At 42.2% G+C, this 68,825-nt stretch overlaps 1 protein-coding gene across 1 annotated transcript; it reads right to left on the bottom strand.

Moving 5' to 3' along the window:
- Positions 1–14,403: 14,403 nt before the first annotated feature.
- RUBCNL (rubicon like autophagy enhancer) lies at positions 14,404–37,690 on the bottom strand. The gene is made up of 16 exons (XM_066313292.1): positions 37,635–37,690; positions 36,684–36,792; positions 34,376–34,484; positions 31,641–32,306; positions 27,156–27,241; positions 23,862–24,072; positions 22,888–22,992; positions 20,782–20,824; positions 20,300–20,432; positions 19,753–19,898; positions 18,949–19,013; positions 17,604–17,842; positions 16,779–16,840; positions 15,361–15,514; positions 15,151–15,241; positions 14,404–14,675 (listed from the first exon to the last, which is right to left on the bottom strand). The coding sequence occupies exons 2-16, from the start codon at positions 36,753–36,755 to the stop codon at positions 14,563–14,565; spliced, it is 2,295 nt and encodes a 764-aa protein (XP_066169389.1). The 5' UTR covers positions 36,756–36,792; positions 37,635–37,690; the 3' UTR covers positions 14,404–14,562.
- Between the last annotated feature and the right edge of the window lie 31,135 nt (positions 37,691–68,825).

Below are 68,825 nucleotides of genomic sequence, written 5' to 3'. Positions count from 1 at the left end.
CCGAAAACAAACAAACAAACAAATGAATGAGTAATACAGAAATATGTCCCATTTCCTTGCCTTCCCGGAGGAGCAGTGTGAGCAAGAAATATGCAGAGATGACCCCCAATCAGTAATTCTACAAGTATTAGGAGAGTGGAAGTTCATAAGTCCATTTTTTCACAGGAAATTTATGTTGATCAGAGGTTGCCATTTTGTAATATGGAGTAAGTCATGGTCTGCTCACATCCAGATATGAAGTGTAACTGAATGAATGGGAAACCACTTTTAAGGGAGATTTATCAGGCATGCAAATATTTCCTTGTATCTGAGGTTCCTAGGATTTTTATACTGCCACCTGTCCTCCAGACAAATGTGTGTTGCAGTTTCATGTTGTGGCCATATGTCAAGCCAGTCTGTTCAGAAGGGGGATGGACTTGAAGCTCACAGCTGAGACAAAATTATGTCAGCTTCATTTCTGGGAATTGCAGAATCATTTTCTCCCCTCTTTCTCCACCTCACTAGACTGAACGACACATCCTTCTATTTTTGGAATGTCTGCCTCCTTCCCCACGGGAGCCATGCAGACTGTGCATTAAGGCCAGAGTAATTACTTCTCTGCAGTGGTGTGAGCCTACGCTGAAGTGGAGCTAGAAAGTGTAACCACCTTCTCTAGTGATGAAAAACAGCCATTCTGAGGCCAGATAATTTCTTTAATCTGCATCTGTGAGTGAGGAGGTTGAGCTGCTGTGGGTGTGTGCGAATAATTTTAGAAGGATGATGCAAAGTTTTTGACCCAGTTTCTTCTCCAGCATAGTTTTACTGTCTGTGATTGCTGCAGTGGACCTTGGTATGGCAAAGGACTTTGACTCATCATTACGGGAACACACTTATATTTGGAACACTTCCCTTTTGTTTCCATGCTTGCTTATCATTCTGCTGCAGAAACCTCATGTCTCAGACTGAGTCTTGTCTCAGACTGAGGCTTGTCTCCTGTACCTTGTGAAAAGTGATTTGGATTGCGGCAGAGGAACTGTGAACGCGATAAAAAAGTTAAGAAAAAACAAGATCTCATGTTATGTTATTCTGTTGTACAACCTGGGACTCAGCTGGAGCAGTGATGGTATCAGTCTTTTCAGCTCTGAAAGGTCTATTTTGTATCAATGTATATATAGTTAAATCAAAATGAAAGGCAGACTCATCCATATGTAAAATCAATGAAGTTATATGCTGACCCTGTGTTTCCTCCTATGATACTCGGAGAGGGATCAGATTTTTTCTCTCTTCTAGCACTATGTCATTTTACATCATAAGGCTCATCATTACTTTAAAAAAAAAAAATTACTTTATTCCTGGACCAAAAATTACATACAGGACCTATTTGTCAAAACTGAAACATTTTTGCAGGCTATAGAAGGTCTTGCAAATAAATCCTGGTATTTCTTCTAAATACATTTTGTTTACTATAGGAAGAAAACCTGTATTTTTAATGATATGCAGTCCCCAAATCTGACATGTCTGATGTTTTTCTAAACACTAAGACCTCAAACAAACAAAAGCACATTGCCTAAATGCCTTGATGATGAAGATACCCTGCAACAGAACATGGATCAGAGCTCCAGCTTCTAATTTGCTACCCCTTAACCATTGTACTGCTCAGTAAGGGCTTAGTTGGTTCTTCTTGTTGTTTCCCACATAGTATCTGTACCAGTGATACAATATACAAACACAGTGAAACTCAAATACTTCTTTAATTTTAAAAAAATCAAACCCCTCTGATTTTATTACAATTCGCTTAACAAGACAAATGATTATTAATTGTGACAGATTTTAATATCTTTGGTTAAATTACAAAATTCAGCTTTTTTTCACAACTACACTTGATGGGGTTTGTTCTGATCTCTCTAACAAACACTGTACTTTTGCCTATTCCAAGGCAAACATTTTCTGTATTGAAGGATTTATACCATGAGTCTGTAACAGACTTTGGGCCCTGAAGCACTGAATCCAATACCTGGGTCTTCCCTGACCATGAAACACCTGCAGCTACAACCTGGACTGAACAGGAGAAAGGGATTTCCCAGTATGGCCCTATGGGACTTGCCCACACCTGGTGTTTTCATAACCTTCAGCTGGAAGTGCCTTGGTTTTTTTGTGTGTCTTGAGTGTCAATAATGTAAATTGTCTTAAAAGTCAATATTGTTTGACTTGAGGCTGGAAAGTCTGGAAATGTTTTTTCACAGAAGCTTTCACTATAAAGGCAGGCAGGACACTGAGAGAAGAGGGAAATGCTAAGGGAGAGGTGAAAAACTGATGACACAGATCTTCTTTGTATCCAAGCACTCCTATGCACTGATGTAGATCTCTGTTGCAGTGATGGGAACAGAGTATTTGTCCCAAAACAGTTGCTGGATAAATTGCATCAGTAACTTCGAGGACAGAGCTCTACACATGGGCCTCCTGCTTCTATAAGAATTGGGCCACAAAGGCAGGTGTCTTCTGCTGACCTCTCTCTCTGGCCCCACGAATCTTGCATGCCTGATGATGGCTATGTAGCCCCCATTTCCCTCTCCTCCACCCCTTCTGCTTTCCACCACGTATCACTTTATTCCTACTGACCTGTGGGTGGTGAGCTCTGCTCCATTATGGTTACAAGGAGTGAAACCACCTTGGACTCAGCTGAAGAAGGAAGGTTTTAAATTCCTGGTGAGTGCTCCAACCTCCACTCAGTTGTGCAGATACAGTTTCCCTTCTCCTCTCCTCCTCCTCAATCTCGAGTGAACTCCGTGTTGTCCTTGTGTGGTTTCCACAGAACAGTAACCCACATTGTGCAGTGCTGAGTCTTCAGGTGCCTTGAGGAGCTGCAAGGACAATTTAGGAGCCTGTGGACAAAGGCCAAGCCAAGGATGCTGTGAGGTTTCCCCCTGTTAACATACCTGAAATCTTGTTTCTGTGGAGCTGAAGGATGGAAGCAACTTTGTGACTCTCCACTTGCGGTACTCATCATAGTAAAAACTCAACTGCCTGTTTCTGCTGGGATTTTCACTGGAGTCATTAATCTCAGTACAAGTACCCAGCTACAGGTTGCAGGAAATAGGGATAGACAGCAGTGGAGACTGGGAGTGAAATTAGAGATATTAAATGCAGAAGCAGAGAATGATGTAGCAGAAAGAGAGCTGCAAGAAGGAATTCTGAGTTTTAATAGAAATCATGGACACCTCAGTGAAAAGAAAAAATCTGAAGGAGTTTTTGCCAATTATAATAAAGATTATTCAAACGCAGAAAACAGGGAAACGTGTCACGTCTTGCAAGAAGATTGCCATTGGCTAAGTGTTAAAGCTTCACATACAGAGGGGAATGCCTAGCATTGAAACTCCACAGTAGTTTCGATGTCCACCATGGAACACGTAATCTGAACAACCACTCCATGATTTTGAAAGGAACAGGAAAGGAAAAGCTCCATGGTACAGAAAGAAGAGAGAATTTTCTTTTCTTTTAAAGTTGTTTGGGATTGCGGTCATTCCAGAAGATCTGTGCACACTGAGGAACCCTTGGCTGAAATTCAAAATAATCCAGGAACTAGCAAGATGCCCAGTAAAAATAACAGCGACCTTTGGCTTTATTTCACCTATTGCTGACTGCTCATGGTGGGGAAAATGAACCCAGCACTGCAGAGTACAATACAGAGCACAGAGTAGAGCAGGTGTTTCTGCAAAGGGGCATGCAGGCATAGATAAACACAGGCATGTGTGACTTTCTATCCTCAGGGCTTGGAGTTGGCTGGCAGAGAAGGGGCTGTGAGCTGCAGTGATGTCTTCCATGCTACTGTAGTAGTAGTAATAGTAGTAGTAGTAGTAGTAGTAGTAGTAGTAGTAGTAGTAGTAGTAGTAAGGGTATCTCAAATGCAGCACTGCTTCACTCTCTGGCTTCTAAGTGAGAGCTTGGGCTGTGCCAGGCTCAGGGAGGAACCACCATGTGTCAGATCCTGCCTGAGCAGACATGCCTTTAAGGAACCGTCATTCTGTGTCTTCCAAAGAAAAAAAGTTCTCTAACACTGAGGTGCTCTAGGGATAACTTTAAAAAAATTTTCTTCTTTTATTTTAGGAATGGCTGTAAAGCTTTCCAGGATTAATTAATAGCAAGTGTCTCCAGACTGAAAGAGCTCCAAATGCATTCAGGATTTCTGGCCCAGACTCCAGGCCTCTGTGCCAGGCTCCAGGGGCAGAGGGATGTACTCTGCATTGCTAACGTGGCAGCAGCAGAGAGCTGGCATTCAGTATGTCTTGCACAAAACGTGAATAATGCAAGGAGTCAAGGGAATATAGGAATAGAAGCGGGCAAGCCTGGAGAAAGGAGAAGGTGCCAAGCTGGATGTGAAGACATGGGGGAGCTGTGTCCTGCTTGGAGGCTTGTGGGCATCTCTTCCTCGCGATGAGCCCTCGCTCGTCTCCAGCTTGGTGTGGCTCTGCAGACCCACCTTAGGAACAGAGAGCAGCATGAACGCAGCAGTGCAGCACCGCTGAGGGCAGCATTCTGGGTTCTGCCCCTGGTTCTGGGCAGGATTCGCAGTTTGTGTGGCTCCAGCTGCACCGAGGCGTGTTTTGGGAGCCCGTTTGTTTGTCTGTCCCTGCGCCACATCCCGCGGCGCGGGAACTCACCGCAGCTGTGTACGACCATCCCCCTCTAGCGGCACTTGTCCCGTCAGCTGCGGATGCTCTTTGAGACTGGACTCGGTTCTCTATCTGCTTTTTCATTTTATACTACATTAAGTTGCATGGTGTGACGAGATAGTGATACAGAATCACAGATTCAGAGAGATTTAAACTGTTTGACTTACCTACAGACTCTCTCACCTTGGATACAGAGCAAGTCACTCCTTGTGGTGGAGTGAAATGAAAATCATGATCACAGCTGCTGCTTGGGAACACATAGCTCTTCACCACTAATGCTTCCCTCGCCTCCTCTGTGAAAGCCTTCAAACCTCATTTGCCTCCCTCTTCATCCAGGCCACTCCCCAAACTCCCCCATTTACACCTTTAAATGTAAAGCTAGTGTTAAACGAGATCCATCCCCTCAAACTATGCTTGAGCATTCTACCAGCAGTATTTATTGCAGCATAAGTTAAGGCATCTGACCCACATGCTGGACCATAGGCATCATATTTTGCATGTGGTGGCCTACACGCAGAGCTCATGCTTACAGAGTTCCTCAAACAGAAGATTGGAAAAGATTAAAATTACAGCCAGTTTGTGATGGGGACCTGAGTCTGATCTTCCCACTAACTCAGGATTTTGAAATTGTGTACTCTGGAGGCAGAGGATCAAGTTTTGGTGAGGGTAAAAGGTTTTTTTTTCTTTTCTTGTTTTATCAGACCACTAAAAATACAGTTTTGACTTTCACATTATGTTTAGATAGTGCAGAAGTTACTTACTACTGGGGATAAATACACAGCAATCTTGCTTCTCAGATGTGGCCCAATTTAAGACAAGATGTAATATAGTCAAAGTTAAAATTGGCATTTCTTTATTGTATTGCACTGGGCTCTGCTCCTTTAAACATATGTCTCTGTGTGTGCATCTGTGTGTGCACGCATGTAAAAGCAGTGTGCAGGCATACGTGCATAGGCAGGCAGGGCAAGAGGGGAAGAAAGCTTTTTATTGCAAATCCTTTCTCAATTCACAGCTCTGGTCAGCTGAAAGGAGCTGTTTGTGTGCAAGTAATAAAGATGGTGATGCAAGACACCCACGAGAGCTCTTGCCTTTGCATGTTGAGGGTAAGGTAGCTGTGAGTGACACACACTCATGTACTGATTTTGCACAGCCAGTGGGGAGAATTTGGGCCACAGTTAATAACTGCAGCATGCCCTCTCCCACTGCTTTCAGAGGAAAAGCCAATGATTGAGGATTGTGTAGTGCATTCCTTGGTTGTGTGGCTACACCGACAGCATTTTGTACCTGTGAAATGCAGACAGGTTTCTAGGCCACTACACAGGACTGGTCACTGGACCAGCTGGAGCATGCAGTGTGGTTTCCTTGTCATTGCTGGAGAGTGTTTTCCTCCCAGGAAACAACCCTTTGCTGCAGCCCAGTTGTGTGTTAGGCAAGCACAGGAAAGATGTCTGTGTTGGGGGAGTGAAGTAGAGCTTGAAACAGGAAAAAAAATGCAACCATCTGTACTTAACAGCACCAGGCTGTTGCCCCATCACATTTACAAAACTCCCAACAGACTTGCTCCTGCGGTTCTGCACGTTTGCTCTTCACTCTCACCTGCTCCCTGTTCTGTCTTCTCACTGAGCTCAGCACAGTGTTTCTGGTTGTTTCTGTCACCTGCAACAGCCCCATCTCCTGTACCATATATAGCGTCCTTTGGAGTCCATCTGAGGAAGAATCTTCCAGCTCTCATGATGAGAGGAAAAATGAGGTTTCTGCTTCATCGATTGACACTGGTGGGAAGGAAGGCAAACAGATACAAGTCACTGCTTTCCTCATTCTTCTTGCCTGTGAAACTGTGCCAAATAATTTGGAGGTCAAGGCACATCTTTCTGATCCTCATATGAAACACACACCTCTTCATTCCTTTCTTGGCCCTCTTCTTGGCTTAGGGCACAGTCCTAGGGCACTGCACAGGGTATAAAATTTATGTGATATCTTATTTTTCAGCGTAGAGTTGCCTGTGACTGAGAAGTCCAGAACCAGGGACGAGAACATACCTTCAGGCACATAACTGACCATTAAATACCAGACTGGCCACCTGGGGTTTCTACAAGCAACTTACAACCCTCACACATAACTAGAAGCTCAAGCTGATGTATAAATTCCCCTTTCCTGCAGGCCCAGTGCATGAACTGCCACACAGAGGGTGATATGTCGTGCCAGAGCCTCTTGCTTGAGTGGGATCCCCAGCCCTGACTTTCTGCTAGACGCTAGGACTCCTTTCTCACTCTGTGACTCACAGGTGTCAAATGTCACAGCACTTCGTGTCACAGTACAAATACGGGGAATTGATCAACTTCCCCTCCTTGCTTCGTTCGGATGCCTGCTTAGCAGAGAAGAGGGAGGGGGAATTTTTTTTTTTTTTTTCAAAAATAAGGAAATTCTATGTAATCTCTTATTTCACTGGGGTAGAAACAGAAATGATTCAGTGTCAGCAACTTCATCTTCTTCCTTCCCCTGACTCAGGCAGAACTCTGAAGAGAAGTCCTGTGTAGCCACAAGCCATCCTTCCTTTGGACAGGGTCTTGCATTTGGTCAGACTGGACAAGTTTGCAGCAAACAGTAAATACCAGCTGCCTTCTGCCCCTGCATAAGCTGCGCATGAAATGATCTATAGCACAGCAAAGTGAGAGGACCAGCAGGTAGGTTTTATGCCATCTGCTGTCAAATGTGGATGGTAGGTCTTGTTTGAGAAATCTGCCCTTAGGCACTGGCATGGTTTCAGTACTTGTTTTCCTGGTAAGATCCCATGCATACAAAAGACTGACAACGCCTATGGATGTATTGATTTGGCAAACAGCACCCTTAGGATAGTCGGATACTGTGGTGGTACATGTGACCATAGCTCAGCTTTGAAGACAAAAGAAGTGTTGTTTTTTTCATGATGCATGGTAAATGGCATTTGTAAATCAAGAGTGCTTGTGACCTGGATCATGAAGTCAGAGGATTTACAATCAGGTTTCTTTTTTCACTTGGACAAAGGCAGGTGCTTGTTCTATATCATCAACATAAAGTGAAAAACAAAAAGTGTAAGCTCCATCTTACAGCATCAGAAAGTTTTTTTCCTCTGAGCTTGAATTCTGAATTCCTTGGACAGGGAAGCTATGTAGGTGAGCAAGGGTCATTGGGAAACAGAGTCATGGTTTGGTTGTTGACATGTTCCAGGTTTCACTGGCAGGTCAAGTTGGAAGAAAGGATGAGTGGTGAAAGTGTACCCAGGACAGAGCAGTGTGGATTTCAGTCCTGAACAAAGTGAAGGCTCTTAATAATAGTCAAAGGTTAATTCATGTGATATGTGCTGGAAAATCTGAGTTCTTCAGGTTGCTTCTCTGGAGGTGGAACAAGGAGAGAGAGCAGGAGAGTACTTGGCCTGAGATGAGCACACAGAGGAGACAGCAGCTGCAGGCAATAAGCTGCAGGGACCAAGGTGCACCTCCTTGGTAGGCAAGGTGGGAATGAAGGATTCTGACACCTCCAGACAAGCACTGATGGCAGATGCCAGAATAAGAGGAAGAAAATGCTAGGGAGAAAAGGTGTGGCTGTGGGAGCTAGGAAGCCCTGGAAGGTAGGAATGAATGAGGTGTCAACAGAAAACTGGAGATGAAAGGATAAGGTAGGATGGCCTGGAGAGTTTCCCTGTGGAAAGGAGGTCCAGAAAGATGAAAATGTAAGGAAAATTGCTGGGAAAATACGGCAATAATGTCATCCTGTTCCTTCGGTGAGCACTCAGCACAGTGCTGAGACAAGACTGCCATGGAGACAGGCCCTGGACCCAGCATCAAAGGCCTGATCAGGATCCAGTAGATGGGCTGTTTGTGGATTTCCCCGTCTCCTAGCTGGAGTAACTGGAAGATTGACACAGGGAAACATCTTGGCCATCAGCAGCCAGCACCTGCTGGAGCAGCAGTTGTGCACATTTGCTGTGTGAAAGGGGAAGCACAAGTGTTAAGTAGCCAGAATGAAATTTTGAAATAGGAAGTGTGTGGGATATGCTGGTAGCCATTTCTGCTTTCCCATGAGTCTGACAGATGCAGAAATCCTGGGGATTTGGGTCAGAGGAATCCAGCCTGTCCAGCTCTGGCACTGGCCTTGTGCCTGACTGCTGGGACCTACAGAAGGAGCCCTAGGGTGGACACAGTGCTGTTCAACAAGGAGAGCGAGCCAGGTGTCCTTGAAGGCACTTGGATGGGAGACTGGGGGAACCAGAGCTCTTTGTTGTGCACTCTTGAGAGGGACAGCTGGTAAGTGGGGCTGCTAACATGATAATCCAAATTTTCTTCACTATAGGGAAGAGACAGGGTCTCTTCAGCCTTCTCTATGCCTTTCATCCTTTCTGAGAATGTTTGTCTCCATCATCTTTGTCTCCATCAGTTGTGTCTCTCAGGGTTAGAGCTGCTCCTCTGCTCAGTCTGCTGGTCCACATCTGGGATGTGCTTCCATTTGAACCATCACCTTCCTCAGGGCTGTTAAAGCCTCAACTGGATTGCATTTTGCTACCCACAGTTTTCTCTAATTACACGTGATTTCATCCCATCATTTTTTTTTTATTTCAGTGACTTCTCAATCTTTTGTTACACTTCTAAGCAGCCCTGTGGCTCTGTTTCAGTCATAGACCACAAGTATTTTTCTAGTGTGACACAGCACAACATGCTGGCCATGTTAATGCTGTGCTAAACCAAGAAAATGCTGTGCCAGAGTATTTTCCTGTGAAAACATTGCAATTGCAGCTAGACATTACTACAGTCCAAACTAGCTTTTAGGAAATCCTCTGTTATAGAAGCATGGCTATATCCTCTGTGTTAAGACATAAATGAATACTCACATTCTTTTGCCTCATCCATGAAATGCATAAGAGGCCTAAAAACATATCCTATTCCAGTAAAACCATTCCAGCTTTTAGCTTCACTTCTGAGAACTCAAGCAGGGGGAGCTTGAGTCACAGTAACTCTTGGACAGAGATGAGAGCACAGTAAAATGGCTCCCAGGTGAGGCACATAAATTCTCCTTTCTCACATTATACTCCTTGATGGACAACAGCAGCCTTTTGGCAGTCACTGACTTGCTTTGAAGTGACCACAACACCACATTGTTGCTGATTTATGTAAGGCACTTTGATCCCTTTCTTGTAGGAAATGCTTGTAGGAAGGTCTTCCTAAGGACCTGCTAGCACTTTTTCATCTCTTTAAGCTGACAACACCTCAATAGATATGCTTCTATCTTTTTTTCTTTTTTTACCTTCCCAAAAATCTTCTTTAGTATCATCCTTAGCTTATGGAATAGCAAAAGTATTTTATTACATTATTTGTTTTATCATAGAGACACTCATCTGGGCTGCAAGGAGGCAAAAATGGATTAAAAAGTGAATAAAACAAGCAGGTCTGAAGAGAAGAGGGGCTGGCAACACTGGGGATTTATCTCTGTTTCATTTTGCCTCTGTGGATAACTGGAAATGCCTTGACTAAAATAGCAGAGAAAGAACCCAAGAGGAACTGCTGCTGCTTGGGGAAATAAAGCAAGTCAGATAATTTCAGATAAGTGACACAGGAACAGTGGGAGCAGCTGTCAAAAAGCAGTCCAGCTCAACTCCTGCAACTGTCCAAACAGCTCCATGAGCATCCAGACACTGCACTGTCCACAGCATCACCAACACAGTGCTGCGACAAGACAGGCATGTGAATAAAATTACATAGTCAGCTAAAAGCTGACACTGAAACAGGCTCCACAAGCATTCTACCCTGTTCTCTGGGCTCTCTCAAGCAAGCATCTGTCCATCATTCAAGCTGACTTCACTGTTTCATAATCACAGCCAGATGCTGGCAGGAAACTGGAATCAAGATGCTCTGACTAGGGCAATTCTCAGCCTGAGGAAAAGGTCTCCAGGCAATGAAAAAATTCTCACTGGCAAGGACCATTGAAATAAGGCCTTCAGAAGACTGCATTTTTTTCTTACTCAGTTCCTCCTTAATACTGAATTCAGCACTTTTTATTGGATCCTGGCCATCGATGGGTGTGACAGACATCCCTGGAATTATACAGACCCAAAACTACTTAAGTACTTGACATACTTGCTTACAGTCGTAACAAGACCTGTGTTTGTCATACTACACCTGATAATTAGCATTATTCTGTTGTTTACAGTAATAGCTGTGTGATGCATCATGAAAAATCCTGTCTTCAATGCACTGCACAAAGCCTTAGCAAAGCAATTCCACCTCCAGAAAACTCACAACTGAAACTGAGAAGGAAAATACAACAAATTGGTATAAATAAATAACTATTGGAGAAGAGGGCAAAATTGCTAACTGCAAGAGTGGGATGCCGGTATTGTATTCCTTTGAAACCTTGTGCCTATGAAAATTACTAATAATACTGTCTTTAAGTGAATTCTGCCTCTGAAGGGAGATGGGCAGTTAGCTAGGAGTAAGTTTCTTTGCCACCAAAGCCCCTGGGAGTCCTCCTCCAGTAGTGTCCTCAGCAGTGCTCCTGTTGTATCCACACGGCAACATAAAAACTCACAGTAAAGAATGAGCTTTGGTCATCGTTGCTCACGCAAACAGACAAGTCTGACAATTCCTTTTCTTCAATAGCTGAAGAATCAGGTCTCTTGTAACTGTCGTCTGTGAAACATGTTCAGCTTTTTAGCTAGTAGGCAGCTTACTTTGAATGGGCCCTACTCCTTAGTAAGTTTTCCTAACCCTTTTATGTCCACTCCTATCAAAGAATTCAAAGCTTATAAGTATGAGGACTGCAGGATTTTACTTCTTGCAACGAAGTTCACTGTAGCCATATAGCTTTTGTTTCTTAAATTCTTGTCTTGAATATGCCTTATCATCTGGTCTAGCCTCGGAAATGACCAAGCTCAGTACTTATCCATAGAGATATGCTCAGTAAGAGCATGAGATTGATCTGAGAAGTTTAATGAGTCTCAAAACTGGATTCAAAGAACTTGGTTATGCCCTAAAGACATTTAGAAGGTTTGTACACAGAAGCCATCCCTTTCTGTTCAAGCCGCTTTATCACCCAACACAGAAAGATAATGCATGCTTTCCGTTTCACGATGGTTGCTTTATGTTATCCTAGGATAGCAGCTGATAAAAAACACTCTCACCTCAGCAACACTGAGAATACCTTGTGTCCACAGGTCTAGTCACCTGTGCCTAGATAGGTGACTTCTCACCAGCGAAGACGCTCAGGGTAAACAGCCTCAGGGTGTTCCTGTGCTATCCTGTGCTGACACCAGCATACAAGACTGTGGATTTGGTATGACCCTCCTCCAGACCCACCAGACAAATGCAGTATCCCCTCAAATGCAGAAAAGAATTATTCCTTCCAACTTGGGACCAACCCGTTGTCATCTCACAACTTAGTCCTTCTTACTTTAGCTTCAGCAGCAGAACATTTTAACCAGTTTTTTTTTGCCTATAAGCATGTTGATACTCTCAGGCCTTTTCACTTTCCAGCTTTACCAGCTCATCGAGGATCTGCTCTTGCTGCAGCCTGTGTTGTGGTACGTAGCAATAATCAGTGAGGATAAGCTGTACTGGCTCTGTGGAGACCTGGACTGAACTGAGTGGACGTGAAGGATCAACACTTGATGCACGAAACTTGTTGTCCCACACTCTCTCTCCTGTGCGCTGCCACTGCTTAGCAAGACTTGAACATTCGTGAGAAGCACAGCCAGAAACCAGATCAGCTCTTCTAAATTAATGAATAGTGAAAAAGACATACTCAGCTGCCCTGCAGGTTATCCCACAGAAGGATCATTCACATCTACTCTTTCGTAAGCAAAAAAATCCCTGCAAGCAAGGCCTTTCATGTGATTCAGTTAGTTGTGCACCCAACTTAAATGAGAATTTACTCTTGCATAATATTAAATACAGTCAGCTGCAAAAGCAGGCTCTTTCTCACCACATCTTACCCTGCATTGGTGATCTTGTGTAACAGAGGCTAATCTTGCTTCAGAGCAGTAAGTAGGTAAGCTGTTTTTGATCACACGAGAAGAGATTGGTGGAAGTGTTAGTTAGCTTAGTAGTACTATAAATATTAATGTGGAGGTGAACTCATGCAGTCTCAGGTAGCAGATCCTTTCCTTGCTAAAAGGTGGAGCAAGCAGATGAGAAGAGCAAGAAAAAAATGCACAAAACGAGAACAAAAATTTCCAAATACTAACAGCACCTCACTGGAGAGATCACAATGCTGTTTTGTACTTTCAGGTCCTGGGAATTTTCTGTTCATTGGTACTTCATAGCATTAACAGAAAAATGGTTTTACAGGTTTGAGCAGCTGCTGTACCTTTCTGAAGGCAAGGGGTTCATTACAAGTAACCAACCAGGCAGGAAAAGAAAGCTGCTTTCAATTTCCAGCACTTCACCTTCAGGCAAGGACTCCGTCTGCAAGTGTGAGGGTGGATTTAAACAGGAGCATCTCCTGATCACTCACAAGGCTCTGACATTTCTGAGTGCTCTGAAAAGAAACTTCTAGAGTGTAATAGCTGGTGGAGGTGGCAAGATGTTGGCACTAGGCGACTGCATGGTGGCCTGTGTGTGAAGAGGCCAGAACTGCCCCATGCCAGATACAGCTGCTTGCAGCCAGCTCCAATGGACACATCACACAGCAGGGCTGAGCACCTCAGCCAAGATGGTGATACTGCTAAGAAAATGTATTTAGGAAAGAGCATGAGAAACAGCAGCAAAACCACCAACATCAGTTAAAAAAAAGAGGAGGAAGAGGTGCTTTAGGCATCAGAGCACAGATTCCCCTGCAGTGCATGGAAAGAACCTCACTGGAGCACATGAATATTTCCTGAAGGAACTATGTCTTCCTGGAGTGCCTGTATATAGGAGTAGGTTTATCCTGAAAGACTGCAGCCCATGGAAAGGATCCACAGTGGAGAAAGGGGAAAGTGTGAGGAGGCAGGAGTAAAAGAAAGGAGCAGTTATGGACTGACAGCAACCCCAATTCCCCATCAGTCTTGCATCACTTGGGGCAGACCATATGGTAGAAAAATTGGGAATGAAGATGCAAAGCTCAGCCTGGAAGATGAGTGGGTGAGATAAGGGAAAATTACTGGTTTAGTCTTTGCTTTTCACCACCCTACTCAATTTCTAATTTGCAATATATTTAATTTTCTCCAATTCTGGGTTTTATTTACCCATGACAGTAGCTAGCAAGTCATCTCCCTGTCTGTATCTCAACCTGTGAGCTCTTCCATCTTATTTTCTCCCTCTGGCCTCTTGAGGAATGGGGTGAAAGAGCAGCTGGGTGAAGTGTGAAGAGCACCTAGCAACAGGCCAGGTTAACTCAGCACAGGCTGTTGCATAGATGTGTTTAAAAGAAATTTAAAATTCACTGGTTCAGAATAAGCATTTGCCATAAAAACCTTCAGATTTGCATCTGCCTAAAACTTGCAGACAAGTCTCTTCTATTTATTGTAGACCTTTTCAGAGAATAATTTTGTACTTCATTATGTTTTCCCCCATTTCCAAAATCAAACATATGCAAAGATTTCCAACGCCCATTTACTATCTATACATTATCTGTAGAATTACAGAGATGAATCATTTTTACATTAAAAAATACAGTATTAAAAATCTTACATACAAGGACAAAACGTGGCAACAAAAGGCAGCCCAAAAAATTAACATCCAGTCTGTCACCAGTTAAGATGAAATTCCTTTAGGGCAGATTTTGAAGGACAATGATAAAGTTGACATTTGTTTTTGTTTTTCTATTTTTTTTATTTTACCCCCCCATAAAGGAGACATGCATTAAAAACAGTAATGTCTAAAACAACATTATTTAATGCTTAGTCATGCACCTGAAGAGTTGGCTCTGAGCACCCTCTAAAGTCAGCAGTCAGAGGAACCCAGTTTCACTGAGGCACCAGTGATGGAGTTTCTGAAAGAGTCCTCCGAGCTGAGATCCGCTGACATTTGGGGCAGCCTCCAGACTTGAAGCACGCTTTGTGAAAGCATGTTTTACACTCTGTTTATACATACAGAGTAGCATTCAGAGGAGGAAAGGAAAAAAAAAAAAAAAAAAAGAGTCAATAGCTGTGTTCCTTGAATGATGTTCTATCATGTACATTTCAGGACAATAGTAAACAGAAGCAGTGCAAGGCCAGGACAACAACCACCACTGTAACAATTTAGACTGAATGCTGTCAAGATGTGATAAAATAGCTCTCTCATGCCTAGACCCAAAAATAGCCTCCCCCTGCAAGCACAACCATGGTCAGGCAAATCCCTGGTTTTGCTCTCTGAGTTCACTGATATGAAACAGCTGCCACAGACTGGTTTTCAAAGATAGATGCTGTCCATGGGTTCCAAACGCACATGCAGATTTTCAAATAAGCATGCTTTCAGTGAAGCTAGTTCTCAATGTTTAAAACAAGTCTAAATGGTTTTATATAGCAAAATTCCCCCAAGGAAGAAAGGAAAACATCCAGTCTGGAACATACCTGGGCACCTTTTACATTTGGCAGTCTGATACGGAAAGAGCAGGTCTGCACTCTGACAGAATTCACAGATAAACCCCTTTGCTTGACAGAGCTACAAACAACAAAAAAAGGATTGAATTTAAATCGAAGGAAAAATTATTTAGGAATGGCAGGAGGGATATCTCCTTACAGTAGCAACTGCAAGGACAAAAAGCCCTGTTTTTTTCGTACCTCACAACCATCTACATGAGAGGTGGAGCTCTTGAGAATATCTTTAAGAAGGGGCAGTAACTGCCCTCGTTTGATCTTCACCAGGTCATCCAGTGAGAAGAGATGCAACTCCTCTGTCAGATGGCTGGGAACCTGTTCAAATTCTTTCAGTACACTGCAAAGAGAAATAAAACCCAGTCAAAGTTACAAAAAGTTGTTTTTCAAGTGTATTTCCAGAATAAGCCTCTTTCACATCCCTCGTCACATGGGGATTATACAAGACAATCTGTTATCTACCTCCCCTCCCAATTTGAGATCACTTTAATAAAAACTAGAAGGTTTGGGATTTACAATAATTTGCTTTAAACATGCATTCCTCAGGCTTTGAAGTTGCCATATACAGGTACCCCAGCAATCTTTAAATAGTGTGTAAAGAGCTCTCTCTTACCTCAGGAACAGTAGGTAAAATCCCATATAGTATCTAATATAATAAGCCAGGCTTATATATTTACTTTGCAAAGAGGCCTTTGAGGGGTTTATCCTGCACAGGTCACTACTGGGTGAAACTATTCTAGTGCTGAGCAGGTGAACACTGGAAATAGAGCTATTGCTTTTAAAATATCACTGATGCAGATAGAAGGTACAGTGATGACTCTTATACTTATTTCAGTAATGCAATCACAGGGAATTGAACAAAAGACAGACAAAACCACATTTCTGTTTGATTTCGGTGAACAACATGTAGTTGCTGGATAAAGAAGAGGTCTGTATCAAAGAGAAAATGAAACCTACTTTTGATTTTTTAAATATTTTTAAATTTATTTTGCTTAAACCTGATCTTTAAAAATCAGCAATTCTGCAATGATGGTCTTATTATTTGCATATCTATGTATTAGTCATGCCCAGTTTGCAAAAGCAAACACCAGGAATCTTTCACTTCAAGCAACAAGGAAGCAAGGTCGTGTTTTGATCTTTATCACTTTTGCATGCTACTACTTTCATTTGAATATTTTTATAAAATAAACTGAATTGAGCATTATAACAGATTTCTGGAAGAAATCTTTAAACATTCAAGGAACACACTTGTTAATTAAAAAAAGCCAACATATTTTAAAAGACATATTCTCAGAGAGATAAGTATCTTTGACCTTTTAAGAATGAGTGAGAACCTAAGAGAAACAGAACAGGAAAAATACACACCTAACTAAAATCATTCAATATTTAAAACCAAACTATATTACAAGAAACAACTACCACATAAAACTTGTACTTCACGCAACATTTGCAATTCAATAGAAGGCATTTTTGTTGTTAGAGTTCTCTAATGATGGTATCAACTTATTTAAAACTGCACCCAAATGTCTCTAGAGAAGAAGGCTCTAAAAAGCACATCATGCACTTTTACTAAACTACTTTTCATGCATAATCACAGTCCATACCTTTCAGCAAACCTGCACGTTTTCAAAAGCTTTTTTAAATGAAAAAGCTGTTCTTGCGCCTCCTAAAAGATGGAGGAGGAAAACAAAGCCATTTTTAAATCAAAAGCATTGCTTTTATATATTTCTACGTGAGAAACACCACTATTTGAGTCAGCAACCCTTGCACATACACCAAACCACACCTAAAAAAAAGGAACTTTACACTTAGCCCAGTATTAAACAAATGGATTTTTTTAATTCACGAAAGCCTAAGGCACGCAAAGAGTAGTTTTATTCCCTGACAAGTGAAGCAAGTCCTAATGCCAAAAATGACTGCAGGTCTTGATGCATGCCAGACCCACACTTGTGTAAGACCAGGCGTCTTCTCAGCCAAGAAGGGAACACATGCCTACTTTTAGTCTTCAGCAGAACACTCCTCCTGAAGCTGTAGGAGATACAGCTCTTACATAAGCCAAGGGTGTTTCCCTCTAATGGCCCACAAAATTAAGGAGTCATTCAAATATTACAGAACTTTCCAACAGCCAAAAGCCAGGAAGATGTAAATATTTACTGCAGCTCCCTTATATGCACTAAAACTGGAAACCACTAAGGAAACACCTCCCAAAGACAACAGGGATAAGGAGACCTCTGGCACAGGTTAGAAATGTCTCTCTTTTCTCCCTTCAGCCTAAGTGAAAAGAGGGCAAGTCCCAGAAGTGGTGATGGAATAAGTCAAAAAAAACCAACCCTCCTCCCTACCACATACACAACAGGACATCCTGCCCTAAGGACTTCTTCCTGAAAGTCTCAGACCCAGAAATTCCTAATACAAACAGCCACACTTACCCTGACCCTGTCCATTTCTTTACTTTTCGTGTAGAGGGTTTTGTTAATACACGACACATTGAAAATGGGGTGCTGCCATATGCTGTCCAGTAGGTGTTTGGAGAAGTTGCACACATAGTATTTTTTGAAATCCCACTTTGAAAGTATTCGGGCAGGAATAGCAGACTGGGCGTAGCTGTGGCAGCAGTCACAGAAGTACTTCCCCAGGTAGTCACAATAGCGGAGTCTCCTGATATATTCTGCAGGCAGACAGCAATGAAATTCTGAGTATTTTAAAAACTTATGGGACATAAGTCTTGTCTGTATGCCTAGTCTGTCTACATAACTCATATCTAGTGGAATGAAGGGAAACGGATTTTTTTGTTTTATTCTTTTAAGTAGGGGGTTTTATTATTGTGGTGAACACATGTACAAGGTTTGTACTTGGCATTAGAACAGAAAGCTTTCCTCATTTCCATATTTGTTCAACTGATTGTAATTATCAACGTAAGATCTTAGAAAAACCCCTGCTGCTTTAACCACAAAAGAAACACTAGGTAAAATACAACAAAAATACTTCCACAAATTTTGGAGTCATGTTTGTACAATACTTTTTCACATTAAGAGGTCTGTGAGGTTTTTCTCTGCTATTACAGCATCTCCAATTTGCTCAACTTAACATGCCATCATAGATTGTTGATACTTTACAGGACACCAGAAATGCTGCTCTTGTGAGCTGACCCAGAATGAGACTTAAGTGCCACTTCAAAGATTTCTTAGGTAAGGTCTATTTTTCAGTTCTGTAAATCATTGTGCTTTCAAGCAGTTCTCACATAGTATCAGGAATTAAAGAAAAAAACAAAGAAAGATTTTGTGATCAAGATCTAAGGAAACAAAATATTTTAAAAAGACACCCCAAAAGAACAAAACCACAGATTCCATAAGATTGCATACAGTCTCTAAAAAGGAATTTTGGGAATGTCTAAATTGGCACAGAGAAAGAATTATTAACAGAAACAACTGCACTATGCAAATCCAGTACTTTCCAGCCTGGAAGCTTGATTTTTTTGTATCCTTTTTTTTCTGTTTTGTGGTTGACTGTTATGAATTTTTATTGTGTATGAGAAGGACATCTATCAAGTATTGTATTCTGTAATCTATGAAAAATTCCAGACTCTGGAAAGATCCTGCTGTCTGTTTTATTATTGCAGGCACATCCAACAATGAGATTTTCCTTCTAGCTCAGATAATTTAAAAACTGTGTGTTACATCTGTGTTGGTGAGGATTACGGTCTGATCACAGTACTGACTGCAGTACAAGTACTGCACTTATTAGGAGTTTTTGGCCAGTTTTGGTAATACTTACTGCTTTCTATTGGGGTTCCACAACCAACACATGTAAAGTTTTGAGCAGCCACCACTGCATCTCTCCTGTACACAGAGGCAAATAGTTAGACCATTCAGCACCCAAAAGACAGCTTAAATTAACATTCTTCCAAAGTGCAAAAGAGCTACACTGGCACCAGGGAGAATGTCCACCTCAGGAGCTGACTCCTCCGCATGAAGAAGGGAGATTCTGTAATGCTTGTTGAAAGAACTAAATTATTTTCTATTTCTTAAGGTGGCATCAGTATCACAGGGTTTGGAGAGGGGAAATCCACATTTGCAACTGAAAAAGCAACTGTACCTGCAGCAACACAGGGGACAGCCAGTTTTCTTACTGTCTGAACTTAACAGCATTTGATACAGGGTGAAACAGACATTTCCTCACACATGACCTGGTGCCTCCCCCGACTTTCTGAAAGCCACCTATCCATAAAATATTAACAGGACAGTGGGGAAAGACAAGAGTACTCTCCAGGTAGTATCACAAAATGAAATTTTCAGGAGCTAAGTACACTGCCACCATAACACCAAAGAGTATGCATATTATCACATGGAAAATGGCATATGCTGTGTTAATCACGACGTGCCAGGAGAGGGAAAAAGATGCCATCTGTTTTCTAGTGGGGCTGGTGACAGACACTGCAGAAGGCTGTGCCATGCACCAGCTCTAGACCTGTTCACAGATCACCTGCACATGCACTAGATCTGTTAATCACCCAAGCTCCTTCCATCAGCTTTCCCCATGCTTGACTAAATGACGATGTCCAGATCCCTCAAAACTTACTTGACTGAAGGATGAATATTAAATATAATCTGTGATCTTGGTGGGGACCAGCCAGAAGATCCTCTCAACTTGGATATGATCTTTATTTCTTCAGCCAGATTCAAACTGGACTCAAGCTCTCTTGGAACCTCTTCTTTCAGCACAGACTATTGAGAAAGACAAGCTCATGAAGATAACCAGCCCATCACCTGGACATATGTTAAATGCTATGGGAGATGTTTATCTCCCTTTACACGCTGGTATTTTAAAGTTCAGTTTTCACCTGTATGTAGTCCCCCATCAAACTCCCTTATACCAATCCCAGAAGATAGCACAACCTGAATGTTAACAACTACATGTTTTAAATGTGCTGGAAAATGCTGGAGAGAGAAGACATTTTCTAAACATTTAGATAAAGTGAACTAATAAAATGTAAGCACTCATCTGTATTTGTTTTATTTTTTTTTTAATGTACTTCCTCCTTTTCCTAGCAGTGAAGCAGCTGCAGTGAGACCATGATTATTTGGGGAACTGAATAAAGAGCTTGTTGTTTTCAGATCAGACTCACTCTCTGCTTAGATGAGCTCAGGCAACCAGACAGCTGAACTGCAGAGTCTGTCTGTAACCAGTATTTTCTGAAAGCTCTGCACAACTCCTGGGCTGTTGCTTCAGCAGAATTGCTGCCTGGTTCAAAAGATGATCTGAAAGGTAAGGAATACTGTCAGTGAGAAACAGAAGCATGTCATCAGCATCTTCACTGCCTTTTCTGCACCCCTGAAAAGTCTTCTCCCATTCCTGCCCTATTTCTTTGATACACCCAGGCCCTTGAAGAGCCACAGACACCACCCTCCAGCAAGACTAGAGGACCAGAGAAACACTGCTAAGCCAAGCACCAGAGACACTTGCTGTCAAGCAGCATTCCTTGCCCTTCCTTGAGAGGGCCCAATTTACCACTCCCACAACTTTCCCTACCCCAGCCAGGAGAACCACCAGAAAGCTGCTCCAGCAGAAAAGGTGGAGCCACAGGGCTGTAATAGTAAAGATACACACCTTTTATCAGGGGCAACAGACAGATTTTCAAGGTCTTCAAGTTCTGCAATAAAGGAGAAAATTTTTTCAAGCCATTTAAGAAACAAAGCATCTGTTACTCGGCACTATTTTAAAAATACTTTCTGTGTTACCACAGTGTCAGTTTCAAATATATTCATCTTTCCAACATCCTTCCTGGATGTGGGAAATCACCTCAGCCCTAGCTGTAAAACACACATAAGGAGCCTTATCTCCTCTGCATATCTCTGATGTGGTAAAGAATATTCTCTAATACCTTTGCATCCTATCATCACCATCAGCCTGCCTTCAAGAGCTGAAATGGTAAGGAGAGACAAAGTGCCTGTTGGTCAAGGTCCAGACAGAAGTCACTCAACATAAACAATAACTTACAGAGCCAAGAGAGGCCACATTAGCTTTTTTGGACACTGACAGATGTTCCGAGACACCAATCACAAACATACCAGCTAATGCTATAAACATATTAGTAACAGGTGAGATGAATGCAATTAAAGGACACACTTCATTATGTTTACATAGACACAATATGCTTATGCCAACAACATGTTCACATTGGTAGCATTAGTTTTGACCATGCTTATTGCTCTCAAGACAAATGTTTCTCCATTTATACATCTCAAAGTAACTCTGGCTATTAGGAACACAGTCTTTTGTGAGCTTGTTCTTCATTTGTAGATCAGGGAAAGATGAGAGGAGAAAATAAGCTCTAAAACCAATGAGAACAATAAAAATCCATTTGTTATCAGGAAAAGATAAAACAAAGGTTAAAAGTTGCACAGGCCACTTTTAAGTGTTTCTATTTCTGTATGTGTAAAAACCAGAAGCAAACGAAACGAAACTCATGATGTCCTAAAGAGGAGCAAAGCACATATGACTACAAGAGAACAGAGACATTCTGCTTTAGTCCCGAAGCAGAGGAAGAGGCTGCCTAAAATTGAGACAACCCGTTTCATCAGGAAATAATCATGTCCTAAATTCTCTCAACCAACACTGCTATAGCTGACTGAGGTTGTGCCAGTTTCACACTTTCTTCATGCACATTCCTTTGGTTTAATCCTTAGACATAATTTTAACCCCTCTGCTGGGTTTTCATGGCAATATTTTGGCAGCAGAAGGGGCTATGGCAGTGGCTGCTGTGAGAATCTGCCAGGAGCTTCCCCCATGTCTGAGAGAGCCAATGCCAGACAGGATGGACACATCATGGGCCAGGGCTGAGCCCATAGCCATGGTGGTAACCCCTGTGGGATAACAGAGTCAAAACGGGTGGGAAAAAAACCCTGCGCAGTTGCAGCTGGAGAGAGTGTGAGAATATGTATGAGGAACAACTCTGCAGACACCAAGGTCAGTGGAGAAGGAGGAGCAGGAGATGCTCCAGAGCTGAGATTCCCCTGCAGCTCCTCGATGGTGAGGAGCTGTGTCCGTGCAGCCCATGGGGATTAATGGGGGAGCATTCCACAGGCTTCTTCCCTGCAGCCTGTGGAAGAGCCCAGGCTGGGGCAGGAGGATGCCTGCAGGAGGCTGTGACCTAGAGGGAAGAAGCCCATGCTGCAGCAAGCTCCTGAGTGAATGTGTGGGAAGCCTCAGTAGGCAGAGAAATAGGAAGTGAAGTTTAGGTGAGGAAGAAGGGAGAGTTGGCGGGGGAGGTGCCTTAAAATTTGATTTAATTTCTCATTACCCTATTCTGATATGATTTGAGTAAAATAATTTCCCCACATTGGCTCTTTTTTCTGACAGTTTTTGGTGAGTGATGTCTCCCTGTCCTTATCCAACCCACAAGCCGCCTATGTTTTCTCTCCAGTGGAGAAAGGAAACAGACAGAGTGGTTTGGTGGTCACATAGTATCCAGCCAGGGTCAGCTCACCACACTCTCAAACCAGCAAAGATATTCTTTCCTAGGAAGGAAATCCTGCAGCAGTCTGATGTTTCTGCATGTGTTCTAATAAGGAGCTACACATATATAATTTTTCCACTTTCTCATGTTATTTCTTGTGCAATAACATCTACTAAAATCAAGAGAATTGCCAAACAATGGAACAGATTCAACTGAACAATATATCTGTTTCTGCAGTTACAATTTTAAAGTCTTACCAATAATTACATATTCATCCTCTGAGTCACTGTGGCAACGAAATTTGGTAACCTCATGATGTGATGGTAGATGCACTGTTGAGCTGACAGGAAGCACAGCACAGCCTGTCCAAGACAAGGACAAGATCAGTTAAACTTTTCCAGCATTTATAAAGAGCTGCAATTATGTTTACATTTTCATCACTTGGCAAAACTTTAGCACACAAACTGCATTTATAGAGCAATTTTTATTGTTTTTATACATACAGAGAGCAGGCCAGTTCTTGGGAGTCTGTCATACAGTATGTCCCTTGGACTCTTAGCCTGAATCTTGTAGTGATAAACCCAAATCTTTTTTATTGCCAGTGGTCTCTCCCCTTCTCATGTCCAAGAACACCATTCATTTTTCCACAGAAGTCATGTCATTTAGACTTCAGACTTAGGATTCATCACTAAGATCTGTACTACTCTAGAGACTAAATCTACTTAAAAATGCATGTGCTGACTCAACCATAATAACACCAAGAGTATTTATAATATTGCCCTAAACTATGTGTGAATGAATACTCTAGGCAGTCTCACTCAAACTGATTGCACCTGCATATTGCAGAAGCAAACACAGAAGGAAAGAGCCAAGCTGCAAATACTACCAAAAAATATATATTCAGCAGAGAGAGAAAAACAGCCAGCTACAGGCATGCTCTGTGGACAGCCATGTTTGGCTTGTGGCATTTCAACCTTACATTTTCATTTTAATGTAAAAAATAATTATAATTAATAAAACATAGGTGTGAGCATCCAAAAGGAAGTACATGACCCACAGGAAAAGCGCCTGTGGCATAATGATCCCCAACAGACCCATCACTCCAGAAGCTCAAAGAAGATAACAGAGGATCTAGTTCCAAGCAATGCCCCATTTCATTTAGTATTTTCTTGCACAGAAACAAACAGCAAAGGCTTTCAGACAAAGTTACATTCTAGATTAAGTAACTTGCCTTCATAACCACTGTCTGAAGAGGTAACAGAAGAATCAGACTTCTTCACTCCAGGGTAAGAAGATAACTCTGAGTCGGTGTGATAGCTGCCATCTGATCCACTTGTTTCCTCCACACTCCAGGACTCTGCTTGTTGTTGGCTTAGGATATTACACTTCATTTTTTCTAGTGATGCTATAATCATATCTGCGACAAAAAAGTGTGCATTTTCCTGGACACAAGATTGGAACAGTCATTAGTACACAGCACATCTGATCTTCAGTTAAGATGAAGTGAAATGTATCATTTTCCCCCTATACTTTTTCAAGCCTATAAATAAAAATGTAAAACCTGTCTGACCTTTTATTTAAACTCAAAAAAACCACCCCAAGGGCAATTCAGGAACAATATGCAAAAGACAACTGCCCAGATAATTGTCTCACCCTTGATTATAACATACAATCTACTTTTATCTTACCCAAGTATTAGATAAAAATGACTAACTGATGCATATGTATGCATTTCAGAGATGCAGACTTGTAGTTACACTGCATTATTTAGTATGCAAGCATGCATCCAAGTAACCTATTTAACATGATTTAATTTCAAGTCAATGTGTACAAGCAGTTTTGCACACATGCTGGATGGAGGGGGCCAGAACTGGCAAGTTTTGAATGGAGTGTAGATCTTCAGGTGGTGGGAAGTACAGGAGCTAGCAAAGTGTTTTCATGTGTTAAGAGTAAGGGCAGTGAAGTAGGGAGTACGCAGTGAGATAGCTTACATGGCCAACTCAATGCTATGTAGAAAGCCTGTGACAAGAGTAAGTGGGAACCTGGCTTCCCTGGGCTTCCCACTGCCTTAAATAAAAGGTAGCTGTTCCAAAGCTTCACTGTAGCATTTCCAAATCAGACACCACTTCCTTGTAATGTCCATTGCCATCTCGCCTGCCCTGGTCACCCATTCTCTAGGAAAAGGGACCAATGAGACATACACAGACACACCCTGTGGCTCCTTTCCTATTATCACTGCTGTATCCCTTGTTTTCTGAGGTCTAACAGAGCATCCCACCAGCCCCACCTGAGCTACTGCTGATGGCCTGAGCACAGGTCCCACACCAGCCTCAGCTCAAAAGTAGACACATTGTGGAGAGAGAGCTGTATTCAGGGGCCTGGGTGGAAACCCAGAGATACCCAGGATACTCCCTCCCCTCAACTGCCATGTGCAAATCTGAACTCACATCTAAAAAGTTATGGCAGTATCCAAGGCTAGAGATTCTTGAGTACAGGATAATTAAAGCTTTATAAAAGTGGCATATGCTGAGAAAATTGTACCACTAGACATTATCAGTATTCATGACATCCCCTCAACTTGTACAGGAACCATGAAGAAAGCCATCAGTGTTCAGGAATAGCTAAATCTTAAGGAGCACAGACATCACAGATTTCTTATTGCTCACAGACAAATACATGTAGACAAGATTAATCTCAGCATCAGAGAGCACCCAAGTCCCTGTGGGTATTTGGAGAGACATATCTTTTTCCCAACACTAATTAATATGACTTGCTTGGTGCACAGTTTCCCCAGAGACAGCTTTCAGTGAACTTTAGGAGTCCAGGAGTTTACTATCTTTCCATTAGCAAAGAAATAATTTTAAAGCCTTTTTTCCTTTTGGGAGATATCTCCTACTTTAAAGATATAAAAAGTTTCAAGTGAGTGGCAGAGCACAGCCTATCAGCACACCCCACTGATAAAAGCAATTATGAGTGTATCTGAGAGAGCTGCATTGCAAAAACATGAAACAGAACACACAGACTCCTGTACTCAGCATGACTATCAGCTTTCAGCTCTGCCAACTGAAAGCTTTCAGCTCCCTCATGCTATGAAGCAGTACCAACTTGGCTGTGACACACCAACCTTCTCATTTCCGTCCTCTCCCACTAACACGAGTGGAAAGCCCCTTTAAGATTATCTGACCCATTTCCTTCCTGGCTCACAACTACAACCTTAACTTTCAGTCCTCAAGTTCAAAGAGATTCTTTCACAAGCTATAAGTATTAGAAGTTTTGTGGATTTTTGTTTGGTTGGGTTTTCTGTTCTTTGGGGTTTTTTTAAAGGCTGCCTTGTTCACAATGGACTGAACCCCTGGTATTTTCTAACTTGTAATCACGTCAGCCCCCAGTATCTGCACAGCAGTAGTAGCTGATAAGATCTTGCCTCACTCAACACTCCGATTGTGGTTTCTAATCCAGATAAGTGCTCACTGGTCTCCTGGTGTCTGAAAACAAATTACTTTTGTTTCAGGTCCCACATTACAGATGGAGAAACATCATCTCCTTTCTGAAACAACTTTCATAAAAAGCAACATGAAAAGCTAGTTCAAGTTTGTTGAGTTTTGCTGTGTGATTTACTGAGTGGGTTTTGTTGTTTGAAATGCACCTTATGGATGTTGAGAGCTTCAAACCAAAGGCAGAACTTGCTACTCCAGTAAAGCCAGTGTTATGCACAATGATGATCACCTCTTGGGCCCAGGACATGGGACCACATGCACACAGTCCAGAAGAAAAATCTCCTTTTCTAGGCACATTTTTAAAGCTCTTTTATATTAAATCCTACTCATTGCAATTCATTAACTCCCCTTTTTCTACTGCTGGAAAAGATTAACGTTTAGTACCCAGAGTTATGTGTGACAGCTTTAGCTCCTCATCTTTAGCTCTGTTTACAGGCTTGAGTGGACTGCCTACCTGGCAACACACCTAAGACTGTTTGGGGCCCTTCTTAGCGACCGTGAGAAACTGCTTGAATTACTGCAGAGTTATTGTGCTTGTTATTCATACTGTAATTCTTTGACAGTAAATCTCGCATACTTATGATAAGCACACAAAAAAATACCCCATTCTCTCCCCATCTTTTGACAGTAAAAGCATAAGGTAAGTCTCATATATATGCATGCAGCTAGAGCAACTTCTGTGTAACATATTCTAATATAACTTTACAGTTAGTAAGGTTAAAGATTGCTTTAACAATGTATAGGGAAATGATGGAATGAAAAGCAGAAACATACATTGTTCCTGTATATACTTCCATTATTTAAAAATAATTCAAATATTTAATTAATGAGCCACGAGTAGAAGATAAATCATGAAATAGGCATTTTATGTTCATAGGTTCACCCGTAAAGGGCAAGAAGAGGGAAAATACAGTAGCTGTAAATATTAGTACATCAGGAAGTTTTTATTGAGAAACACCTCTTGTCATTTGCTTTTGCCACAATGAAACGTAAAAACCATTATGATGACATTATCACATTGTCCTCACCTTTTCCACATCCTCTGGAAGCATGCAGACGTCCTGCAGTGAACGATTCAAGGGTATAGCACTTATATTCAAAGGAGAAGTGGAACCTGTGGGTATAACAAGAATTTTTATTAGTTACTTCTTTCTCTGCAGCTCCCATGATGCGTGCAGGGATTTCCAGAAAGCAAAGCAAATTTTTTTTTCCCAAAACTGAACACCACTGGGGCTGGAGGCTGTGATAGAAGCCAAGGAGGAGAAAAATGTGAAAAATGTTGGCATTTCAACTGTTCTGGCAACCTGAAGCATGAACATCAACTACCAGAGAAACACAGTTTAAATGTTGTGTTGTGACAGCAGCACTGCACTCACACCAGCTCTCTCCAAGCTACAGCCTGAGCTGCTGGGGACAACCACAAACAGAACCTGAGGCTGGATTTGCAGCGATGCCCTGCTGCAGCTGACACTGCACTCTGCTCATTCACAGTTGCCAGAAGAAATACAAATCTCATTGCTCTCTGGGCATGCAGAGAGATGCACCAGCCTTAGAAGACTCCCCACATCACTGCTGGCATTGTGTTCGGAAATATTAGGTTTGGAAAACATTTTGCTCTTATGTTTCCATACTCCAAGGAAATCTCCCTCCTGCTTCCAAATGCAACCCATACTGAATAGTAGTATGCCCAACTGCGGCATTAGCCACAGCATTCTTTGCTTCCCAGAATTGCAGTTTCATTCTCCTGGTAGTCACTGATGAGTATGATGAGTCTGTGAAATAAATTTTATTTCTTTTTCCCCAGTAAGAACTTTTAACTGTACAGCAGAGCATACATCAGCTTTTTACTGATGTGTTTACAGCCTCTTCTTGGACCTTGAACTCCTACAGTTTCTGTTTCATTCTCATGTTTACAGGATAAAGAGACCATATGTGGTGGAGAAGGGCCACCACACAGACACCATTTAAAGCCTTTGCAAACAGCACAGTTTAATCAATGGCTTTTTATTTTTTCAAAAATGCCTTTCCTAAATTTGCTTAAAAGTCACAGGCTAAAGAGCTCCCACAAAATATGATCATAATTTATGTAAAACTTTTCTCCAACTGAGAGACACTGACTCTCAGGCCTAGTTTGAATTATTTATATTGCCATGCTTAGAGAAACCATGTTATGCTGCCCTGAGCATTGATGACATCAGGCTGTAAAGTCAATACTGTGCTCGAGCACAGTGACACAGATGGAGAGGTTTTGTACAGAATTATTAATACCTCCATTGTGTATACCATGAAGGAAAAACGGGAAGGCTGACAAGATGACTTTTCAAAACACATTTAATGGCCTAATTAAGTTATTTTCATACCTACCTGATGATTCACCTTACTAGGTAAGCTCTATAGCTTGATAATAGACTACATTCTTGCCAGTTAAGATAACAAATATTACTCTCTAAACTAAAAATAATAAGCAGAAAAAAGGAAATGGGAAAATTATTACTTTCTCTTTAAAGCATAAGATGCAATTCACCTTAAATATAATTTTGAAATCTTATGGAAGCTCTCTCCTTTGCTTACCTCTTGCATCCCACTCGCATCTTTAAGTAAAGAGAATGTAAAAAAAGTACAGGGAAGAAGCCCAGCACATGCAGCAATGGGATGCAATTCTGGTTCTGATGCAGAAAAGTTATCTGGTTGCCTTTCAGCTCCTGAACACTGTTGCCTGGAGGTTTCTGGGGCTGGGGAAGAAGCCTTAAAAGCCAGAGAAGGAAGTGACCTTGATGTACATAGAGGTTAAAAGCAAGAATAAGCCTGTGAACTCAGTGACACACCGGCCACAACAAAGCGCCCAGAAAACACTAAACTTGATCACAAACTTCATTAATAGTGACAGAGTCTTTTCAAAATGTTGAATAAGGGCCATTACCTGGTGGCCTCAAATATATGGACAAGGCATAGTAGGAATTTCAGGGGACCAGGAGAAAATCCCACTAAACAAAAATTAAATTCCGCTGGAAAAAAATTTATTCTGATTTAAGTGATATTACATGGTTTTCTTGTGGATAGCATCTTGTGCAACCCTCAGTAATTCTCCTGTGGGAAACCACCATGTCTGAGATAGCAACAGAAAGAATAGCAAGTCAGGAAATCCTATTGTGTAATTCCTGCCCTCAAATTAGGCATTATATTTCTTCTTTTTCGTTTTGCTAATCACTTTTCACACCCTCATAGTACTGGACTATGGAGAAGAGAATGAGACCTCATTACCCAAGCTACCCATTAGTGTGTTAATGGTTAAAAGCAACAAGAAATGAAGAAACGCACAAGTTTTTATTTTATACAGAAAAGGCCTAAGGCAGACAGAACACACCACACTGTGAAGTGTCTACAAGGATCCCGCCTCCTGTGAGGAGTATTTCTTAGTAAAATCAAGGATGCTCTCCTTCAGTCACCTGGCTGCCACATTCCTTGCTCCCTTTCTTTTCTGGAGAGCCAGCAGCACTACTACCCCAACAGAAGCGTGTGACACATCCGAGCTGTGCCAGAAGGTCGAGTCACGCGCAATGTATTTGCTCTTCTGCACGTGCCTCAAGGTCCCCGCTGACCCCAGGAGCCTGGGCTGTGCTTTCCAGACCCAGCTCCCAAACACGTGTGACTGGCCTCAGCCAGCCCCAACTGCTGGGTGCGGTTTCCTTCTCCCTGACGGGCACTTCTCAAAGGCATGGAGCCAATGCAACACCCAGCAGAAGGAAACAGCCATAATCGTCACATACTGATGACAACAGCCTGCCTCAGAGGACAGAGGTGTTACTAATAGCACACAGTCCTGCAGTGGCACGTGCCTGTTTGAGACCCTGCTGCCAACTTAGACCTTGGAGGAGTTCTGGGTGAATATCTAGAAAGGATCAGAAACTGGAAGTGGAGGTCAGTGGAGTATCACCGCTAGGACTACTATTGACCAAAGGGAGAAGAAAAATACCAAATCGAAACAAACCAACAAAACTTAGACTTTGTATCATTCTTTTATAATACAACGGCAGGATGAAAAATCCCTGCTCTTTGTCTTTATTCCAGTAAAAAAAAAAAAAAATCAGACCTTAGCTGCAACATTTTTCTGAAGCTCATAATCTATCATCATAGAATCACAGACGGGTTTGTATTGGAACGGACCTTAAATATCATCCTGTTCCAAAACCCTTGCCATGGGCAGGGACACCTTCCACTACACCAGGTTGCTCAAAGATCACTTACTGGACCAGGTTGGTCAGGACCCCATCCAAACTGGCCTTGAACACTTAAAGGGATGGGGCATCCACAGTTTCCCTGAGCAAACTGTGCCAGTGCCTCAGCACCCTCATAGTAAATGATTTCTTCCTAATATTTGATTGTCCTTCCTATTTTTTTATAAGACCCCCTCCAAGTACTGGAGGTCTGCTACGAGGTCTCCCAGGAGCCTTCTCCAAGCTGAATAACCCCAGCTCTGTCTATCTTCATAGATGTGCCCCATTCATCTAAACATCTTTGTGGCCCTAAATTAAGTCCTTTGATGCCATTAACATCCTTTATAAACAAAATCAAAATGCTTCATGTCACTGTACCAAAGGCTGCTCCTATCAATATTAGGTGTTAAACAGGAGGTGACTGCTCTGCTGCCTCAGCCAAAGGGCAGCAACCCCAGCCTACAGCCCAGGAAGGACAGCATATCTCACGGAGGCACACACAGCCCCAAGGCCAGGCCAGCTGCTCCCCTCAGCCATCTCAGGGACTTGTGCTGAACTCTCCCACTGAACAGCTCCTCGCCTACAGGCCTACACTGCCCAGAGCCCCCTGACACTGCAGGGACAGAAGGCACCCTGTTCTGCTAGCAGCCCTCAGTCCTCTTCATAGACAACACATAGGATTATCCATACGGCTGGAAACTGGTGAAAGGTATAAAGAACTTGTTCTACATCAGATGGAGGTTTGTGTCTCCAAGACCTTAGGTGCACTTAGAAAGGGGAAAAGGAAAAACAGTCCTGCTCCAGAACAAGCCAATTTAGTCATAATAAACTGGATGATAATGCCCTGTCTCCAAAACTCCAGTCCAAGGACTCCCTCTCCTCCAGCTCCTGCCAAACACAACATGACCCCACACACACCAGTAACGCACTACCCAATGCCCAGATCCATGCTAGCTGCTATTGGGAAAAGGGTAACAGTGAAGACAAGATAAAGCTGGTAGAAAGCTCATCCAGGGAACACTGTACATTTCTCACAGCTCAGCAACTTTTATATTTTATCAGCAGTTGTACATTACAGAAGTACTTCTGCATCCTGAGAGATGCCTACTGCAAAAGTTTGAACATCTCCCATTTTACCAAGTCCAGCCCTCTGGTTCTCCTTTGTTTTTAAGCTCTTTCTCCCCTCTCTCCTATTTTGAATGGCAGGATATGTCTTATTTGCAATCACCATAAATAAGGCCCACTTTAATTACAGTTCTTTCCAGAGATCTTACAACAAAAATGCAGCTGTAAAGTTACCTGTTGGATTGACTGGCTCTGACTGGGAAAGGCCACCGGGAGAATCACTGTCCCTGTTGCTGAGAGGGGCAGGTTCCACAGCATAAGGGTATTTCACCACATCTGCTTTACCAACAGCTGAATCTGAAAGCAACCCTGGGAAAGCCAAGTCTCTTTCAGGGGAGGTACAAGATTCTTTTCCAGAATGCACAACAGCGGATGTGACGGTGCCCCCTGTTAATGTCACCTGGGTAAAGCAGTCACGCTTCAGAGGGGACACGCTTGAAAGAGTGAAACCATTCAAAGAGGAAGCAGCAGGATCTCCACCAGTATAACGGGAACAAGGGAAAGTATCCAGTGAAGGTTTAGGGGAATCACAGTCTGTGTTGTTCCAGCAAGCCCGGGGCCTTGTAAACCGAACGTCTGTCTGCGTACAGGCAGCACTGTGACGTGCAGAATCGCTGTCGCTGTCATCATGGCTGTCCCCAGTGCTGCTTTCTTCCCACTGTTCCACATCACTGTCTGGATGCTCAGCTCCCTGCATTGTGCTCTGCTCCAGCACCAAGGAGGGCTTCAAACCAGATGCATTTAAAACAGACATGAGAATGTCTTTGATAGCTTCAGCACTGCCTGGGTATGATCCAAAACTTCCCGCATGTCCAATCACTGCTGGCCTGGAAGACTCGTCTACTCAGAAAACAGAAGAAAACAAGAAGTTAGGAAACAATACTAAGTAAAGGTTAATACACAACATGAATAAAAATGCATAGTATTTTTTACACAGATGAGAAGACAGGAAACAGCTGAATTCACTCATCATTTGATGCTGCCTCTTCCTGCAAGAAAGCTCTTGCTTTCTGCACTCAGGAAGCAATTTTGTCATTGATAAAGGCTAGGTAATAAACCAACAGTAAAGTATTCTGCTGCTATCTAAACACAATCAGCTAAGACTTTATTGGTGACTGATTGTCAGTGTGCTCAAAAACATCATTGTTCTACAAAACAGGGTAACAAAACTATTGCTGATAGAGGTACTGATCCTATTGCCAATAGAAGAGAAAATTACATTATAGTAAGTCACAAGGAAGATCAACAGAGCAGAAAGAGTAACAAAAAATACACTCAGTAATACAAGGTCAACGTTCTTGTGTGTTTCAGTTCAGCCAGAGTGGAAATGGCTAAAGTAAACTTCAGTCCATTATTCAGGGGGTGGTAACACTTAGCCAAAACCATAACAAATTTAGCTCTGTCACAGCAAGATCATTATAATGCCTTTGAAAGAATGAAGAACACTGCCAAGGTCCTATGTGCTCTACTGCAAAACTGTAGTTCGACAGAAAATGGAAAAACTGCTTTTACTGGCAGATATAGCAACATTAGGAGAACACAGAAGTGTGCTACAACCAGCAGCTTTTGAAGAATAAACTGAAGTCCTACACCTTGAACAAAACAAAAAGCCCGAAAACAAACAAACAAACAAGCCTCAGAGGAACTGCCATAATCCAAGTAATGGAGAGATTAGACACAAAGTCTATATGTAAGAAGAAACCATTGACCACAACAACATAATGAAGTTAACAATTATCTCCTTTGGGGAAGATAAGTAGGTTGTAAAATTCTAAGAATATATACAATCAAGAAGAATTATTTACAGGACAATGCCCTCCTAGTTAGGACCACCAGGATTGTTAAACACTGCTGGAGAAAAAAGTAGCAAGCCTTGCAGACTCCAGACTTTGACCAGAGGTTGCTCTCCTTGGACATATCTCATCGGAAAACAGTAAACTTCTCCATGAATCTCTCACCTGGAAGCCTGCATACATGCAAACAACATGATAAGAAAGTTTACTAATGAAGGAATCAAAACCAAAACAAAAAAAAAAATCCCACGTATTTTGGAACAGCAAGTCCATATAAAGACCAGTGCTCAAGAAAAAGCTGAAGAAAAGCAAGAACACTGCATATAACTGAAACTGCAAGAGCTGCTAGCAAAGCTGTCCTAGTAAAGGCAGGTCAAAATCAGCCAGAATGTCAGTCATAGGGATCAGTCACCCGCCTCTAACCAGGACAAAGCTCTTGCAGATATAGCAGCAAAACTGCACATTTTACTGGCTGCACATGCAAACAAACATCTTGCCAATGTAGCCAGCCATGACAATATAAGGACAGGAATGGGAAAATTAAAACTAGCTTACTTTCAAATAAATACACTTCAAACTTCTCAGGGGGAAAAAAGATATTTTGGTAACTACTGACATTTCAATTGCACGGGAATACTTCAATCTGGGCTGCAAACATCACCCTCTCTGTGCAAAACATTTAGTGTTATAATCAAAAAACCATAAAATTTTACGGGCTGAAAGGGGCCTGAAAGATCCTCTAGTTCCGACCCCCCTCGCTGTAGGTGGGGACACCTTCCAGTAGACTAGGTTCCTCAGAGACCCATCCAACCTTGCTTTGAACACTCAGAGGGATGAGGCATCCACAATTTTTCTGTGCAACCTGCTCCACCCTCACATACAAATATCAGCATTAACTAAAACGGCCAAACTACCATTAAAAGGCAAAAATCACCCATACTTGCAAATTGTATAATGTATTTTGATGTTGCACCACCATCAAAGCCAACAAGCAAAGAACCCTCTTCAGACAAACTAGACTTGTTCAGTACACACAAACACCAATAGCTTTTGCTATCACTACAAGCACCAGCAAAACTCCCCAGAGGAAGGCAATTTGGAACAAACTGGCATTACCTGAGAGAACAGAGATTTGAGGTGTTGGAGCAAGGCAGCTAATCCTCACTGAGGGATTTGAAGAACACGCTGAGTCAGTGAACGCCACTTTTACGCTTTCGTGATTTAACTACAACGAGAACAGAGAGGCAGACAATTTGGTTATAAGATAACAGCACTCTGCTAATGATACCCTCAGTCTCACAGTCAACCCAGCAGGCAGAACACTTTTCTGATGCCTGCTGACAGCCACCTAACCACTGCCTAAATTTCTGGCTGCCTGAAAAACTCCCCAAAAGCATGCACTGTCTGGACAGCATTGGCATCTCAGCTCTGCATCTCTCATTTCACTCCAGAAGGCAGGTGACCAAAAAAAATTCTCCACAGCAGGACGATTAAACATGTGCATAAGGCATGCACGAGACAAAATGCTGAATAGGACGCCTGTGTATCTACCAAAACAACAGCAATGGAGTGGAAAAGAATTCAAGGAGCCACCAATTGTATCTGAAAGCATGGGTCTATTTAGATGTACACAAGTTATAAAGTAAATCTGTGAGGATCCAACTCCACAAATATCTGATCCATGTGCTGCTTGATCTCCCAGCTCCAATAACTGGGAGCAAGCGTGGTCACGTCACCTAATTTGATAGAACACAGTACATGTGATTCGTACCAGCAACGTGACTGACCCAGCATAATGCAAGAGGTGACACAGATAGATAATACCTGGCATAGGTAAACTCGACCTGGCATAGGAGTCTGTCAGTATAAGGGGTCTTAAGTCTTGAATGCATATGAACTGCCTGAGCAGGTTTATACCAGATCAGCACTTCATTTTTTGCAGTCATGATGCTTCCAATTCAGTATTTCTACCCTCAAAGCTGGATTTGCCATACTGCCAAACCAGTATGAGCTGAACCAGGGAAGCAGTATAGTGCAGATACTCAGAGGCTAACTCCAGAAAGAGACTGTGATACACTCAGGACAGCAAAGCAAGAGGTATCCTCCCTAAGCTCATAAGTTCCTTGTGAGGACCTAAAATTTGTACCCCTACTGCCTCAAGTACATCAGGGACCTGCAGGGCACATCGCAGAAACCAGGGAAATGAAAGGGATGCCCTGCTCCTCGTTAAAAGGAGCTTAACCAAGATGTTTTGTCCTCCCTCTCCCACATCAGTGAGAATGTCTGCAGACAGAAGCATCACAAGGGCTCCTCTCACCCTCCCCTGAACTCTGTGATCCCATACAAAGAGAAGGGAGTTAAAGGTGTGCTGTCCAAGGCCACCCCAGGTTGTTGACCTCTACACTTCCTATGTGGACGAGTGAGGTGACTCAGAGTACAGCTCTTGTCCAGAAACCCTTCAGACTCATGGAAAGGAGAAGAAATTAAAACCCACGAAGAATTTCCCTTTTAACTGAAGAATAACCAAGCCAAAATAGTATGTTTAATTAAAAATATTTAGCATTTGATTATGTCAGTGCTTAGAAAAATTCTCTTTTCAGTATCTGTTTAGTGTTTTCTGCTTTTTCCCCCTCTGTACTTCTTTAGAGAAACTGGTATGTAGGCAGCCTTTATATGTATAAATATCATACAGTCAATATCAGTGGATAAAATAGGAATTATTTTTTAATTATTTTATTAAAATTAAAAAAATTCTTTACATTACAATTTAGAAACTCTCAGCAATTAACAGATTCTACCTCTTAGGATGCAAGTATCCCAACTGCTCAGCAAGATAAATACAAGCACTTTATCAGTAAGCACAGCTATTAAGGATGCTGAGTTTTAAGACTTTTATCTTTGTTTTAAAACAATGCTCCCATCTCTCAGTTCTCATCAGAATGGTCTGAGAATTCAGGTACGATTTCCATTTACTTTCAAGATGCTACGATTTCACCTACATCACAGGGGGAAAAAAGCCACATAACTGTCCCCTCCAACAACTAAAAAAAAAAAAAAGAAGAGAAAAAAAAAAGGCAAAAAAAAAAAGCGCGATTAATTAGCAGTGATAAGGAAATAAGGAAATACAACAGCAACAGAAGCACATGGAAAGCACAACACACTGCTATTAAAAAAAAAAAAAAAAAAAAAAAAAAAAAACCAAAAAAAAAACACCAACTTGACATCTTCCTACTATGAAATATGAAAGAAGTCTGCCTTTTCCTCCCCCACCTCCAATACTGAGACTGCGTTTCCCATGTTAACTTCACAAGCATTTAAAAATCATTTACTACGTCCACTGACAACTAAAACCTGGTTTTGAACCAAGACCCCCCCAGGCTAACAAGCACACTGAGCCACCATTCAGAGGTCTCCCTTGCCTCACCTTCTCAGAGTAGGGGTGCTTGAAAACTTCTGTTCTGCTGAAGCTGGCGAGCGCTACTGCATGGAGAGACATGATGGAAAAACTTTCATTTTTTGGTGTTGTTTAGTACCTGGAAGCAATAGAGAGAGGGGATCACAGTCACCACCACGTTATCCGCGTTTCTCCATCTGTTTTGCAGACTCTACAGTTAATATTCTGAACTGTTTTCCGTCCAGACTTGGCATGCTTGTAGAAGCTTACCGAAAAGCACAGCTCAGCAGCAATGGAAATGTGCTTTAAAAAAGCGCCTAACTCAGAGACTGCGGGGAGTGTTTGTTTGCCTGTTTGTTTTTTTAGTAATACAACAGGAACGCCTTCCACATGCATAAGAGGAAGAATATTGATCTGTGGTACTTTCAGAGCTTGCTGTAAAAGGAGGAAGAAAGGGAGCGGGCAGCAGGGAAGCCCCCGTGCTCCGGCTCTGCAGCAGCGGCTGCTCCCCCACGCCGGGCAGGGGAAGGGACAGGGGAAGGGACAGGGGAAGGGACAGGGGAAGGGACAGGGGCAGGGGCAGGGACAGGGGCAGGGGCAGGGACAGGGGCAGGGGCAGGGGCAGGGGCAGGGGAAGGGGCAGGGGAAGGGGCAGGGGAAGGGGCAGGGGCAGGGGCAGGGGCAGGGGCAGGGGCAGGGGCAGGGGCAGGGGCAGGGGCAGGCAGCGGCGTGACAAACGCCGGCGATGGCCCCGGGGGCCGCGCAGCTCTGCTCACGGCAGGGCTCTGCTGCCATCACGGCTCGGCAAGCGCTGAACCCGGAGGGAGACCCCGGCGCCTCCCGCCACCCGCGACAGGCGTGCCCTGCTCCGCGCCAGGCACCGAGCGCTCTCCCGCCCGGCCGCCCATCCCCGCTCCCACCTGCGGCCGCCGATCCCCGATCCCGGATCCCCGCTCCCCGATCCCGGCTCCCCGCTCCCACCGGCGTCCCCGGCTCCGGCGCCTCCTGCCCGCCCCGCCGCCGCGGCGATGATACTGCCGCCGCCTCCTGCCCGCCCCAGCGCCGCCCTCTCTCTCTCTCAGCCCGCCTCCCTCCCGAGGCGGAGCCCGAACCGAACGGCGCCGAGCGGACCTAAACAACGGCAAAGTGCCGCCGAGGATAGAGGGGGGGTGTGCGCTTGTCTGGTTTGGAGAAAAGGAGGCCGGGGGGCAGCGACCTCGTTGCTCTTTGCGGCTTCTTGAGGAGGGGAAGGGGAGAGGGAGGGCTTGAGCTCTTCTCGCTGGTACCCAGCGACAGGACGTGTGGGAATGGTTCAAAGCTGCTCCTTAAGTTTACATTGGACACTGGGAACCGTTTCTTTGCCGAGAGGAGCGGCGTTCCCCAAGGCTGTCCGTGTTTGAGAAGCATTCGGACAACGACCTTATCAACATGCTTTAACTTGGTCAGCCCTCAGTTACTTAGGAAGTTGGACTAGGTGATCATCGTAGGTCCCTTCCGAGTGGAAGAGCCTATCCTACAACCAAACAAAGCCAAGAGGAGTCGATTGGGAGTGAATGGAGGGTGTTCTCTCAGTCGGTGTGAGCTGGGGTGGGGTACACGGAGGCTTCCGGGCAACAAATGCAGACACAACTCAAGAATCAGCTGTATCGGAGCACTTGCTATCAGCTGGCTGATTAGAAATGACAGGTCCATTCTCACTAAGCTTTTGGAAAAGAATTGAGCCATCTGCCAGGCTGATCTACGAGTCAGCTGCCCTAGCAGGCTCAAAACTAGCAGGCTGTTGTTCTTAGTAGCCAGTCTGAGCTAAAATAGAGTGAAGGAATGCTGAGCTGTGTTTGTGAAGCTAAAACCTGCTGATTTTCCATAAGATGCAAAAAATATGCGCAGGAACTTAAGAAATTGCAAATAATGAGGAAGTAGGAAGCAGATAGAGTCCAGATGGTACCATGCAGAAATAAGTAGAAGCACTAAATAGAATGCAAAACAGAGCTGCAGCTGAAAACGTGGCTTTCAGATGTTCTGGAGTAATTGTCTCCTCTTTAGGCACAAATGATGGCTTAGCCAGTAAATAGGACAGTGGAAATGGGCTGTGGAAACTTAGGAGGAGCTGCTGGCCACGCTGCACAGTTGTCTGAATTTAGTCTGGATGGGGCTCTAAGCAACCCTGATCTCATTGAAGATATCCCTTCTCATCCCAGAGAGATTTAACTAGATGTCCTTTAAATGCCCCTTCTAACACAAACTATTCTATGATTCTGCGTTATCCTATGGTGTGAGTTTCAAAGTCCCAGATATAGAATGGTTATTTCACATTATAATTTGTAAAAATAAATTCTTCTTTTGAGACATATTCATGTCAGGAAGGGCAGGTAGTAAGATGGAAAGGATTTGTTTGTAGTTTTTACTAAAGCCTGGCAAAATATGTGCTAGGCAATTTGTATTTTATTGCCATAAAGTTTCCCAAAATCTTTATGGGAAAAGAATTAAACAAATGGAAAGCTAAATATGTCTGAAAGCAACACAACACCAAAAAAAAAAAAATTGTAGTAGAATTTTCACGTCCATTTAGTGCTTTTTTTTTCCCTCCTTGCTGCACTCTTTGTACATATGTGTACGTGTATATTGCCAGGAACTCTTGTGTTGTATTAGACCCCGTGCTCAGGATATGATTAAAAGCACTTTTTGCAGATGTAACCAACAGAAATATTAGAAAACTGGACAAATGCAAAAGCACAAGGAAAAAGGGGAAGAAAATGTCTGACTTTTTAAAAGTTGATGAGGTGGAAATTCAACAAAGCTAAGGTGCACCAAGCTGGCATCTCACCCCAATACCAATATCACCCACACTGGCTTAGGAGGCAAAGCCAATCGATTTTGTCTGGTGTATATGCCAAAACAAAAAGCATCAGCAAAAATGTGCCCCAAACCTTACAGCAGAATGTCAAACCCCAGAAGTTGGGGGCAGAGACAGCAGATTAAAAGCCCATCAATGGGCTTCTCTAGAGGAATCTTCCTATTTTCCATATCTTGAGCATGGAAGTACACTTCCATGTAAACTTCAGGGTATATACCACTAAGATCTTTGAGCTACAAAAGGATAGTAGAAAACAGATTTACCTGGTGTCTCTAATATACTTTGTTTATTTTATATTAAAGGCATTGTTCCTGGCAGGGACCCGAGACAGTCCTGACTCTATAATATTTGCATCAAACTGCCAAAAAATAATCAGGAACAGGAAGATTTGAGGATTTTTTATCACACCTAAAATAGTTCAAACTTGGCAATTGCTTGGAAGACTTCTACAGAGAAGCCTCAAAAGCCTTTTTTTTTTTTTTTTTTTTTCAAATTTTAAAGCTAATGTTGCATAGTGACCCAGCTCTACCTTTTGAAAAGACTCAATATTCCTTATTTTCTAGAAAAGAGCTTCCACGCATAGCTTTAAAGTTACACATGTAAGCAATATAAAAGGAGGAAGTGTACAAGTAATTGCATGTAAAACCAAAATAATTACAAGGATAGGAGAACTATCCCAAGCCAAATGTACATCCAGGAAATTGGTGGTCAGCTGACCTTCTAAAGAATTCCAAACATGCTGATTTACAGGCATCCACTCAAAATACAAAATATGTCTGAGGGTGTTGGTCCCCTGGCAGAGGATGACAGCTTGAGACAGTGTCCTCTGCTTCCCACCCAGCTGGGTGCCTGACCACACTGCTCCTGAGTGAGCTACCAGAGCCTCAGCGTGCTGGTAGACCTTACAGTGCTGTGGCACATCTCCATCAGAGAAATGCACATCCTGCTGCTTTTTTTTTTTTTTTTTTTTTTTTTTTTCTGGTAGATGCTTAGTTACAAATATGTAGTGATTCCAATGCAGTCAAAGACCATAATTTCTGTGGCAATGTCATTAAATTCTAGTAGTGTAATGGATGCTGATGAGTGGCTTGGCCACCCAAGTCAGAAGGTCAGGGAGACCGTAGGCATTTTAGTCATTCCTATTCAAAAATTCTGAGTCTGCATTACTGGTACTGTTCAACTGCCATAATTGACACATATTCATATTTTAGATGAATTTAAGCTTTTTAAAAAAGCCTATAATGACCGAAATGATTCTCAGTAGAAGACAGAGTCAAATGTCCTTCTACACATCCTTTTAAACATTGAAAATGGAACAGGGAAAAGGATAGAGTCGAGCTGCTTTCAGGAGGAGTAGAGCTGGATTCTGAAGGTTGAGGAAAGAAAAAAGGGAAAGACCTTGCACTTTTCCATTAAAATCAGTCTGTAAAGACTTTCCAGTATTGTTCATTCCAAGGCATATGGGAAAACCTGGCATCTTGGGAAAAGGCTAAGACTTACAGCTATGAACTGAACATCAGAAACAGTTGAAAAAATATCGCTTTTGGATGTTTTTAATAGTAAACTCTGCAACAGTACAACTGCTGAGGCAAGGATTATACAGAGTATTTAAAGTCAGAAAGATACCATATGTACATTCATATTTCAGTAACTTCTGTTTTTAACCTCTCATTTAGCTGAGGATGCAACTCTTCTTCATGAGTATAACCTTAAAAAACCCTCAGTAATGGAACACAATTTGCATAGCAATTTGTAAAGTGAAGTGTGTGTGGAGGGGTGGATCACAGAGAGATTAAAGACAGAGGAAATAGAGACATTGAAGAGCTATCTCTCTACTGTGCCAAGTTTCTCCACTTGAGGTGAAGAATTAAGCTCATACAATGCTTACCAATGATGATGGGTTTTTTTGGCATAAATGTGTGACAGAGAGAACAGATACTGTTGAGGTGGATCATACTGCTCCAAATCCCATCTGCATAGAGACATCAGATATTTTACAGCATAGCAAAAGTGGCTTAAGTAGTTCTTGTCCTTGCTGCCAGGTCTTGTCTCATGGCTCTCTGTTTCCACATCTAGTCTGCAGTGCATTGCTCCTTCAGTTTCCAGTGCAGCTGTAATTCAGACTATACATTACAAGGAAGAAACCTAACAGGAATTATGCCTTATTATTAAATTTAATTATTTGGCAATCCAATGTACAGCACAGCTCCACAGAGCTGATACAGATGAGAAAGCATGTATATGAGAAGAAAACGCAGATGAGGGCAAAATATGGGGCTGATAGCTTGCTAAATCAGTTTTTTTATAAACTAAAATGGATCAAGGAGCTACAACTATATCTCTAGACCAGTCACCTGTAAAGAGATGGTTTTTCCTCTTGCATTTTGCTCATCACAGATGCTGAGTGGTTTACTATGAGGAAAGAATTGGTTCTTCTCACAAAACTTCAGTAACAAGTCATTTCACCTGCATTAAATAATTCAGAAAAGCACACAAAATAAAATGCTGAAAACCATAGTTGCAAAGAGGGAAGGTAAAAGATCAAGCAGGAGTAGTCACTGAAAGTCACTGAAGTAGGCATGCCTGATAGGCACAGCTTCCTTTACTCCAGTCTTTGCTGTGAAAACTGTGAATCAAATGAAAATGTGAAGTTGATGCACCAAATTTACATTAAGGTAAATTAATTTCATTTAAACAGAGCAAAAGCATCGCCATGGCTCTTTTTCATCCAACTGTTTAGCACTCAACAGATAAGTGATAGATGTTTCATTCACAGAATAGCAAGTTTGATTTCTGACGTCTAAGCTGTGTAACCACTGTAGTGGAAAGCTGCACCATGAGGAAATGATGTTTCATCTATTCTGGTGAGATGCAGTTGCCAGGCTGTGTGCTAGAAGAACTGAGTATTTTCACAGGATGTCTTATCCTGAGAAATGTTAGAGGGTCATTTGTCAGAGACAGACTTCAAAAGCTTTCATATTGTGATGCTGAAGAGCATGCTATAGTGTCTTCTCATGCCACTTCCTTAGCCTGCAGGGCTGCTGCTTAGATCGATTTCTAAGATAAGTTCTGGTGACATCTGCTGTTTGGTGTGAAAATAAAATGTATGAAAACACCACAAAAAAATAACTGCTGAGTGATTGAACAGCAGAACCAAGACAAATGATATCAGACTGGTTAATATTTTCAGTTGCTTCAAGATATTTTGCTCTCGCCTCTGTCATCAAGCTTCTAGGTCCTTATCTACACAAAGTACACAAGAAAATACACAAAATGTGTACTGGTTCAAAAAAAATGTACTTTTTTTCCTCCAAGCATTCTGTGTTCACAAATTATGTCAAGATATTTAGAGTGGGTACATTTTATCACCATTAACACTGTTGATGGAAATGCAGATGTTTGCAGTTCAGCATCTTTGAAACAGATGACTACTCATTCACTTACTTCTGCCTTCCAATTTTAAACAAGAGTTCTGCTATTTACACATCCCATGTCCTTTCAACTGTAACATGAACCAATCCATGTGCAAGGTTATTTTGTGAACTTCTGCTTTTCAGTATTTGCCATACTAAATTTTTTTCAATAAACAAATCTTGCAAAAGCAGTTCAACTTTCTCTCCAAGACAGTCACACATTTGTTGAATTACACTGATTTACAGGTGTGGTGTTTGTAATGCAGTCAGAGCCAGAAATCTCAGTTTTGAAACAGCATCATGCTTACAGTTCCCTGGAAATCATGAGGACCATAAGGAGGCACAGCTCTCCACCCAGACAAACACAGTGGGAGCAATCCAGTTAAAGGCTCCTTCCTGGGGAAGTTTCCTTGTTGTGATGGAATCTCATTTATATAACGGACATTTTCAGCTCACATACTATTCTGGTGATAGAATATAGAAATGTTATGTCAGGGTGGGAAACTTTTGAACTATCAAGTGGTTTCAAGTGAGAAGCAATGCCTACAGTGAGAAGTAATACCTTTTATTAGACCAGATGATGCAGTGGTGAGGAACAGGCTGGTTTTCATGAACACAGAAAGGCCTTCATCTTATTGAGGGTGGGGTCCCAGTTCATGGAGGCTGAACAATGGAACCATCCAAGGCCACGGTTCCACATGATGAAAGGCCGGGTCCTAGGGCACAAAGTACAGAATCAAAACCACTACAGTTACTTGACTCACAGCCATACAAACTCATAATGCCAGCTGAAGTGTAATACATATTTTGCAGAGATAATTTTGTCCAAGCATATTTTACAGTGGATCAGGTATCATCTGCCAGAACCCAGGGACCATAGCATGTGTGTAAGCACTATGTCCTATGCTTTAACATTACAGAAGTGGTATTGTGGGCTGGGAATTCATATGGATGACATTTATACTCTTAGGTGATGCTATAGTACAGATCTGGTATCAATGAGTAAAAAAAAAACAAAACAGTCTAAACCAGAAGTTTTGTTTTAAATTACTTTGTATTTATGCAAGATTTTCTGTTGCAAACACAGATGAAATGGACATATCCACATACTGAAATCCTTTGATATTTCTTGGTCAAGTGCTGGTTTAAAAACAAATTAATTAAATGCTTAAAATTTGTAGTTCTAACTAGGCATGGAAAATTACCATAATGATCATCATCAAATTTAGTAATGATGGAGAAAATTAGATTTTGATGTGAGACAAAGGAAACACATTTAGTGAAGTTCACATCTTACACTGATACTTTCCAACATGTGGAAGTACATCAGAACTTTCAAGAAGGCCTAAAGGGTATTTTTGAAATGTGGGGGAGTGGTATACAGTAGAAAAGTATTGTTGCAGAGCTAAATTCCTACCACATAGACACCTTTATATGATCTAGGATAACTGACATGTGCCTGCCATGAATCACTATGAAATGGTGCTGGAGGAAGTGTAGAAAAAAAAATCCAGAATTGTCAAGGAATTCAGAATTCCAAAATGATTGTCTCAGAAATAAACTGCATGAATACACTGGCATTGAAGTTTTTCAGCCTTACTTTCACTCCAGTCTGTATTTTTGCCAGTGGGACAAGGGTAGAATTTGCTAGTTACCATCAGAGGGAAAAACTGCTCCACCCATGTGATTTTAATCACAGGGATTCATTAATAATTGGTCACTAATTTATTAATGTCACATAATCACATGGTGGTCAGTGTGCTACATGTATGGAATCCGTACCACTATTACAACAGCTAGATCAGAATGTTAACAAACACTTACAAATGCTTGAACACCCTCCTATGAGAACTCCCAAAATTTCAGCCCTCTCCCAAGTACACAGAGCTACAGGCACCCATAACTCACATACCCCTTGGCATGATGCCTTGTGTTGTCAGGCCAGGTTTCTCTTCCTTCATCGTGAAGTTTAATGCTTTGTTTAGACTTCTTTTGAAGGTGACTTCTTTTTTGTTTTACTTGAAAAGTCTCTTGGTAATTTCCTGGTTACTATTTAATCCAGCTGATGGCCATCTCCTAAGCAAACTTCATTATTGTTATTTTCATCTTTAGCGTGACCTGCTTTGGGGCAAATGCCTTTGCAGGTGTATTTGGGGATTCTGTTCATTCACACTTTTCTCAGTTGCATGTTGTCATATTAGCAGCTGTTACCCACCCCATGGCACTGAGGCGGGGGCCCTGCACATTGGTTGAGGAGCCACACATTTCACCTCCATCCCCGCCTCTGAGCCAGTCATACTCAACCAGGCTGGCTCTTATGCACATTTAGATGAGATTCAGTTCCTCCTAAGAGGAAATAGCCAGAAGACCTGCCCTGTAGGCACCTAAATAAGGGTCCAAACTTGAGACTTCAAAGAGTGTATACTCTTTATGATGTTTAAAACATTTTACTAATTGCTAAAGCAGAAGTCAGGCTGGCCTGGCTTGTCATGCACAGATGAAGCTAATTGCAAGCCACATATGAGGTACAGAATTTATGCTGGTTTTCCCTTACCAAGATATATGATGACAACTCCCCTTCCTGAAATCTCTTACATGGTGACCTAACTTCACTGAGTTTAGTTACAGCTCTGATTTCCTCCCACTTTTCTCTGTGTGGACCCAGGACTTCTGTAACAGCTATGAGGGATTTAGGGTTTGGCCTAAAGTGTCCTGCACAAGGGCGAATCTGTGCCAGGTGTTTGTAAGCCAGCACTTGTTTGCACACTATTGTGGCTCCCTTCATTTCTTTGCAACATATACAGTGGCAGACCCTGGTTTCATATTTGGTGGTAGTGCTGCCTAAGATGCTTAATGGGCTTGGTTCCTACTGCTCTGCTCATGGCTTCTTGTTCCTATTGCCTCTCCAAACCACCCTTGCAGCAGCTTGCACAATGAGGTTGTGAACCAAGTGGCGGAACAGGGACAGCTCGGGATGATTCAGAAAAAAATAGGTTGTTTTCCAGCCAGATCAGTTTACCTCGCAGCTGCATACACACACACACAGACCCCCCCTGATTTGGCTCAGTAAGGGATAACACAGGCCTGAGAATTTGCAAGGGGAATGGGAGCTCCATGAGGCACTACTGCCATTCAAAACAATGCCGGTGTAACCATGTCCTCCGAGGACATAAATTAACTCAAATGAATGAGAAGACCTTACTGGGGATATCTCTCAGGTGCTGCATACCTGTTATTGAAGCTCCAGCCATGCCTGCAGGATGAACTGCAGGATATTTTTCAACTGCCCAAGATTTGGAAGGGATGCTGGAGAAATCTGGCCCTGCACTTCTCTTGAGCTTCTTAGTCCCGCTGCTCTAAGTAGAAGCTGAGATTTTGCAGTACTTCGTGGACAGGCTCAGATACAAAAGTCAATCTTGGCAGGGCATTGCCACCAGGTACCGTGTTGCAAAGCTTGTTCATGTGTCCTGGAAAAGAAAAGATAGAGTGAGGCATAAGAAACAGCCTTTGCAGCAGTCACACTTGTGTTAAGAATTTCAGTGCCTGAGCTCTTGTTGCTTAACTGCTTCTTCCAAAACATAGTTTATAACTGTCACCTTAGTGTTTACTCTTGTTTAACCCCATTAGATCCATTGGAAAGCTGAAATGTAACTCAAAATTGTCACATCCCCTGTAAAAACTACATCGCTCTTTGTGCATCACTGACACTTTCTTTTAGATTCAAATGTAAATGTGACTGGATAAATATTTTCCAGCAGTAGGCTTCTGCTTTCCTTCCTTAAATATGTATATAATTTGCCCATAAACATAGATAAATTTTGCTAATTTGAGCAGGTCAGAGCGATTTTCCATATGTATTATTTTCTCTCAGAAGTGTCCTCTGTTGAAACAAAAACATTTCCATGAAATCATGGGACTTTGCTAACAAATTAGTTGTTTTTTGTTGAAGGTAAAAGAATGACAGGGAATGTCAAAATTTTAATTTAACATTATTGAGAGAGCATATTAGGTACTACTGTACATAGTACCACATCAAATCCTTTTTTTCTTTTACTGCATAAATGAGAATATCAGCTGTTTTTAATATCACTGCATGAGGCTACATTACTTCTCCAAGATATTAAAACCATCTGGTTTTCCGGTCAGGTTTGTAGCTGAAAAATTTTGCTGAAATGTTACTGAAAAAAATTTCCTCCTGTGTGTGCAGCTTATACCAACAAAATGAAACCTCAGCACACATCACTATTTCAAACCCTAAAAATTACAGAACTGTTTAACTACTGACCTAGAACAAACTCAGTTGAAGAACTTTAAAAAAAAAGTTTCATGCTAGCCTGCCCTAGTATGTATTTTCACTCAGTGTGTTAAATGGTGTGAGTCTTGTTAGACATGACTGTAATATCTCCCACCATTCTTACTGGCTGTTTAGAGGCACTTTTCTGGGCAGCTTTTCAAAACCACCAGCAGAAACCTGTGCTAGCAGGATTTCAGCTGGCAAAATCCTTTAGTCCAGATAAAATCTACAGTGCTTTTAAGATGTAGGGCAACTGGTTATGAGAAAGACAGTTTCTTTTTTCACAACACAAAAAAAGAGGATCTAGGTGTCTGCTTAGTTATTTGTCAATTAGACACCAATTTGTTAATCCACAGTGGGCGTTGGGTGGCAGAATTTAGAAGAATAAAATACTGGGTGTGCCCAGGTTGCCAGATGAGTTTGAGTTTGAAGTTGTTTTCAAGTACAGACTTGTTACTGAGCTTCACTCTGTGCACAAAGTAGAGTTTATCCTGGCTCTGGAGTCTGCTGAAAACAGAATTTAAATGGATCCAAACTCTCATTAATAATATCTATGCAAATGGCCAAAAACCAAAGCAAATAATCCTTTCATTTCACAGCATCACCCAGTAGTCAGACAATTTCATCTTATGTGGGCTAGGCAACATGTGGAGAAAAAAAAATAAAAAATTAAGGAGCAGCTGATACTTATTCAAAATATTTGTCTTGCAGTCTGGGTCTCTCCTTAGTTACTCCAGCTTGACACATGTTTGGGTACACTGAGAAAAGCAGGCCTTTAGTGCTTGTAACACTACAAAACTACATGGGGGAAAAAGCTTTGTGAACAAGGACTTCAGGTGGTTATTTCAACAATATTGAACATGTAGAGTGTGTGAATTATGTTGGAGCTCCAGCTACTAGTAGTATTTAATAGAATCACAGAATGACAGAATGGTTGAGGGCAGAAGCTTTAAAGATCATCCAGTCTAACCCCTTTAACATAAGCAGGGACATTTTTCACCAGATCAAGTAGCTCAGAGCCCCACCCAATCTGGTCTTGAACACAGAAATGGGGCATTCACAGTTTTTGTGGGCAATTTGTGCCAGTGCCTCAACACCCTCAAATTAAAGAATTTCTCCTCAATATCTAATCTGCCCTGTTTCAGTTTGAAGTGATTTCCCCTTGTCTGATCACTGCAGGTCCTTGTAAAAAACTCCCTCACCAGCTCCCCTGTATCCCTCTTTAGGTGCTGGAAGGAGCTCTAACGTCTTCCCTGAGCCTTCTCTCCTCCAGGTAGAACAACCACAATTCTCTCAGCCTGTATTCATAGCAGAGGTTCTCCAGCCCTTTAAGCTTCTTTGTGTCCCTCCCCTGGACCCACTCTAGGTCTATGCCTATCTTGTTCTGAGGACCCCAAAGCTGGATGCAGAACTCCAGGTGGGGTATCACTAGAGTGGGAAAGAGGGGCTGAATCCCCTCCCTCCCTTGCCCTGCTGGCCATGCTGCTTTTTTTGCAGTCCAGGATACAGATGACTTTCTGGACTGTGAGTGCACACTCCTGAGTCATGTCCAGTGTTTCATCTGCCAGCTGCTTCAGGTCCTTTTCCTTAGGGCTGCTCTCGATCCATCCATCCTCCAGTCTGTGTTGGTACTAGAGCTTGCCCTTACCAAGCACTTGGATTTTGCACCTGGCCTTGTTTAACTATAAGAGGTTTATAAGAAGTCACTCCTTGCCCTAGCCTTTGTTATCCGTCTAGTTTACCAAAGTTGTCACATGATTCTTAAAATCACTTCATAATGAATGTAAATTACTGCACTAGGTAAAGGGAGCTATTTAGCTGGAAGGGAGAGTACAGGGCACCACCTCACTCTGCAGGGTGTGGTTATCTTTGACACCTCACAATGTATGATGATAACAGAAGGATCTCTTAGCAGCTACCAAGAACTTCACATTTTGGAAGAGGCAGGGTTGAAGGGAGGGGCAACTTTTCTGGACCGTTGGTAGGACTGGTATTAGCTATATGAAAACAGACAAACTGCTGCATCTGCAGTCTTTTATCAGTTCTCATAGATCTACTGCAACCAACTTACTGAATACATTAACCATAAGTGGGTTTGTGTCAGTACTTGAAGCCTTTGAATGAATTCCCAGCTAACTGGCAGCTGGAAAAGACTAGTTGAAAGAATCCTTTTAATTTCACTGCCCATCTGGACAGCTGAAAACAGGAGCAACAGTCATACCTTTTTTGTCCAAATAATAAGTGTTGATAATTCAGTTTTGTTGTGGGTTTTTTTCCCTTTTTTTTTTTTTTTCTTTCTTTCTTTTTCTTTCTTTTTCTTTTTTTATCTTTTTCTTTTTTTCTTTTCCCCTTCTGGGATTTGAAGAAAACGCTAACTTTCAGTTTCAGGGAAGCAGAGTAGGTAGGCTCTCGGAAAGGGGCTGACTGAGGTTCTGACTGAGAAGACTGCGGGTTTGGTGGGTGCAGCTGCTTCCTCCTTGTGAGAGGTCTCACACACTTGTGCTTAGTGTCTTCAGCATTAGGGCTTGGGTTGCTGTGACCTGCACGTGCTCAGTCTCATTCTGAATAAAGATGTAATGTGAAACAAGAGTTCATTAGAAACCCCAAAACCCAACAATTTGAGTGTGTGGCTTTGCCATCAGGGCATTCACACAAAGGAGGCAATATTGGGCAGCAGACCTTGCTTTGAACATACACAGTCTAAACTACTCTTGCCAAGAAATCCTCTGTCAGTGATGCACTGACCTCTGCCGTATTAATGACTGAACAGGGAAGAGACAACAGACTTCCTTGCTTACCTGAGGGGGTATTAATTTGGCAGTGAAGGTTTGAACATTAGTAATGAATTTTGGGAAATCCAAACAGATATAACTGGTTATGTCCTTCTGTTCTGTCTTTATAATGCTGACCTGTTAGGACAGACGTCTCTCTCCACATTACATCTTTCCCTCTTTGTCTTGTTCCAGTTCTGGGTTTTGGGGTTTTTTTCCTGATTTTCGTGATTTTTTCCTGCAATGTTTTTAAACTGTTCTGATGTGCAGGCATCCTACACGTTTGTCAAAGGAGGAGTACATTTCTGCAGTGAATGGAAGCCTGTTGTCCATATATTTGCTTTTCTGTAGTTACCTTTCAGGGTTAAATAGTCCACAGACTCCTCAAAGAAACTCAGTGAGCTACTTTGAATGCTGAGATCTTAATATTTGTAAGTGAGACTAAAGACTTAACAGTAAAGAGAGAAGTTACTGAGTTTTGTTATGATTATTTAAGTCCTTGAAGCTGGATAAAGTCCTGGCAGGTGAGTGGTAGTAAATTTTCAGTATGGAAGGATTATTTCAAGTGGAAAATATAGGTATCCTTTTTTGCAAACTCACAGGCTTCAAGCCAAGGTATGATTCTGTTCACAATGAAATCAGTGGATTTTTTTTTCTCTAATTAAATACCATAAGTAAATGCAGGGTTTGTTCTTGTTTTTCAAGCATACAGTGTTTGTTACATCCTCTTTTGGCTATTTTTTTCTATTCACTTTCTAGTATCTATTTAAATTATTTATATTTGTTTTTTTTTTTTTTTTTTTTCCGTTTCCTTGATAGTCTGATTACTTTCTATAAAAGCTAATGACATGTGGGAGCATACAGAAGAGTCATGTCACTCTGCCTTCATGGCATTTAAGCCCTGGGTTAGGAACCTGGCTGTGCAGAATGAAATAATGTTCTGTGAGGTGCTGCCAAGGCCAGTGTTGAGAAGTGGTTTGGTGACCCCACTCCCAGCCGTGGCTTCCTGTTGTTTTGGTACTTCTGCAGGGCTGAGCCAGCCACAGCAGACCAAGATTTTAGGGAATGAAGCTGGAGTATATTGCAATAAAAGAGACCAACTTGGTGGCTGCCTTGCCTGTGAAAATGTCACCTCATATTCCCACCTCATACCCTGTGGGAAGCCCCAGCTTATATGGGTCTGTGACAGGCACCTCAGGCCACCTGGAGACCTGTTGGTGTATCCTGTCAGCTGATGGCCAAACACAGAAAGGCCCACGGGCTCCAACGGAACAAAATACATGCTGCAGTACCAAATGGTTCACATTGTCAGCTGAGACCCTGAATGAAGCAAATCACCAGGAATAATTAGTAACAGAGGCACTAGCAGCAACATAGACTTCTTCCTATGGAGTGTAGAGTCCCCCTGTCCATTCTCAACATTGCTTAGCAGCAGTGAGATACCTGTTAATAGCTGAGAAACAATGTGCTAGATTTAAAGCGCTGATAATTAAAGCATTTTAGGCATTTACAGCAATGAAAGGAGAGATTAATCTTTGGATATGAACCAGTTACCTATTTAAAGTAGAATTTCCAATTACTTCTTTCCCAGAAAAAAGGTAATGAACACCCCCAAAAGGCTTTCTGTTCTGTTTTTAACAAGACCCAATTTGTACAGGTGAACTGACTTAGGTGATCTAATAGATCTGTGCAGTAAAATGCACTGGGATCCTGAGAGCAGAAGGTGTGCCAGTGTTACTGATTTTATTTATGAGAAGTACTAACTTAATCAGAAAGCTCATAAAGGGAGCACTGTGCAAGGATTTAATTGTAGCTGCAAATAAGCTGGTTGTAGCTGCAGAATGTTTGATGGTAATAGGATTATTCTAAGAGAATTAGACAGTGCCAATTAAAAAAAAAACAAAAACCACCACCAACCCAAACATAAAAACAACTTGCACAAGAGCATTATCAAAATATCACTGGGATTTTCTTTAAGGTTTTTATGTCTTGACGAGGGGATCACATTTGCTTTTGACAAGCTGCTGGGTAGCTCCCAGTGCAATCTAATTAGCAAGAAATAAATTTTCTGGCTCCTGGAAGAAAAACAGGTGATTAACGCTAAAAGTACAATTGCTGGATGTCATAGAATGTGTCTGCTTTTGTTGTCATTCCCCAATTTAATAGGCTGTTTGGAATACTTCAGTCTGTGGTTGAATAGCAAGGGGATGAGGTAAATATAAGTGTGTATGTATATATATATATATATATAGCATTATAGGTAGGTATATAGTGCGTATATATATAGTATGGTAAAGTATAGTATAATGTAATAGGTATATATATATATGTAGTATAATATGCAGCCCAAAGGCCATTCCCGAGTCATCTCTTAACTAAACTGAAACCAGACTCCTCATATTCAGCTGGACGACAGATGTCAGCTTCTGGGAGGGAAGGGAAGGAAAAGAGGGAGGTGACTATGGTAGCTTCAGATCAGACAGATTTAAGCAGTTGCTTTTTATTTCACATTGTGTTAATTTGCTTTGGTGAGTGTGTGGTTGAGAGTGCATGGCTGTGGGATCTGGCCCCATGTCATGCCTGTACACAGACTTCCCAAAACTGGAGTTTTGAGGCTGAGAAAAAGGAAAAGTCTATAGACAAATCCTCACACAGACATTCTTGTTTATAGGTCATGAAATAGTAGCAAATACTTTTAATTCCAACAGCAGACACACATTCTGCAAATATGACTCTTTGGTACTTCACTGTATTTTTTTACAGAGTCACAGAATATTCTGAGTTGGAAGGGACCCACAAGTACAAGTTGTTCTACATTTCACACCTTCCATTTTAGGAGGATAACTTTTGTTTTGATGAAAAAATACCGGTCTCTGCTTTTTCAAAAATGGACATCGGATATTCATTTCTGCTGGAGTGGCTATGGGAACTGAGATCCTGATGGTGATTATGCCAGTATTATGTAGCCACCAGTGGCTGGTGAGTACTCAGATGAACTCGTGTAGGGTGGGATGCTGGAGAATGCAGTTCTGCCTTCGGTTTAGGCCACATTTGGTTCAAGAAGAATCAGAGGCTGTGCAATGACCCGGGCCATTGAAAAGACTTGGCTAGTACTGCTCTCTGGTGATTATGGCATCACTGTTTATGGTAGAAATGAGTAGATTTGCATCAAGGTTCGTCCCTGTACTCACACTGGTGAGGCCACCCCTCAGACCCTGTGTCCAGTCCTGGGCCCCACTACAAGGAAGACATTGAGGGGCCGTAGTGTGTCCAGAGAAGTGAAATGGAGCTGGGGAAGGGTCTGGAGCACAGGTCCCCTGAGAAGCGGCTGAGGGAGCTGGGGGCGTTTCGCCTGGAGAAAAGGAGGCTCAGGGAGGACCATATTGCTCTCGAAAGCGCCTGAAAGGAGCGTGGAGCCAGGTGGGGATCAGTCTCTTCTCTCAAGCAAGAAGTGGTGGGACAAGCGACCCTCAAGTCGCACCAGAGAGGTTTAGATTGAGTATTCTGAAAAACTTCTGTATGGAAAGGATGGCCATGCATTAGAACTGGCTGCCCAGGGAAGCGGTTAAGTCCCCGTCCCTGGAGGTATTAAAAGACGCGTAGATGTGGCACTGAGGGACGCGGTCTAAGCGGCGGCCTTGTCAGTGCCGGGTTAACAGTTGGATGATCTTTGATGTCTTTTCCAACATAAATGATTCCATGGTCCTCTGAGGCGCGCACGTGTCTCCCACCCTGGGCGGCCGGAGAGGAAGCTCCAGCCGGCCCGGGAGAGGAGGCGGGTGAGGGGCGCGGCCGCAGGCGGCGGGCCGGGCGTGAGGCGGCCATGGCGGCCAGTGCCCGGCAGGGGGCGGCAGAGCCCGCCCGCAGCCCGCGCCTCCTCCCGTGCCGGCATTCCCGTGCCGGCGTTCCCGTGCCGGCATTCCCGTGCCGGCGTTCCCGTGCCGGCGTTCCCGGGCCGGCGGTCCCGTGCCGGCATTCCCGTGCCGGCGGTCCCGCCTGGCGTTCCCGCCTGGCGTTCCTGCCTTGGCAATCCTGCCTTGGCATCGCTGCCCGGCGTTCCTGCATTCCGGCCCTCGCCCCCGCGCGAGGGAAGCCTGCGGATCGCCCCGGGGCTGGCGATGCCCTCTCACGCCCCGCAAGCCACTCCTCGGAGTGCGGGTCTGGAGAAGAAAAGGGAGACTCATAATGCCCATTCTTCTTAAAGGCCAGCTAATAGTCTTTGTCCACTTCCGAAAGGAAGAGAAGGTACAAATAGAGATTCAGTACTTATGTTGTCCGGCAGGGGAAAGGTAAATATACAAATCTCCATAAATAAGCAGAGGAATAATGAGCCATTGAGCTGGTACTACTGGCAGGTGGGAAAGAAATGAGGTCACCTGTCTCTCCTACCTCACCTCACCTTGCACGGCTTGTTGGCATCGTCTGTTCTCAGATAAAGCTGCCATTCACATATAAAAGTGGGGTGTTTGCAGAAAATATTGATTCCTCCAAAGTTAGACTGTTTATCTAGCCAAAATGTGTGGGAAATTCTGTTTTGGTCACAAGGATGTTAAACTACCTCATGATGTCAGCCTTATCATTATTGGGTTTCGGGGGGGGGAGGGGAGTTCAAGCAAAATTCAGATGGACTAAAGAGGAACATCCTTAGGTAAATAACAGATAAATATTTTTCTAAGTTGACCATGGTGTAATTAGGAAAAAAAAAAAAAAACCCACCCAACTAGCAAAGTAAGAATAGTATTTCCCTGTCTTACGGAGAGTTGTAAGGACCAACTCAACAAGCAACACTCAAATCTTCCAAATCTGGTGCCTTCATTATGCTCAAGGCTTAAAAATAATGTATCTGGGCCCAGAAGGAGAAGCAGAATTCCTTATCTGGATTTCTAGTATCCCTTTTAGTGTTAATAGAGGTATCTCTGAAGCAATACAACAAAGAGAAAGTTGACTAAATGGAGAAATGCAGGTGGTGGCTGAGGCTATTGTCGGACTTGTCAAAGTGTAAACATCCCTTTTAACAAGTTCCTTTCCTCTTTACATGCAGCGCTCAGAGTTGTCTGCTGATGTCCATCTTCATGCTGTTGACCAACGAAAGAGTAAATCAGCAAGCTCAGGAACCCCTGCTAAAAAAAAGGGAGAGAAAATTTGGGTTCAGGTCAGTAGCAACTTAGGTACTGCTTAGACACATCTCAGACACTTTGCTTGGGTTGGATGGGACCATGGCTAATACAGCCCACTCTCCTTAAGATAGCCACGAGTTCCAGTAAAAATACAGTTCAAGCATCTGCCCTGGGGCAGTGTCATTTAACTTTGTCAGGGTAAGCCACACCTTGAGTCAAAAGAGTTTAAATCAGTATAAAAACTATGTGGTGAAGGTTGTATTGTAAATGCAGCGTATCAATTTGCCTTGGCTCAGGCAGTGCCAAGATCGTTTGCTACAGTGACATTTCCAGGCCAATCTGAAAATGGCCATCCTGTGGTTGATGTCTGTTGTCTTACTCATATGAACAGGTTAACTGAGCTGAATAAAATATTTTATAAGATCAGTTACATTGCGACTGGTAAAAAAAGGTGCTTTATTTTACTTATTCTGTGGGAAATAAATCCATTAATCATTTTCAAATTCATGGAGAGTAGACAGGGATAAAGAGCAGTAAGTTTATCTCTGTGCCTGTCTCACCTATGAAAAATTATTTCCTGTGCTGTAGTTTATTATTATTCAGTCCAATCTTTCTAGAATATAGGAAATGCAGGGTATTTCTCATGCAAGATTGTGCAGAATCCTACACTTCTTTATGTTTTTAATGTAATTTTTTCATTCTTTAGTTTCACTTCACTGCTTTAAGTTTACACCTATTTTCATCACTGAGAAATCAAAAAACCTGCAGATTCTCCTTCAAGCACACTAGAACTCTTTTTCAAAATATAGGCTTGATTTACATGCCAAATTCTACTTATTGAACTTAATTCCAGATAACTGGGAGTGTGGATGAGGTAACTTTGTCTTTGAAGTCTCTGCAGGAAAGATATTGCTTTGCTTCCCATTAGATAAGGTTAGCATAAATATTTAAAGATTAAACAGTCCATGGTGCATTATTTCCTAAATTCCTAATGAAGTGCAATGGTGTGTCCATGTTTCACTGGGCATTAAATTTCTACTTCTGCCTCAGCAAGTAGTGTACAGCTCAGTATTAATGACCAAGGAGCTCCCGGCGTTCCTGCATTCCGGCCAGGAGCTCCATATAAAATGGAATATCCAGGTCATAGTATGGGAACCTGATGGGAGGACAGGGCTGCACTACAATGAAAGAGTTCCTCAGCCACAGTTTTGCTTTCCAGCACGGTGTCTCTCTGTCTCCTCCACTGAGCAAGGCACCAGCTTCTGTGGCTGGACTGCAGAGTGGATTAGTGACATAATTTAAGCTAAAGAATAATAGGGGGGAAAAAAGGTTTATTTTTAAACCGAGATAGTCGAAACGATCCTGTTTGCAGCAGTCCCCAAAGCAGCTGCCTTGGCACAACTGAGGGGAGTGTGAGCTGCAGCATGTGGGTGGAAAGGAAAGGGGCTGAAATGGAGAGAGGAGCAGTTTTTCTAACTCATTTCCCACTGGCAGAGACAGCTTTCCAAATCTAGAGCCTCGGCTTCTAAGGTGCCAACTGTTTGCTCTGCACTGACACTTCCAAAGTCTTCCCCACAACCCTGGTTATTGTGCATTTGAGGAGACTTGCTGAAGGGTGTGGCACTACCAGAACAAACCATGGCTTTCCTTTCTGGAAGAGGAGTATTTTGAAGCAGGGATGAGAGAAAGGTGACCTGAGCTGCTGCATTCCTTTTATTCTCAGCTGTTGCAATGCCCTTGAGGGGGCTGCCAGCGGGGGCAGGGATGCAGCAGCTCCCTGCAGCTGAACAGAAGTCATCAGAGAGTTGAGATTGTAGCTTGTTCACTGGAGGCTGTCCAAGGGAGGAGAAAAAGGCCAAAGCTCTGTCTGTTCCTTACCTCCTGTTCCCTGCTTGACACAATTGATTTTAAAAACTGGACAGGCCCAGGAAGCCTTTTGTTCACATTCCTTAACTTCAGGAAAAGCAACTCTGCTGTAATTGCACCAAATGTTATCCTTCAGCCTGGCCTTTTCAGAGCTCAAGATGCTCTCACAGCATTGAAGGGAAATGCCTGAACAGGGAATTACAAATAAAGAGGATAAAGCTATATGCTCTAAATCCTGAATGAAAACACATTTTTCTTTAGATGGATCTCATCTGACTGCTGCCTGCAGGCACAGCTCTGAGGGTGAAATTAAGATATTAGGCAAAGTCTAGGAGGCAACAATAAACTTTTCATTCCTATTAGTGGGAATCATGTGGTTAAGCTACCCTCCAAAGTCACCCGTGGTAATTAAGAATCATACTTAGCCCGTAATGGAGAGTTAATGGATTAAAGTGATGCCTTATTGCACAGTGGTTCAACATTACACGGCTGCTTTCATCCTAAAACTCTCGAAAATCCCAGGGCTCAGGCTTCTTGTTATTGCAATCAGTGCTGAAATTATGACTGAATGTCCATCAGCTTTGCAGAGAGAGCTCACAATGCCCAGCAGTTCCAAAGGGACCTCCCTTTAGGAATCCTCACTCCCCCAGCCCCATCAAAGCTCATCCCTGCATAAAGAGGGGCACTTTCATGCCAGTTCTTGTTCCACAGGCAGGTTACCTGTTTTGCATTCATCGGCATAAAACAGCCCTTGAAGAGATTAAACCAGTTTTCTTCCCTTCTGGGTGAATCCCCTAATCCTTGGACTACAGCTGTGCTCAGTTACTGTGCCCTTCAATCTTTTAGTCCGTGCTGCAAAGCAGGACAGCTTCACAGGGAAAAGCAGGGTCTTCCCACTGGGTGGGTGAAGAGATGTGGGTCTGAACCTCCTGGCTCTGCTCCCTAAGATCAGAGTGGCTGAGGGCCATTGTTGTCTGGGTTGTGGGGCTTTGGCATCATCATCTCTCTTCTCTGAATAGATCCCTGAAGCACATAGTGGCACAGCAGCCCATTTCATCTGATAAAGAATGAAGCTGATTCTGCTTGAAGCTATAGTTTTAAAAAATCTGCATAAAAATTGGGACTTTTTGTGAATTAAAAAAAGAAAGACAAAGCACAGAGCAACTGAATTTTTTTTAGGCTAATAAATCTAGATGTTCCAACCATACCTGCAGCTGAGCAAGTGTGTAAGAGGAAGACCTAATGCGCCAGTGTATTGAAACAGGCAAACACTTGTTCTGCATTTACTCTTCGGTCTATTTGTAATATTCATCTATACACTCATTTTATAAAGCTCTGGGTTTTAACATGTTTGAAATTCTGCAATACTCACTGAAGCCCTGAACCTTTTCTAAAAATGAGGGTAAATGAAATTTGATGGCTCATTTATCCTCACCAGTATCTCCCCACTCTGATTTAGACTTAATGTGGAGACAATGGAACTATACATTAGAGGGTTGCACAGGATGCTCCATGATCTTGCTTTGATAGGTCACCAAGCCCTTGCACAGTGATATGGCCACAATAATAGCCAGAACTCATTAATAATGGAATTTGGTAAAGCTGAAATGGAACACCCAGGTCTCATTCTGATTTTATTAGTCTTCCATTAAAGTTTTTAATAATTTAATTTATGCATTATCAGTTGAATCCTTTGAAGTCCACTAATCACAAATGGATATATTGTATGTCCTCATCTACCAGTTTAATGAAGTGGCATTCCTAAATCCTACTTTTAAAGTGTCTCTTACTTTCCCTGTAGGAGAAATAAGATTCTCAGAAGATATTTGATAGCAGCTCTACGGGTCTTTATAATATTCCTTTCACCTTGTCTTTCATAATGTATTCAAGAAATATTATGTGTCCAGGGAAGAGGGTAATTCTGCACTTTAACAGATTGGTGCAGCTGCCATTCATGAAAAATTATACTTTGATGCATGGATGGTACCACTGAATTCAATGGAGCCAATGATCACGAGCAGCAAGATACTCCAGGGGAGTGTGGCAGACTTTACCCAGGGATTGTTGCAGCTTCAGGACAGAGACAGTGTTTAACTAGACAACACATACAGTCTCCATCCCAGCTGGCTACTCCAGGCACTGCTGTAATACATATTAATAGCAGTTTTGTTGAAAGGCCTTATTGTAATATTTGATTTGCTTTGGCCCAGCCACATGAAAGGACATCCAAGTAAGAACAAAGAGAACACACCATGGCCAGGGACAGAGTCAGCTAGTTAGGAGCAATCTGGGGCCAAGAGCTAAGGGCCTTATAAACCAGTCTGGCATCTGATCTGCATGGCTCATTTGAAACAGACTGATAAAAACTAGAGAGAGAGGACGAGTGCAATTGTAAAGAACTGAAAAAAACCCAAAATGTCTGAAATAAGGAAAACAGAAGGCTTCTTTCTTTCTTGCATCTCAAAAAGAAAACTAACACACCAGAGCATTGCACTGCTTAGGCACCTTGATTAAGAGAAAATGCAGAAGTCTTTACAATGGCAAGGCTCAACAGAAACACTGTAATTTGACTCATTTAAACCAACACGTAAAGTTTAAACATGAGGCAGGGATTTTTACATGAGGTTCTCCCACTTAAGCAACAAGACACAAAGGAAAGAGGTGCCTTTGGCATCTTCGGCATCTTCAAGTGAAGTCTAAAGTGTGAATCTTTTGCATTTTATGACACCTAAAAGTTTTTCCATTATGGTAAACTTTTATTGGTGTACTAAATGCCACCTTGATGTACCACACTGGGTTATATTCAAAAGCCTTACTTTTCCTAATTTGCTTGATTTAAGTTTGAAGTTCCTGCTGATTTTCTAGAGCACAGTTGTAGAACATCAGCTCAAGTTTTCTGCTTTCCATCATGAAGAATTTGACTTGGGAAGAATATGTAGTATTTTGATAACCTTTCTGAGTATTAAAAAAAAAAAAAAAAAAAAAAAAAAAAAAAAAAAAAAAAAAAAAAAGCTTTTCTTCAGGAAGCGTATGGAAGGAGGATGTTAAGAAGCAGAAAGGTGATGAATTTTGTTGGAAGATGTATTGAGCAATGTCTATAAAAGGAATGTTGATTTTCAAGGCTGCATAAGGTGTACTGTTGGGACATTGGTACATGACTCAAATTGCAGTAACCCATCAGCTTGCTGTGGTCTCACAGATGGGCCATTTCCCATAGGATCCAGATGATTAGCCCTGCTCCATAGCTTGTCTGCAGAGATCATAAAGGATTCCCACCAGCCCCTGACCTGTACAGTCATGCAGGTCGTCATTCAGTCATACAATTACAGAGCCAGGAGTCCCTAACTAAATGTCCAGCTAAAAATATACCGGGAACCATGGGGATTAAGCAACTGAAGTGTGAATAAAACCCTGATATATGTATACAGTGCATACACTTAAAGCAACATTATGTAGGAGCAGGGAGGTCCCTTTCCTGTGAACTGAGCCTGCTATGATCATGACTGTGTATTGAGATCCAAGAAAGGTGGGAGCAAGGCAGCTGCATATGCACAGTCACAGGTCTGGGGATTTGAAACATGAACCAGTTCAGGCAACATCATGTCATTCAGAAGAAATGGTCACAGTGGTCTTCACTGTCATTGCTGCTGGGTGTCAATAACTTGTGTTTTTTGTAGGTGTTACCATAATGCCTCTTCCTACACATCTGTGTGGTTTCTCTGGCTAAAGATGGTGCTGCAGCACAACCCTACTCTTTGCAGGCATCTTCCAAAACCACAGTCCCACCCTCAGCACCTGTAAGTGGTGAAGCCATTTACACTCCCCAGCTAAGGAAAGACCAAAGCATGTTGTCATGCACACACTGCTACAAACCATAACAAGCGGCTGCAAATTATGAGCGCTATTAAAAATTAAAAGAAAAACAAAAGGAAATTGTAAATCATACTAGTTCTACTTGAATCAATCCAAATAACTTTAGCAAGTGGAGAAACATGATGAAGATGATGTCAGAAGTGTAATATATTTGCCCTCCCTGGCTGAGGGGAAGCAACACACATAAAACGTGTGTAATAGGTGGCATGACAAAAATAAATCTTAGACACAAATCATGTTAATTGAGTTCCTTAGTGCAGAGCAGCCTTTCTGGCAGACGTATTGATAGAATTTATCTGCAGTCATGAGGTTTCCCCCAGGCAACCCCTAAGTGCTCTGTACATTTTGTCACTGTATTTTACAATAGTAGCAGCTTCTGGAGCTCCAGTCACTTCAGTTCACAAAATTCAGTATTTCTGTATTTAGAGTAATGTAATCACTGTCTATTCAAATAGCTTTCATTGAACTTCTCCAGCCCTTTTGCTGGACTGAAATATAGAATTGAGTACCATGGCTGATGATAAAATTATTTCAAGTTAGAGGTGTTTGTAATTTACAGAAGCTGCTTATCTTTCAACTTGTGTATGTTTTGTGCCAGGGCTATACATATTGTTATATATACCAGCATAATTGCACAGTCACAAATAAGCAAGACAGTAAGTGTTCTAGTTCACATCAATACCCACAACCACAGAAAAGGCTGCGAAAGGTGTCAACTGTATCTGGATTGATTTAAGACTCCAACAGAAACAGAATTTTCTGTGCATTTTCATTCTCATTTTCACTCAAGTGTTTTGCTGGTAGCTTATAATACTAAAGCAGACATGCCAGCATGAGAAGGATTTACATCTCCTTTCATTTTGCTAACATGCTGGTAGTGTAGATCATATCACATGAGGAAAACTGAGAAAAATTACAAGGAAGACCACATCCTGATATAACAGAATAACAACAAGAAATATCATTATTATAAATGAAATGAGATGAGGGGGCAGTGGGTACAGTATCAGTGAAATATGGACTTTTATTAGATTTGGACTCTGAGCATTTAACCTGCCCAAGCCAAAGGGCATTTATAAACATATGGGCAGGCATTAGCCGTGAGGTGGAGGAATGCTTTTCTTGTACAGCACCACCATAAACATGAGGTTGACAGATCTATTTACCATCATGCCCAAAGGGGAAACGAGTTTCTTCTGCTTTGACTCACTTCAGATGGGCTTATTTCAGCCCTCAGTTTATGTAGTCATAACTCTGCTGAAGGAAACATGACTGCATAAATGTACCTTGAGGACAGACCACAGATCATCATAAAAATGACCTGGTGAGATCACTTGGTCTGCAGAGCCATGCAGGGCAGCCAAAAGCACACACAGAGTCCTCTTCCTCACAGCCAGGACTGCCACTCTAAGGAAAGGGTCCCTGTGATAAGAAATTGCTTTCTGTTCTTATTGTAATTTTCTTTTCCTTTCCTGTATAACAGGTTTGTGGCTTTTTCCCTAAGTCCTGGTTATGTATAATTCAATATTTTCTTGCTACTGCTGTTTTGTCTCTGAACACAATAGGTCTAGCCCAAAGACAGGGCTGGCCCTTTGTGTGGCTAGTCCTATGGTCTTGGGAAGGCAGCACGCTGCTTGGACAGCATGCCCGTGCATACAAGTCCACGTAACTGATGAATAAAAATGTCCCTTTTTGTGTGGGAATCCATGTGGCCAAGTCACATTGCAGCTCTGAGAATATTTTCCTCTAATTTGTCTGTCCCAGCCTAGTGGCTGGTTTGCTCACAGAATGGACCCAGCCCTCCTGCCCCTTTCCATTGTATGGCTTGTGATTTCAGAGGGTCACGTATCTCCACCCTCGGGGTTTGCCAAGCCCCCTCTCCAGACAGCACACATCTGGCTGTAGGTGCACATCTGGGTGGAGCCCACACTGTGCTTGCAGTCATCAGAGGACATCCTGGCACCTCTGAGGGGAGCTGAGTAGCTGTGGAGATCTCAAGTGAGCATCCATCTAGCAAGAGACCAAAACAAATTCCATTCATATGCTTCTCCTGTCAACACAGTGTGCAGGGTTGGGCATAAAGCCATGGTGTCAAGATACTTTTTTATAAAATGGCCTGGAGATGTCAAGATTGGCATCTCAGCAGGGCTCCTGAAAATAAGTATTGAGCTCCAGCAGTGGAAGATTGAGTGTGCTGCACCAGGGGCTCTGTGATATTAAAGTAGTCACTGGAAGAACAAAACTCTCTGATAATCTCAGGATGGAAAAGCAAGTGATTCCCTCTGAGTTCAGATCAAGGTTTGGGTAAGGATTTTATAGGTGAACTATATGAAAATGGAAAAACCCTCCAAAAATCCAAAGTGGGTATGCCCACAGTTCTGTTGCTTGCAGAAGGAAAAACGGGGCCTTGATAGGTAACCTCCTGGGAGGAAGGAACAAAAGAACTGAGCAGACTCCTTCCTTCAGACGGACTTATCTCTGATGGACACTTCTTCATTTCCCCCAAACTCTCTTATTGTAGTTCTGTGCATTTTAACTCTAATTTACATTCATGTTAAAGAATTATTTTTAAATAATTATTTATTTAATTTATAAATAATAATATAAATAATAATTTATCCTGTTTCTTTCCAGTCTTCATAGAGAAGCAATTTAAAGCAATGTACAAATGTAAAAGTACCAGGTTCAAATGCATTTCAAGGAATGATAGAATCAATCATAGAATCATTAAGGTTGGAAAAAAGCCTCTCAGATCATTGAGTCCAACTGAAGCTTTGGCTTACTTGAAAGAGCATCTAAGATTACCTTCCATACATTTCCTTTTATTATCTAAAGATAATTTATCCTACACAGTTACTAGAGGATAAATACTGAGCTGACTTTGGCACAGTACATGGCATTGCTCCGATATGCATAGTGTAAAGACAAGATATGGTGTTTTTTACCAGAGGGAAGACTAAGAGCAAGAAGAGCTGATCACAAGAGGAATTATTAATGGATTAAATTTTTGAATGATTTGGTTTGTTGCTAACAGAGAGGCATCTGCTCCTGCTGCTGCAGCAGTCTTACCCATAGTTAAACAGGCAGATCACTCTGTCTTGCCTGTAACTTAAATAACATTGGTCCCAAGATTAGCCAGGAGCTGGTATGATATATTTCAGTAGGTTGAAAGTTTTCTGTGTTGTCCTCAAGCGTGACCTTCTTTTCCAACTGAGAAAATGTTGGAGATGTGGTTGAATACATCTTATTTTTTAATCTATGCTTTCAAGCAAAAATGTCAAATGGTTTTCCATGGTAGTTCATTATTGCACAGATATGAAAGGGGAGTAACCAATCAAGGTTTTTTTCCTACTTTCAAGATGGTGCTAAAACTATACAAAGAATATCTGAAAGTATAAAAAGCTAAGTGAGTTTAAGTGATTTGAGCTTTCACAGTGTCATCAAGAGCTTTGGATAATGCAAGATATTAACTTTGGAAGATACCTCTCTAGCAGAACAAAGAAGATATTTTCTTCTAGCTGGTTAAACCTCTCATATACAGCAAGGCAATTTGATTTTAAAAGCAGTTTAGCAACACTTACAGATACTTTCTTGATTCCAAGAATTTTATAATTGCAGGAGAGTTCTCACTTTTGCTAACTTTAGACACATGAAAATATCTAGTGATATCTTCTGATGATGGCTATCTCATAGAGTTGCATTAAAAGGAATTAAAATATCTTTTCTAACTATTAAAAAAAACCTGAAATTGCTTCTTTATCTCTTTCATTATTAGATAACGATTTTCCCACTTGCACTTTAAAATTCTTGAATAATCACTTAGATGCAGTTGACAAAGGGATATTATCAAAAGTTTAACATTTCTTTCACAATGTGTCACAAGATTTTTTTAATATGATAACATTAAAATTGAATGACCTAATGATGCATGTGCTGAAATTAACTATATCACGCATTCATGAGAGGTTAGTCACAAGACAGAATTGGTTGTTCCTCAGTAATAAGTACAGTTTTTATCTAAAACACTTCTTAGTGAACCAAAAAAAAGGTTTGTGTCACATACCCAAATACTTGACTTCGCATTTTAGTTTTAGTCTCAATCTGACTAAGATGATTTGTCTGAAAAAAAAACAGTGACTTTCAGGGCACTCCAAGTCCTCCTGAATGACTTCAATCTGATAGAAAGCTGGATATGACATATTTTCATAAGACTACTTAAATACTGGGAGTCTCAGCAGAGCAGCCTTAACACGTTTCAAGAGTATTTTATTAAGAAATAGGGTAAATCCTCCTTTTTTCATGATCTTAAACCCCTTAGAACTCATGATACCATTCCTACTTTAGATGCAGAGAAAATGCTGAATGTTTTTCACAAGTGAGCCCATTAAAAATTATGTAAGGCTTCAAACTAAATAATTTCAGTCTTTCTCGGGAGAATTGCATTATCTGATATTAAGACATGCAGGATACATTAAATTGTCTTAAAACATGTTATTGTAAATAACAACAGAGTAAATGGTGCCCTGGAGCTCAGTAATTTAATTTGGTACTGGAGGTATTTGAAATGAATGCTTGAAAGACACATCCACAATTGAAAGGAAAATCTCATCCCCATCAAATATCCTGTAGCAGTCATGGCTCACTTACAAGAGGTGACCACCTGTGCCATGATGACCTGCACTCGTCCACCCTCGCAGTGAGCCCTGCCCCAAATGGACACCCAGGTGTCTTGCCCCACCTTGGCTCCCTTCCCCCCTCCTGACTCCTGACCCCGAAATCTCCTAATTCCTGCTCTCTGCTTCCTTTCATGGCAGTTTCTCATCAAAAGCATTAAAGGAGGAGGAGGTAAAGCAGCAGGAGTTGGTTGAACCTCTTTGGCAGGATGTGGGTGATCCCAAGCCACCGGATGCTGATGTGGGACCTTGAAGTGGCTGGCAGGAGTGCTTGCTCACACCGTGGGCCAGGCTGCTCCCTGTGTTGCAGCGATTAAACTCCCTTATCACTGCCAGACCAGACCCTAAAATAAAAAGAGAAGTGAGGCTCTTTTAATGTGCTTAAGCAGTCTACGGTGGCACTAATTATGCAGCCAGGTGCTGCATGCAGTCAGCTTCTGCCCTGGGTGAGCATGTTTTTCTCACAGGGGAGAAAAAAAAGTTGTCAGTAAAATGCTATTTTCTAAACAAAGCTTGGCAGGGAATTCAGGATAAGGTACAGTACTGCACTTAATCTTTTTTCCAAAAGAATGGGTTTGAGGTTAATGACCCCTGAAGCACATTTATTGGCTTTGTGGTAACAACCAAAACATCCTTCTTTTTTTTTCTTTATTTGGAGACGAGAAGGGAGGTTTGCAGCACCAATTACTTCTACTTTGCTATTTGAAAGACAATTATATGTTTCATAGGAGAATATTTACAAGATATTCCTGACTTAGGAAATATACTTGGGACTGCAGGGACAGGAAATTACTGCAGATATTTTAGAAGAGTCTGTGGGTTGTTGGCATTGCTGCAAGCACAGGTCTGTCTAGAGGCAAGGGCTGTGCAGTTTTCAGTATGACTTTGTCTTGATGTTGACATGTGACCTGGCTGATGAAGCCAAAGCATGATAAGACTCGCAACGTGATTTAGCAGTGCAGGAAGAGGAAAAACAATGATTGTTTTTGAGAGTGTCGGGAAAAGAAATCCCATTCCACTCAAAATTTTTAAAAATTGTTTTCCAGAGTAATACAATCTTAAAAAAAATAAATAAAAAGAGAGAGAGAGAGCTTGTTCTCAGTGTGAATTTTTCCTGTGGGTAATGATCTGGACAAACATAAAACTGGGTCAGTGGCTCCCACCCTTTCCAAGCCATGTTTGCAGTTGCTGGATTTCTGCCAAACTTATCAACTTGCCTTGAAGTTGAAGAACCGTGGCAGATCAGACCTCCATAGCCCTGTCACTCCCAGCAGCAGTCACGCTGCAAACACAACTGTCTTGGCAACTACTCAGATACTTTCTACTGATCTACAGTTGCTGAGACATAGCTGAAAGCTGGGCCTCCAGTCTCTGCATCTGTCAGGGTGATTTAAAAATATACATAATCGGAACCATGAACACTGACTTATGGGTACTTACAGAACCCAGTGAGTAGTCAGAACAAAACTTTTGAGTCTCTGTGTGCTGACAGATCTTGTCACTCAATGATCTTGGAGTGCACTGATGAAATATTTTGAAGCTTCTACAGTAATACACTCCTCTACAGTTTAGTGTCGTCTTGCTAATAAATGTCTGAACACAAAGCATAGTTTTTCTACCCAGCACTGGTCATACTTGTTGCCAGCTGAGCTTTTGGGCTCATGACCCCTTGAGAGATGGGCAACATTCACAAGAAAAAGCACTTGACAGAGATTAAGCTCAGCAACAGTGTTATGTCACAAACAATTCAGAAGGGTATGTGTCTAGATGTATGTATGTCTGTCTGTCTAATGAGAGACATCTATAACTGCTAAAAGCATTGGAAGATAACAGCAGGTATTTCACAGCCTATACAGCTGAACTTCGTAAGAATTTCCTCTAACAAAAACCTGTATCATTTTAGGGCAAAAGGAAAGCAGTTTGGAAAAATATATGTTCCACCCCAGCATTCAGATCAGTTCTATCAGTGGTATGTGACTCCCTCATATGCCTTCTGTTCTGCTCATTCAGTGAGGTTACCCAAATAAAATGGTGCACACATCTTATATCATCTGAAATGTGAAAGACAAAGAAAAGTTGCCTTTATACAACCACCCTGATGGCCTTTTCCCAGCTCCGGTAATCCACACGAACTCCCTTGGCGAGGACCTAATCTTGTGTGTGTTGTGGCCTTCATATACAGGGCAAAGCTGGGTTCCCATGGCTCTCCAACACAAAACATTGTTCTTGTCCCGGTATTGGATTCATCAATCTTCAAACAGGCACAGAGCTTCCTATAAACCTTTGAAGTCATGATGTGAAACATAATGCTGGCAGCAAAAGCCATGATGTGGGAAGCAGAACAGAGGGACAGACACCCAGCTCTTCTGTTCAACAAGTAGCTCACTTCCTATTAGCAGTAGAGTTACCTCCTGCAGGCAAAGCCATAAATCATGCTGCCCAGCAGCCACCAAGTTGAGAAAGCCACCTCTGAATTTAGAAATTGAGTGCCAGGTTATACCGCCTATTGCTCTCTGACCTATTCATTATGCTTATGTTGTAAATCTGTGGAATTTGCTGTGTTTTAGCCCAGCTCATAAAAATAATGTCCTGGATGATCAAAGGTGTACTTTGATCTGCAGACCTGTTTCTTTGTCTTGAGGCATCAGCCTCAAACACTTCCAGGACATCTGCTAATGAGACTGAAATGAGTTTGCTGTGCTGAGCAGAGCTACATGGATGACAACAAACAGCTCTCAAGCCAGTTTGTGCAGTAACATGTCAGACAGTTTTTCACTTGTCCTAACCACAATGAGGGCCCTCAGGTATTGAAAGACATCTTATCTCCACTTGACCTATCTGAAAGAGAACATTTTTTCTCAGGATTTCATAAGCTGTCTTCTGTTCAGTCCTGATTCAAAATTCCAGTTACTCTGATTGGAAATGACTCTCCAGCAAACCTTGGAAAACCATCTGCTCTGGTGGACAGACTCACCTCGGACTATTTTTGTTCCCAAGAAAGAGCTTGGTAGCACTCAGGCACAGATTTCTGATGATTTTCAGCTTGGTCTGATGGAGAAAGCTTGAACTTTCACAAGCCCTTAACATGGAGCAGGGTGTGCAGATTCTAAGGGAATCCTCTGCCTTAGCTGCTGCTGTTGGTGTCCTGGTAGCCTGTCACATGGTGACGGGAAGGATATGGTCTTTTTAGTAAGCATCCTGACATTGCCTGACCAGGATGACTAGGATTTGTTATCATATCTTGATATGACAGCCCTCCTTTGCATGTGAGTTCTTGCTGCTAAGCCTGATGCACACAAAAAGTGTGCTTG

The sequence above is a fragment of the Sylvia atricapilla genome, chromosome 2 (assembly GCF_009819655.1).
Source record: "Sylvia atricapilla isolate bSylAtr1 chromosome 2, bSylAtr1.pri, whole genome shotgun sequence".
Lineage (NCBI taxonomy): Eukaryota > Metazoa > Chordata > Aves > Passeriformes > Sylviidae > Sylvia > Sylvia atricapilla.
Note: the sequence above shows the minus strand (reverse complement) of the source record. Positions and strands in the feature narration are given on the sequence as shown.

Bases quoted from the DNA above. Each gene is read 5' to 3' on its own strand.
- RUBCNL (XM_066313292.1), bottom strand. From the start codon at position 36,755: ATGTCTCTCCATGCAGTAGCGCTCGCCAGCTTCAGCAGAACAGAAGTT. The intron at 20,825-22,887 runs GTAAGACTTTAA...CCTTTATTGCAG, and splicing joins GGATGAATATGTAATTATTG to AACTTGAAGACCTTGAAAAT. The intron at 19,899-20,299 runs GTGAGTCTGATC...CTTTCTCAATAG, and splicing joins TGAGCTCATCTAAGCAGAGA to TCTGTGCTGAAAGAAGAGGT.